The 53,626-nt window shown below is 33.0% G+C and overlaps 4 protein-coding genes across 5 annotated transcripts; 2 read left to right on the top strand and 2 right to left on the bottom strand.

Annotated features, from left to right (window-relative positions):
* The first annotated feature begins 3,226 nt into the window (after nucleotides 1–3,226).
* Nucleotides 3,227–13,863, top strand: LOC129942881 (COMM domain-containing protein 4). 2 transcript variants are annotated; one of them, XR_008781118.1, is made up of 5 exons: nucleotides 3,227–3,328; nucleotides 12,806–12,946; nucleotides 13,014–13,245; nucleotides 13,395–13,695; nucleotides 13,755–13,863. XR_008781118.1 is itself a non-coding variant. In XM_056051999.1 (4 exons), exons 1-4 carry the CDS (start codon nucleotides 3,326–3,328, stop codon nucleotides 13,628–13,630), a joined length of 612 nt encoding a protein of 203 aa, XP_055907974.1. In that variant the 5' UTR covers nucleotides 3,227–3,325; the 3' UTR covers nucleotides 13,631–13,747. The 2 variants fall into 2 exon arrangements, 1 of the variants encoding a protein (XP_055907974.1); XM_056051999.1 differs by lacking the exon at nucleotides 13,755–13,863 and having other exon boundaries at nucleotides 13,395–13,747.
* LOC129942882 (leucokinin) lies at nucleotides 3,463–11,789 on the bottom strand. Its single transcript, XM_056052000.1, has 2 exons — nucleotides 11,412–11,789; nucleotides 3,463–4,083 (listed from the first exon to the last, which is right to left on the bottom strand). Exon 2 carries the CDS (start codon nucleotides 4,077–4,079, stop codon nucleotides 3,597–3,599), a length of 483 nt encoding a protein of 160 aa, XP_055907975.1. The 5' UTR covers nucleotides 4,080–4,083; nucleotides 11,412–11,789; the 3' UTR covers nucleotides 3,463–3,596.
* Nucleotides 13,864–18,489: 4,626 nt separating the features above from the next.
* LOC129952340 (uncharacterized protein K02A2.6-like) lies at nucleotides 18,490–20,241 on the top strand. The gene has a single exon (XM_056064880.1). It carries the CDS (start codon nucleotides 18,490–18,492, stop codon nucleotides 20,239–20,241), a length of 1,752 nt encoding a protein of 583 aa, XP_055920855.1.
* A 21,705-nt stretch (nucleotides 20,242–41,946) lies between these two features.
* On the bottom strand, nucleotides 41,947–42,718 carry LOC129940740 (putative nuclease HARBI1). The gene is made up of 3 exons (XM_056049183.1): nucleotides 42,620–42,718; nucleotides 42,421–42,565; nucleotides 41,947–42,355 (listed from the first exon to the last, which is right to left on the bottom strand). Exons 1-3 carry the CDS (start codon nucleotides 42,623–42,625, stop codon nucleotides 41,967–41,969), a joined length of 540 nt encoding a protein of 179 aa, XP_055905158.1. The 5' UTR covers nucleotides 42,626–42,718; the 3' UTR covers nucleotides 41,947–41,966.
* Nucleotides 42,719–53,626: the final 10,908 nt, after the last annotated feature.

The following is a 53,626-nucleotide window of genomic DNA, read 5'->3' as shown; positions in this document are numbered from 1 at the left end:
AAACAACGGTAACAAATTGTTTAAAATAGTGTTTGAAAGGCTCCTGTCATATTGCAGGTGGAATTATCTTAACAATACAAAGTACAACTTATGATGGGATTGTAATCTGTGTTTTGGTTGTATATAATAATGTTTGTGGAACTTTCTGCAAGTCAAACATAGATTAGTGAGGTTCCTAAACCTAAAAATTAACTTGTTTCTTTTGTCTTATTTTGCATTCAAAGAATGGAGTTGACTGCAAATACACTTCATTATGTTTTCTGAACCTGCCCATTCATTTAAAACTTTAACTATCAAATTATTACCGACTTAAATTTAAAAGGTTCACTGGAAAAGTTGCATGTCAAACCACTAAAAATTTAAGCCAGTAGCCTGTTGAAACTGTCTGTAGTTATAAAATAATAATAAAATTGAAATTTGGTACATTTTATAGATTTCACTACTTTTTTCTCATGTTTTTGTATAGAGTCCTTTCTAAACATTTTTTTAAGTAACAACAAATCTTAAAACTATAAACTAAAAGCACTTAATGATATTTAAAAAGTAATTAAGAAGGGAATGTGAGAAAGAAAAAAGATAGTTATTGGAGAGCATTCAAATATACATAAATTGTCCGATTTCCTAAGCATTCTTGGAAGTGGTTCATTTTGGCAGTTTTCGGTTCGGTAACCTTAACCGTACAGTAGTATTGACCTAAGACAGTTATGATTAACATTGCACTACACTTTGTTAAGTCAGTCAGTACAGTCAATAGTTCTCGTTATTAACTGATGAAGAAAATTTTACTGAGGGTGTGAAAATTGATTGGCCCTAGTTCACACAGGACTGTAGCGCCACCTTAAGTAAGTGTGAAAATTGATCAGTATAAGACGGTTATCGAAGGGGGGTGGGGACTAATTGTTCCTCGAGTCCAAGGCCCCCCAAAGCAAACTTAAAAAATCTGCATTGAACGTAATCAATCTATTAAACGAGGATATAATGAAAGGGTGACCACACTTGAGGTGCGTACCCTAGCAGATTGTTTGATTAAGTTTAAAACAAACAATATAAATATTATTTAAATGCATGTAGTATTTTCTACAATTAATTTTCATTTTTAAAAATATATTTTTAAACGTGAAAATATAAAAACGTAATGGAATTTTAAGATGCATCTTTGAACACAAGTTTTACTTTGCCTTGAATTTGTTTTTTAAGATAGGGAACACTTTTTTCATTAAAACTATGCATAATTCAGAACAAGGGGTTAACTAAATGATGGATTTCTGAGTTTACATGGCAACAAAAGCCCTTGGATAGTAATATAATCTCTTTCATATATAAGTCTTAAAATATTTGTTTTTAAATCCATTCAAAGGCGCCTCTAATTCAGTTTTTTTAAATATAGTAATCTATGTGCAAAATAGACGAACAAAAAACAACGAAATAAGCAAAGCCTTACGGGAAAAACGGATATCAGAACGCCTACGAATATTTACAGCCCCGGAACAAAAGTCGTACAACACGTCAAGTGCTACAAAATCTGATGCTTGCCGCATCTGGAATAAACACAGAGATGCTAGAGGACTCTTGTGATAATGGAGGCACGGAGCGTATAGCAGAGTGGCCAGAAGAGAACCACATAAGCGAGTTCAACAGGAAGAAAGCATAGTCATGGCATTTAAGGAAAAGACATAAAACGAGTAAGGTGATGAAAGTAGTCACTATTAAGAATAATGATGCTAAGGTAAGAATAAAAAGTAAGCTTAATAAAGCCTCAAAAAAACTAAAAATTATGGGCAGGGTGAAAAACATGGCAGGAGTTGTAAACCTTCACTCAATAAAAGAATGAGCATACAAGAATGACTTGAATGCCAAACAAAACTTTATATAAACCCTATATGAAAAGACATACAAACATCTTTAGGGGCTCTTAAATGAAGCATTTAAGGAAGACTGGGTCCTTTTTGAATCAATGATGTGCTATCATCAAAAAGCAATTGAAATGCCTACTAATGACTGCACTTTGTTCTCAATCAAATATAGAGGACAATTCAATATTTAGAAAACTCAAGTATCAAGGTTTCAATTAGAGTCAAAGGAATGATCTTACTCCAATTTATATTTGCAAGTAAATCCAAGGAAACTACCAAATATCAAATCACTTAAGCACGGTAGAAGGGAATTTTATCTTTTTTTTTGCAAAAAGCTGACACTGTTCGTACTTATAAAGTTGGAAACAGGAATATTTTAAAAATAGATGATTGCATGAGTAATGGCCAAAAATTGATGTTGATGAGAATAGTATAACCAAATAAAATATGATAGAACGTACCTTGTACTTTTAGGTTTTGTAACATTTGTTATCAGATATTTATAAACAATAAACTCAAAGAAACATACATTTCTTACTTTCTTAAAAATTCAAAGAATTTCGTCCTCACTGACGGCGTCAGCACTCAGCTGTGCAACCGTTACTGTTACCCATGCATTGCTACCAACTTTTTCAATGTGTCATAAAGATAGTTCACATTCTCCAATATAAGGTCGGTAACACATAATAGCCCTTTTTAGTTTAGAGCCAAGCTGAACAAAAGCTTACCCGTGAAGTGATGTTTAGTGCGTAGGACTGTCAATCAAGGCTGATGTTTAATCCATGTATGTGGTATCTTAATGGCTCTTGCGAGGAATTGCCAAATTCTCCAATAGTAGTTTTTTCTCAAATAAATAGTTCGGATTCGGTAAAGAACTGTAAGTCATCACTGAAATTACTCTCACACAGGAATGGTTGAGAGTTGTAAGACACTAGGCCAAACATTTATTTCAAACATTACAAATGACGGTGGTGGTTGCTGTGATTGAAGAAAAATTAGTACACCAAGAGCTGCTGTTGGTCTGTTTCACTAATAAAACTTCACGCGAATCGCGAACAATCCAATTATTTTTTCTTTATTTAAAATAAAACAAAATAAAAGTGTGTTAAAGATGTTAAGAATATGACGAATCAAGAAGAAACGCTTTTTAAAAAAAATTCATAGCACCAACGTCAAAAACAAACTTAATGATGGCGCTGCATTTAAAATCTGTTATACACTCTTAAAAGTATAACAAATTGATAACTTTAGTAAGAACACGAACCTTCTGTAAGTTAAATAAGTTCTCCTACATTACCATCGAACTACGTTACCATCATCAGAAATGACAAATATAAAATGTCAAAAACATATGTTTCTGACGTTTCCGAAAATCGAATTATATTATTTGTATACCTATTTGTTTTATTTTTGTGACCTTAGAGGCTTTTTGTCTTGTTGTGTTTTGTTATTTGTTTATAAAGAGCCAAAAAATGGTAAGTTTCAGTTTAAAATATTCACGAAATAAGTTTATTGAGCCCTGAATATTATCATTTTCTAATCTATTCATTCATAATCACTTAGATTTAAAACAAATTCAATACTTTAACGATTACAATGACTTTTGGGGTTTTCGAGTTTTCAAAGCGTTCACTTTATTGCAATAACATTAAAATAAAAATGTTCTATGTAAAATAATTAACCACCTATTAACATCAGTATTTATATACACATCTTGTAGTTTATTGTTATTTCTAATTTGTTTTAAATAAAATATGGTTTATCGGATGTCTTCTCATCCAAGATGCGATTGTTCAAATCGATGCTAGGTGGTTGTAGAGCCCTCTTGCCACCCCACGAATGAAATCGCTGTTTTTTCCCCAACATCGTAGGGTCGCGCTTCTCTTCTCGTTGGAAGCGTGTGCGGCATCTATCTATTACTGCGTCATGGACGACATTCACAAAATCCACGTCGTTGAATTGGGCCATGAGTAACTTGAAGAACGCCCAGATATCACCACGCTCCTTGGGCTGATAGCTGTGTAAGAAATCATGGCTGTCGGGATGGTAGGAATCGCAAACGTCCTCGAAATTGATAATAGCCTGTAGAATGAATTTCCGGTATTTGGCGAGTTGTTCCTCACATAAGTTGCATTCATATGAAGGTGTTTCACCACCTGCTGCATCCGTTCGGCCATAGCAGACGAACATCAAAATAAAGAGAGCCAATAGTTTTGTAGAAATCATTTAGCTGTTAAATAGATACAAAAACAAATTCAAAGTAAGTAGTTAAAAAAATGTAGAAGTTATTATGAATTAAGGATTTTGAAATAATTTAAATAACCAGCTCAAGGAACCGAATTCTTCAAAACCATCCTCTAATAAACATGAAAAATAATAATAATAATCTTTTTACTATCTCTGTTTTTTCCTGAAATTTTAAAATTCAAAACTTTAAGTACAATATGGAAATGGGAAATGCCTTTAGCGACCTTCAATGCTTTCGTCTTTATAGACGGTCGAGGGCTGTGGCAGTTCGGCTTGTCTTTTACATCGACCTTAGAACTGTAGATGGCCGACTCTTTTATAGTCGAGATGCATTTGCACGAAACTAAACGGGCTCTTTCGGACCAGCAGGACTATTTCCGATTGGGATTGACGAAATTGGGTGAAGCAGGAGAACCATCTTAGTGTTGGCTTACAGAAGTTGACACATAAAGTTGATTAGATCATGGCCTAATTTCATATGTATCAGTAGATTCATTTTTAGTAAGAACGGTGGTGGTTAGTAAGCACCAAAACGCAAATAGTAAATAAGATAGTTAAGAATAGAAATAAACAAAAGCTTGTTTTTGGATATTCTAGATTTTAAGTAGTTGCATTATTTCATTTTACTAGCTTAAATGATGCGAAATCGAGTCTTTTTTTAAACTATTTTTGGTAAATATAAAAAAAAACTATGAAAATTTCTAAATATGAGTTTATTTTTCAGACCGAAAAGCATTAGTAATAATTAAGCAGTTCAACAATATAATATACAGTGGTGGACACGAATTTAGCACATTGAAAAGAGTACAAGTATTTTTCTACTTTCCATTCTTTATTAGTTGCAAGTAATTCTTCATTTTTATGTTGTTACTATGACTACCTTGTATGGTAAAAAAAATGTGTAAATGATTGAACAGTAAAATACCGTTCTGCGAAAAATGAAGATTGTTTGTGATTTGCGTTGTTTTTAAATTAAAATGGGTGGCGCAACAGTCCGTTGGGAACCAAGGCCTATTGACTTACAACTCTCAAACATTCCTCTGTGCGAGTACTGTTGTCAGGAATGGAAGGTACAAAAATCTGCCAAATACCAAGAAATACTTAAAATTGATAACGGTAAGTCAAATTTTATCAAGATGAATATATGACAAAATGGAATGTGCTAAACTCGTATCCAGGCGAAAAATTGATGTTTCCACATTCAATACTTTTTTCTTCTTAAAGATGTTAAACATATTTGATGAAGTACTTGAAAACATAGTGCTATGTATATGTAAAGTAAATAAAAAACAAATTGAAAATTAAATGGTTTTTATGTTCCTTAACAAGTGTGTTAAATTCTTGTCCACCACTGTAGGTGGTAATCAAATTATAATTTTTAAGGCTTTTCCTCGAATCCGACTTCAAAATCAATTTACACTTCAAAATTTTGAGATCCAACTTTTCATAATTCGAAAAGACGTTAAATAAAGCTTTTTGATGGTATGTTAAGCCATGAAGTTTTTATTTTGTTCAATAAACTTCGTGATGAGTTTCCAAATCTACAAATCTACAATTCTATATTTCAATATTTCGTTATTTAAAAAATCCTCATTCGTTGTAAATCCGCAGTTGTCATTTATTCATCTTAAAAGAACGCTTAAGTTGATTTATGGTAAAACAGTTCTTAACAGAAAAACGCAAAATTATATTCGTATATGCCATTTTTTACCTTATTGAGATTTCGTAGTCTTAAGGTAATAATGTCAAGTTAGTAATCAATATATTAAAGAAATATTAAAACAATTTTGAAATCGAGTATTTCCGAGTTTAAGTACATATAGCTTAGGTTTTTAGATCCGGAATCAGCACTAAAAAATAACTTTAAATGACTCGAAAACATTTGAAAGGGTTTAAGTAATCGCATAACCAGTGAGAAATTACGAAAACTAAGTAGGATACTAAAATGATATAAACTGTATCTGGAAGATAAGGAATTGTACTTTGCAAAATCATCATAGTCAGTGAGTTAATTGTAAGTCATTGATATATGGGCTAGTTTTATGAATATTTGTCTACTTCTTAGATAGTTGTGAGGCCCTTAGCCGCCCTAGGTTCTGAAAAAATATTGTGTATTATTTTTTTCAGAAATGCTAGAAAATAAATCGAGATCAAAGAAAGGCGATTTTGTTATACATCATTTGAAATGATTTATTTCAAAATGGTGACTGTGCAAGGTTTTTCTGATGACATCAGTTTTTTAGGACTCGAGGGCTGGACTACAATTTCGTATCAATCCAATTCAATATATTTTCTTTGAATTATGTATAACATAACAGTTATAGAACTACATATCCATGATTTTTGAAATATATTTGAATAAATAGCTCACTTTTTAAGTGAAAAGTGAAACATTTGCCTACCAAATCGGCAAATAATTGCTAATAATAAATTAACTAAGATATACAAATGTACCTTCTTCCAAATGGAATGTATTTTCAAAGATGTGTTCGAATTTCCAAGGCTATCGGTTTAAAATCGTCTAAGTTATAAGTGCGGCCAACTCAAAAGATGCAGTAATAAGATAAATGCGTTTGAGATTTTGAGTACCAGAAGAGAATGAATAGTCTTGCTTAAAAAATGCATTACTTAAGACTAAAAAAAGAAGCAAAATCAATAATTTTCGAGACAATTATTGTCGTCTGCTTAAGGAATATAATTATTTAAAAAAGTTTTTACATAATAAGTATTTATGGTCCATTGAATCGAAGATCAAAAATGATTCTTAATCTTTTTGGCATTTTTATAATGTAAAAAGGAAATCGGTGGGGATTCCCTCAAATATGAATTACATTGGTAATTCAATCGAATTTTGTGGCTGATGCCTCTAATCATGATGTTTTGCCAACTTATTCGCAAATAAATGATACGGGTTCTATGTTCATATCTGAGAAAGAGGTATATGCTGAACTTTCTGGCTTAGATTGTAGTTTAAGCATGGGACCCGACAATATACCCGCAAAGTTTTTGAAAGAGTGCGCATGTAATTTGTCGAAGCCCTTGTGTTACATATTCAACCTATCTCTTCGAAGTGGTGAGTTTTTGGATACATGGAAATTTTCCTATATTACTTCCATATATAAATCTGGCTCTAAGCAATCTGTGGAAAATTATAGACCCATTGCAACTGATTCCAAAGATTTTTGAATCGATTGTGAAGAAGAAAATCTATGAATCAGTCAAAATCATATATCGGTTTACCACCATGGTTTTGTTCACGGGCGATCTACTGCAACTAATTTGACTATTCTTGTAAACTTTTGATTGAATAACATGGAAAACAAACGTCAAACCGATGTAGTTTTCACAGATTTTTCAAAAGCTTTCCTTCTTGGGATTTCACTCAACACTCCTTAAATGGTTCAGCAATTACTTATGCAATCGCTCACAGTTCGTAAAAATTGGATCTAAATTATCTTTTAAAATTCATAATTACTCTGATGTGCCTCAGGGCAGTCACCTTGGACCCTTGTTATTCCTACTCTTTATTAATGATCTTCCTGTAGTGATTAATTGTTCAAAATCTCTGATGTTTGCGGATGATGTAAAAATTTTCAAGTCAATCAAGTCAGTTGCTGATTGTTTGGATTTACAAAGAGATATTGATAAATTGAACGAATGGTGTACTATTAACTCCTTGTGCTTGAATATAAATAAAGGTTCACTTATGTTTTTCAAGGTCCGTCGTGCCTAAAATGTTTGAATATAATATTGCTAATGTTTTATTGCAAAGGGTTGTAAGCCAAAAGGATTTAGGGGTCATTTTTGATTCACACTTATCTTTCAATGTTCATATTGATTATGTTATATCGAGAGCTAACACTATGTCTGGATTTGTGTTCAGGAACTCTCAAGAATTTCGAGATCCTTACACACTGAAATCCCTATTCGTAGCTTTAGTTCGTCCCATTTTGGAATATTGTAGTATTGTATGGTCTCCTCTTTTGAAAAAAGATTTTATACGTATCGAAAAAATTCAAAAACGATTCTCTAAATATGCGATTCGAAAACTGAACTGGTCTAATTCCATTCCATCTTATAATAGGTAGGTGCTTACTAATTGGTTTAAAACCTCGATCTTGTAGAAGAACTTATTATTTGGTAATATTCGCAAGAGATGTAATCACGGGACATATTGACTGTCCCCCTCTTTTGGCCTTGTTCGGTATATACGCTCCTTCTAGATCCTTAAGACCAAGAAGTAATGATTTTTTGCATATTCCTCGGCATGTTACAAATTATGGTCAAAATGAACCAGTTACTAATGCTTGTATAAATTTCAACCAGTATGCAAATGTTTTCGATCTTAATCAAAATAGAAATAGTGTTAAAGCTATTATTATGGAAAGCATTGTCTAAAGTTATGTCAATCTTTTTTCTTTTTTGTATAAATTTTTATCTTGTATACATATGTATGTATATATATTATATTTTATTATTTTTAAGAAATATTGTACTTAGTCTAAGAGAGTCGTAATACTTATAAACGTAAATAAATAAATAAATATTTTTAATGGTAAATTTCGGGTATCGAGCATATAAAGATTTTTCCCCGAAATAAACTTTTTGTGCCTAGCCCTATAAAATAGAAAAAGAATCGATGTTAGAAAATTGAGGCTTGAGATAAGTAAATAAAATAAAACTGAATTAAAAAAGTGCGTAAACCAGAAGCCTGGGTTCAATTCATGCCTGTGCACCCTAAAGTTCATTTCACGAATGCTGAGCTGACTCTTGCGAGGCATTGGGCAGGTTTAGATGACATAAAGGAATTGAAATTAAGGCAAGTTTTTAGTATCTGATTGGCTGAAAAAACTGCTTTGTTGACTGGGAAGTTAGTCAAGAAAAATCTACCTATTAAGAAAAGTCCACTTATGTCAACACGACAGTTAATCATTGTCATTCAATTGATAGCTGAACTATATTACTTTATAAATTATTTGTTTTCTGCATAATTTCATTTAATGTTGTGTGTAAAAGAGTTCCTTGCCAAATTGGAAAAGAAAAAAGAGGCTGGGATGCGACCCACACTGATAACTTCCCATCCAGTCTGTCGATTTGTCTTGCTTAAAAGTTTGTCTATATGTACTCGTATCAATTTTTACCAAATTTTCGTACTATTTTTTGTAGATTTTATTTTTTATGAAAAAACGGACTGTTGGATTTTTATATAAAAATTAGTGAATATTGAAAACAAAAATTTCTTTGAAATAAAATAAGTTTGAAGCCAATATTTATAATTTTTGAAAAGCTATTTGAGCCGAAAGTAAATTTTTACCAAGTTTAAGTATTATTTTTTTTTGTAAGAAAACTGTCAATTCGAATTTTTTAAAAATTTTACCAAATGTTGAAAACAATATTTTTCATAAGATAAAATTAGTTTTAAGCCAATATTTAAAATTTCTGAAGAGATATTTGAGTCGAAAATCAATTTATACCAACTTTTATACATTTTGTTTTAGGTTTTTATTTTTTGTAAAAAAAACTGTCAATTCGATTTTTCTCAACATTTTTCAAAATGTTGAAAACAATATTTTTTAGAAGATAAAATAAGCTTGAAGCCGAAATTTAAAGTTTTTGGAAAGATATTTGAATTGATATTCAATTTTTACGAACGTTGAGTATTGTTTTTTTTAGATTTTTATTTTTTATAAAAAAAAACTTTCAATTAGATTTTTCTCAAAATTTAATCAGATGTCAAAAACATTATTTTTCGTTGCACAAAATTGTTTTGGAGATGAAATCATATTTCAGTCGTAAAATTTTGGAGGTGAGAATTTTTTTTTTCAGTTTTATTGATTTATAAAAATAACGTTATAATAATTTTTTTCAAAAAATATACTTGTTTGGTATCACGTTACAATATATCATATAAAATTTAATTCAAGTCTTTAGCGTTTTTAGTTCGTAAGATATTTAGGGTTAACCAAACCTTTTTTTCAAACTGCTATGGTAACAAAAACCACCCACACAATTTTCACGAGAGCCCTTTCTGCATCTTTCTGCCTTATTATCTGTATAACAAAATTTATTTGAAGTTGATATCTCTTCTGGTTCTTAAGCTATGGAGGACGAAAAAACGTCGCGAACGTACGGACGTACATACGTACGAACGTACGTACACACGCACGCACAGACTTCTTTCTAAAAATCTTTTATTTCGACACAAGGACCTTGAAACGTCGATAAATGTCAAAATTTTCAATTTGACAAATCGGACCCATTACAATAACTTCCTATGGGAAGTTAATAAGTAATATTTCTTCACAATACAAAATACAAATCGTGGTGGACTTGCAAATTGCCTGGAGAGTGTTTTGGTTTTGAAGACAATAATGTTTTTGGAAGTTTTTGTATGATGAACTGTAATAGAGTCAGAGCAGAGCTTAGTGAAGTAAAGGTCAGTGTTTGAAATGTATGCAACTTTAAATACTAACTCGTTACCTTGGTCAAAATGTACGTTCAAAGAATGCAGTTGGCTGCAAATGAAGTCCTGATTTTAGGTTCCTTGCATTCCTGAAATTATAATCGCACAGAAGAATAGTTGCGAGTTGGAAGTAAAAGTAAGTAGCCAATGGTTCTTCACTTTATTTATGTTCATCTATTACGATTCCTTGGAAGCCAAAAATAATGGTATTCATTGTTGCAAGAACTGCTTAATTTTAGTAGAAATCCTAATACCGTTTCGCGAAATAACATTTTGCTTCCAAACCTTGATGCCAAATGGTCAAAGCAATTTATCTACTCTGACAAATTGCACATTAGCTCGTCATAGGTGACCAAATTGAATTGGACACTGCGTAATAGGTAGACATGCTTTTTAACTTGGATTTCGTGAGAATGGTTTTTGCAGAAGCTGCATGCAAGGGAGGAGAAAGTTTTCAACTTCTATATTCTTGCCCTGCACAAATAGTTTTATAGAGCAGAAATGATCCTAATATCACCAACTACTTGTTCCAGTGTGTTAGTTTTTAAGTCAGCCGCCAGTAAAACCTTAGCAGAAATATAACATCATAAATTTGTTTTGGACAAATCTCGTTTCGTTTTATATTTCATAACATGCGCTTTTAAAAACTGGGAATATACACCTTATTTTTTTCACAAGCATCACTAATTCGAATTACACTGTCATTGCAGTCTTCTTCACCAAAACCCAACAAAATAAACTTTTTAATTGTCTTACATCACAGAGTGCAACCTTAAACAAAGGAGTTTGTTTTTTTTACTTATCGGTAAGGCTATACTCAAGAATTAAAGCCTTTATGTTCTTAATACCTGAATATGCAAATCCGGCGCTTATGTATCTCAAATATGCAAACACTCACTGCTAACAAAATATTCACTTGTTGATTCACTAAACACTTAGAAACAACTGCGATTATTTAACCTGCAACTTCTTACTTTTATACTCGGGATCTGCTTCTGAAGAAAGAAATTGCCTGTTTTAAAGATTGGCGTTTATAAAGTGAAATTACGCGACAGAAATGCCGTTTATAATAATTTTAATTTTTTCCGTTTCACTTGAATTAATTAATTATTATTTCTAAGTCGTTTTACTTTACTCAGCTCGTTTTTGAACTCGAACTCCTCTCTCATAACAGCTTATTTACTTAAGGCACTGTTAAACATTAAACATTGGGGAATAATGAAGCAACAGCTAACTAAGTACCGATGTATCTACTACCTTCTATCTACTATGTGTAATTCAGTATTCAGGATGTGCTCTAGTATCATCAGAAAAAGAGAAAAGGAACCAGCCAAAGACCGACGTTATGATGGTTCATAATAAATTTGAATGGTAAAATGGATTGATGTTTTATAGGTGTAGGGATGTTTGTTGTTTATATTTTTTTTGTTCTCCATCATGTTTTGATGTTGTAATGTAGGTGGGAAGGATAGGATAGCTGCGTATCCTTTAATTTTTGTCAATTACCTCCTCTTTGTACTTCAATTACTTGTAGATGTCACTATCGTAGGGTATACAAACAGTAATCGGTGTATTCCAGTTTAAATTCAAAAACAAAATACTTTAAGCTTCAAAAATCATAACCCAATTCTTCAAGGCTCATTCGTATCCAAAAAGAGTATTACTTATATTCTTAGACTGGTTCTAAGGCAGATTTGGTGGTCCACATTTGCTTTGCGCATAAGTTCCTTGTACCCTTTAATATCCATTGAATGTGTCTTCGTTTGTTCGTCTATGAAACAAAATAGGGTAAACAACACACAGCTCTTGAGCTATATTATTCCTGTTTGTCTTTTTACACATTACCCCAAAGAACAAATAGCAATGCTGCTACTTATGCGAAAGCAACTCTTTGAGTTTAAAACGCGGTTGCAAGTAAATTCAGTCATTATTCTTCCCTTTCCGAGTATCGCAGTCGCAGAAGTAGTAAAATGGTAGAGTTCATTACAAATACATATATTTTGTAAGGATGATGTCTGCAATTAAATTATTGACATAGTCAGAGTAGCTTTTTGCTGGAGCGATTAAACGACTTTTTAGTATCTGCCTATTTTGGCAAGCATTTAACGCTGTGAATTCAAGTGTGATTCTTTAAATATTATTTTTGTGTTATTTATTCGATTTGATTTAGGACTATGACGTCAAAGCTTAAATTATCTTTATCTCACTTTTGTTGTATGCACCTCATTTTTTCCATGTACAGAAATTTCGGTTTTGTGGGGATGGAGATTGTCCGGATTGGATACTGGCTGAAATCATATCAACACTCTCTGTACTGGACTCTAGGAAATTCATGGACTTAGCCTCGATTGTGGCTAAGAAAATAATTGGCGAACAATTTGAGGTGAAGTATTGGAAATTTAAATGTTTTCAAAACAAAAAAAAAATAAGTTAAATTTTATTCGATACAGGAAGCTGGTATTCGATCGATAACATCGACCTTAGAAGATGATGGAAAATCAGCTGTAGCTTGTATAAATTACTTGCTCATAAGTGCAGCGAGGCATAGTACAGATGGATCGGTATTTAATGAAGAACTGCAGCAGTTGGGACTTCCAAAAGACCATGCAGCTGCAATGTGTCGTGTTCTGTCAGACTATTCGGCGCCTATTAGAAAGAAGCTTATGGGCCTTTCTCTCAAAAGTATGAACTTGCTTACCCTAATCCAATCAAAGATAAAGATATTAAAAGAGCCGAATCTTATTTCCTCTACGGCTATTTTATAACTATGTCTTGACTTGTTTTAGCTATTTTTGTCCATATCATTTAACTTTTGAACTTTTTTATTTTAGTCAATGAGCTGGGTTCAGTGAAATTCAATAAACCACAAAACACAATTGACTGTGTTCAACTTGAATTGGAAGTTCTGCAAGAACTTAATGGAGCAGGTCTTCCGAAGGATGTAATTCATAAAGTAAATATTGATTCGTCCAATGTTAGAGCTTTATTGAAGGATATGAAAGAAGCTAGAGAAATTATACGAGAATATGATTTTGAAGGAAAATACTACAAAGATAATATATGTTAGTTAATAAGTTACATTTAGACCAAATTATAATCAAAAATAAGACAACATTCAAGCTTTCCAATGAGGTTTGCTCTAAGTAATTTGCATTTAGTAAAATATAATTAAATAAGAAATATATCCATAGATTTATTTAAAGAAAAAAAGAGAAGACGCTTCAAGAATATTTTTATCAATTGAAGATAAAATATGTAAGAAACGGAAATGAAAATTCACACTGGTCGAAGAAAATAACAAGGTAAGATCACAAATTCGAATAAAAACATTAATATTTTTGACTCAAACACAAACAAAAAACGCATAGCCTGAAAGATTTGAGTTTAAAACAGAAGCACTTTTATTATAATTGAGGAATGATAAGTTGTAAAATATATTTAATATATCTTTTGGAAATATTGTGCCAACTATTTTTTGTTTGTAGTCCCGAGAAAACTTTCGTGAATTCACCCATTTACTTACTTTAGTGGCATATAATAGTTTTTCACTTCCGTCTATGTCACAATGCCCAACTAATTGTAACCGTGTTATCGCTGAGTAAACGTAGCACTGCTTTAACAGTTTTGACTTTGTGGCAATGGCGGCGATGACCTTGCTGCTTACCAAATTGTTGGAAGACAAATCTTAAACGGCTTCAGAAACCGCAAGTACTTCTGCTTGAAAAACACTGCAGTAGTCTGGAAGCTGTATTAATCTTTCTAGGTGAGCATTTTATAAAAAATGTTCGCTAAGACCGAAGCACTCAATTGTTTTTATGAGTGTTTTCCGTGCATACCTTCCTAGGAGAGATTTATGTAAGGGCTACTGGATTAAAACCTCTGTACGGCTTTAAATAGTCTGTTTGAGTCTCTATGTGAATAGTGTTCTTTATGGCATTTTCCAATTATTGCATTGTGACGTAATGCACTTTATATCATATTTATATTATATGCACGGTTTATATCAAGATGGACTTGCGGGAGGAATGTCTCTAGGGCTACAGATGGTGTAGTTCTCGTGGCCTTAGAATCACACATACATGGTAAGGTGTGAGTTGACATTTATGCAACAATTGCTGAGCTTGTCAAAAAGCATGAACTCAATCCAATAGAAAAATAAGAAAATTTCTCAGTTTTTAGTAAAATACTCAATTTAAATGATTTAAATGTTTGGTTAGTTTCAGAACGTAACGGATTTCTGATAGATAATTTTCACGAAAAAGCCTAATCGGTCTTATCTTGAGAATACCTAGCAGACAAAACTATCATAGATTCAGTCGTAACTTAAATACAAAAATTACGTTAAAAAATAGAAATGCAACTTTTCAAAAACTGCAAATATTGTCATTTGTATTTTGTATAAAAGCTATTCCACTGATGTTTCCCATTCGTAGTACGAATTTCCTGAGACGAGACCTTTGATAAGTTTGAATATTGTCTCTAATATAGTGTTATAGTAGAATAAGTACGTAGCAACCGTTTTATTTGTAGTAGTAAACACTTGTGTAGAACATTTAGAATAAGGGGCAACATTTAGGGATTAGGAGGAGAACTCGCTGCGTTAAGCATCGAGAAACACTTAGTGATTAAGAGGAGAACTCGCTTCTAAAACATTCAGCACCTACAAGAACCTAGTAGTTTCTCGAACCGATTTGAGGTATATAAATAGGCGTTTGGAAGCGAAGCGGTTCATTATTAATTGAGAGCTGCGATAAAGTAAAGACTGTGCTTGAAAAGTAATAATAGAAAGTGTTAAATAAATACGTTTTGAGCGATTAAATGAAGTAAAATTCTGTTTTATTTACAAGTGTGAATAAGTTTTAATGTCGGACAAAGCCGAATATTAAAATATTTACACTTTTTCGACGCAGTAGTTGGTACAATTTTAAACTCGCCTCTTGAAACTTCAATGCATTTGTTGCTTTAAATTTTTAGAAAAAAAGTAAAAATTTGTTCCACTTAATGTTGTAAACCTCCCGTAGAATTTTTGAATTAAAGTCGAATGGATAAAGGGAATACCTTTGTTATATCGTGTCAATTATGATTCTCTTTCCCCAAACTCTCAATTGTCAAATACCTAAGTTACTTTATGTATTCAGTCTGTTAATAACCTTTGAGCAATCAACACTTAAATAATATAATCTGAAATATTGAATAAATAACTAAAGTCCAAGGATTACTGTATTTTATTTGAGTAACGATACAATAAGTGGCGACGAGGATAGAGCGGATTCACAAATTAAAGAAAATCAATGAGAAAAGCTTAAAAAAAAGAAGCACGCGGTCTTACAATAAAAAAAAAGAAATAAAACAAACTGCATGAATAGATTTTTTTTAATTGATATTAAATAATTACATACACGAGTTAACATTACATACAGATATACAAAATTCACTCCAAACTCCATTTTCTATCGAACCATATGACAAAAATATCAAATGGAGCCGTTGGGTTGATAGATTTGAGACTGCGATTGCCCTTTTTGACCACCCTATTGAAATAAAATGCACGACTGGGTCGCACGAACTTGCTTCTGTATGCAAAGAGTCTGTTTAAAAAAGTACTTATATGAGATTTAAAAATATACCTGTAAAATAAGTTTGGCTTCAAAGATATAAATGCCATTTGAATTGTCAAAAAAAAACGCACGATCTTTGTATATGAAAACCATAGTACTCTCATGAGCAGAAACTTTTAGGGCGACCAGATGCCGAGTCGTTGGCGTGGCGTTAGTATCGAAAATGGAGAAATTCAGCGGGAGCGAGAGAAAAATATTATTCCCATTCCCTTAAGCAGCCAGCAGAATAAGGGAGATAATTAATTTTCGACCCAAAAAGTCAACACAATTTCCTTCATTTTATTTGAGTCTATCCTCGTATATGTTTTCACATAAAGAGCTTTCATATGAAGGTTCATGAATTTGTTTTTGTTTTATTTATATCAATGCACATCATATAACAAACAAAATGGCTTAATATTGTATATAATAAGGGGATGAAACAAACTTTTGCATGCTTACGTCAGCTGTTTAGGATCTTTTACCGATATTTGTTTTTATTTACATTCATAAGTCTTGTTTTACTTGTGTACGATCTTTGTATATGAAAAATGGTTTCTATTACCTATAAAGCTACAATGCGATTCATATAGATTGAACTTGTTCCTTAAAAGCTTTTTTCCTTTAGATAGCCTTATTGTAATTTCATATTAGAAGAACCAGGATGGAAAATAAATAAGATAAGAAAGAGGCAGACCATGAATGTTTAAATTGTAAGGTGATCGCCTATTGGTTGTGTAGTTAGGTAGCAGGTAGATGTCTAAAACGACCATAGAATAGTTCACTTCGCGTGCTTAGCTTTATGCAGATAGATAGATAAGGACATGTTTATGATGATAATGAAGGAATGTTATTGGTGGCTAGAAGGTACATACTACATTCCTTCTTAAGTTTTCAGCGCAAACATGGAGTTATTACGTTCAGTCTATTTTTTCACTAAAGTTTTAAAAAACAAGCATACGAACAAGTTCAAGAAATTGCTGTTCATGTGTTGTGTACAGTCAGGCTTTTGTGCGTTTTGGATTTTAGTTAAGAAGTGACACGTAAGCAGTATTTGTACAAGTTGTACGTAATACCTTTATAAATAGGTACAATGTGTATGCGTTGAAAAAGTGATTCTAATAGAAAATACATATACTCTTTCTGGCCAGTTTCTTTAACTTGTAGGTACTAAGTATTTATTTTTTTTATATAGGCGGAGGCCAGTAAATCATGTGTGAAACAACCTTATTCGTAAAGAATAATATTTTAAAATCACATATACAAAGTTACCAGGATAATACTTCTTGATAGACTCTTTAAAATAGATTGTTGATTAAATATATCATTTAAATGTGTACCAAATGCATTAATTTGGATGAAAGATAGGAATGTAATTACAATTTTGTCAAAATAATGCGCTCTTTCGGTCTCATGCACATTAAAAATAATTTAAAAAATAATATTTTAAGATTTAAAATTTTACCTGAAAAATAAGTTTGTCTTCAAAAATTTAAATGCCATTTTATAAATAAAAAACCCGTTGATTTTTAGAATTTTTATTTTGAAAATCGTTAGAGCGGTTTTTTTTTTAAATTAATTTTTTATATATAAAATTTTCCAATTTTGATACAAAAATATTTTTGGAATGCAGTTGTTTAGTGATTGTAAATATACGTCTTACGTTTGAATTTCGTAAAAAATTGTTGACCCGTTTTTGAGATATAGAGTTTTGAAAAATAAAAATTCAATATTTTTTAAAAAATACAAACAATTAAAAATTGCATTTTTGTTAATCAAATATTGTTAAGGCAATATAGGAGCTTATTCAGAAAAAAAATTATTAAAATCAGTTCATAAGTTGCTGAGAAAATTAAAAAACAAAATAACGGTTCTATGAGTGGTACTTTTCCTAAGCAATACAAAAATATGGTTTTCTTATAAAAAGAAGCCAAGTTAAAAAATAAAATTTTAGAGAAAATTTAAAAAAAAATCTATCGGTTTGTTTTTGAGAAAATTAGAATTTTCGGTTTTTGACCAAAAAAATTGTATGGGGGCGACTGTTAGTTTTGATCTTAAAAAAAAATGAAAAAACGCCTAACGCGAATCTGCTCAAAACCTTAACTTCCAAGTTTGAACTCAATCGACCCAATGGTTTAGGCTGTAGGAGCGTAGACAGACAGACAAAACCGACCGGACGGAATCGCGGGACCCACTTTTTTCGACTTCTCTACCATCGTAATATCATGTTTCATTAAAATCTCGAGTTCGAAATTTTGCACGAATGCAAAACTTGCCATATAGTTCCTATATGTCGCAAGTAAAAAAGGTCAAATTGCTCCTCCACTACATGGGAAGTGAAGCATACAACGTTCTTTGCGATAAAGTGTCACCAGACAAACCATCAAACAAATCATATGACGACATCATTAAAACCTTATCCGAGTTCTTCGACCCAACTCCAAACGAAATATTGGAAAACTATCGCTTCCATTTGCGAAAACAGCAGGACGAAGAAACCTGTGAAGAATTTCTGAATGCACTTTGGCGTTTATCAATTGGGTGTAAGTTTGGTTCATACTTACAAACCGCTTTACGAAACCAATTTGTATTTGGTCTAAAAAATCAACGCATTCAAAATCGGCTTCTAGAAAAAGAACAACTTACTCTATCGTCAGCACTAGACACCGCCAAGGCCATAGAGGTATCAGAAAAAGGTGGTGCGGAGTTACACAAAGAGAAAGAATTGACATCTGATGTGAATTTCGTCAAAGAAAATAACAAAAAGAAAAAAAGCACGTGGGAAAATAAATCAAGTACAAATCCAATAAGAACATCGTCATCGACGAATTTTGTTTGTTATCGGTGTAACAGCACGGAGCATTTAGCAACCAAATGCAAGTATAAAAACTCAATGTGCTCATACTGCAATACAAAGGGGCATCTACAGCGAGCTTGTTTTAAGATGAGACGAAATGGAAGAGGAGCTACAAATCAATTAGAAGAAGAGACCGATGCCGAGAACATTTGTGTTGATGAAATCTGCCACATATCAGATGAGCTTTTGCAAATCGACGACCGAAGCCAGGTAACACTTCGTTCCAAAATGTGTTGTCAACTTATTGTTAATGACATTCCTTTTATTTTTCAAATAGATACTGGGTCACCTGTAACTGTTGTCGGTCTATCAGATGCAAAGAAACAATTTGGCAAACTTCATTTACAAAAAAACGATACGGAGCTGGTTATTTTTTGCGGAAAGAAGCTGGAATGCTTTGGTTATGTTAACGTCAAGGTTAAAACAAAGCAAAACGTGGTTAACCTCAAAATGTACATCGTTCGATCGCAACGAAACCCTTTGCTGGGTCGTGAATGGCTTCGACAGATCAAATTAGATTGGGGTCAACTTTTCGAAAAACAATTAGCTACAGTAATGCAAATACAACAAGACAAAGCTAAATTCTCAGTAATTGACGAACTAGTTAATAAGTACCCTAAGGTATTTTCCAAAACAGCAGAAAAAATCACAGGAATACAGGCGCGGTTACATATGAAAGAAAATGCCTCCCCGGTTTTCATCAAAGCGCGTCGCGTGGCATTTCCATTAATCAAAGCGGTTGAAGATGAGCTGGAAAAGTTAGTGGCAAGCGATATTTTGGAAACAGTGGATACGTGTGAGTGGGCTACACCGATAGTTGCTGTTCGCAAGCGAAATAACCAAGTTCGAATCTGTGGCGATTATAAAGCCACAGTCAACAAATTTTTAAATATCGATGAATATCCGTTGCCATCAATTGATGAACTATTCACCTCAATGGCTGGGGGAAAAAAATTTACAAAAATCGACCTGTCCAAAGCCTACTTGCAGTTAGAAATACACCCAGATGATCGTGATTATCTAACGTTGAGCACCCATAAAGGGTTATATCGGCCTAAAAGAATGATGTTTGGGATCGCGTGTGCACCAGCAAAATGGCAACGGCATATGGAGCAAATTTTGAGTGATATCCCAGGTGTAAAAGTGTTTTTAGATGACATAAAAATCACAGCGGAAATGATTCGGTTCACTTACAGCGTTTGGAAGAAGTACTTCGAAGATTAAATCATTACAATATGCGAGTGAATTTGGATAAGTCTGAATTTATGGTAGATCGTATAGAATATTGTGGGTATATGATAGACTGCAATGGAATTCATAAAATGAGAAGCAAAATTGACGCGATACAAAACATGAAACAGCCAAGCAATAAAGACGAAGTAAGAGCTTTCGTGGGTCTCATAAATTACTATGGAAGATTTTTAAAAGGGTTGAGTACGATTTTATATCCTATAAATAACCTTTTAAAGGACAAGGTATTTTTTTATTGGGATGAGGATTGTGAAAAATCATTTCAATCAGTAAAAAACAGATGCAGTCAGATGTAATATTAGCCCATTACGATCCAAAATTGCCATTAATACTGGCAACAGATGCTAGTCCATACGGAGTGGGTGCAGTTCTCAGCCATGTCTACCCAGATAAGAGCGAAAGGCCTATTCAATACGCATCACAAACACTATCACAAGTTCAACAAAAATACAGTCAAGTGGATAGGGAAGCATACGCGATCATCTTTGGTATTAAAAAATTCTACCAGTACGTGTATGCTAGGCGATTTACTTTAGTCACTGACAACAAGCCAATATCCCAGATTTTGTCACCACATAAAGGACTACCAACACTTTCAGCTACACGTATGCAACATTATGCAATTTTTCTTGAATCATTTGACTATGACATTCGGTATAGAAAATCAAAATAAAATGCAAATGCCGATGCAATCACGTTTACCTGTAGCAGAAAAGTACAATGCCATTGAGGAAATCGATTTACTTGAAGTTGACGCCATCACGAGATTGCCTGTGACAGTGGATCAATTAAGCAAAGCAACTGAAAGAGATGAGCAAGTTAAAACTTTAATAAAGGCATTGCAGTTCGGGAGGGAATGTGATTCCAAGGACAGATTTGGAATTAATCAAACCGAATTTGCGATGCAGCAGGGGTGTTTAATGAGAAACATACGAGTATATGTACCGAAGGAGTTAAGAGGACGAGTCTTAGCCGAATTACACTCTTCTCATTTTGGAATGACCAAAATGAAAACACTGGCCAGAGGATATTGCTGGTGGCAAAATATGGATCGTGACATCGAGCAAATGGTGATGAACTGCACAGTTTCAACTTACACGACCAGAAGCAAACAAAATTCAACCCACACATTTCTGGGAAATGCCGGAAAAGCCGTTTGAGCGGGTACATGCAGATTTCGCTGGCCCATTTAGAGGTAATTACTTTTTTATTCTAGTTGATGCCTTCACTAAGTGGCCAGAGGTGCACGTAATCCCAAATTTGACGACAGAAATAACGATACAAAAATGTCGAGAAATTTTCAGTACATTTGGCTTACCGAAAATATTTGTTAGCGATTGGGGATCACAGTTCATGGCGGATAGTTTTCAGAGATTTTTGAAAGACAATGGCATTCAGCACAAGCAAGGTGCTCCATACACCCATCGACAAATGGTCTTGCCGAACGTTATGTGCAAACCTTTAAAAACAAACTTAAAGCAATTAATTGTAACAAAAAATTAATAAGTCAAGAATTATCAAACATTTTATTTGCTTACAGACGTGCTATACATCCAGCTACTGGAAAATCTCCATCAATGCTCATGTTTGGACATCAAATAAGATCGCGCCTGGACTTAATGCTACCAGTTGAAAACAAAAAACCAGCGAAATAATTTCAATGAAAACATCAAACCCAAATTTGTATTAAATGAAAGGGTTGCAGTGCGAGATTATTTATCAGCAGTTAAATGGAAATTCGGTAAAGTGATTGAAATAGTCGGACAATTACATTTCATGGTGAAGTTAGATGATGGGCGAATCTGGAAAAGGCATACCGATCAAATAGTAAGGAACTATTTATATGCAACAAGGAAAATGATATCATTGAGGAGGAGAACGAAGGTCCAAGTACATCAATGGAATTACCAATTAAACCACAAAGAACCACTAGTATAGCAACAGAGGCAACGGAGGCGCCAATAGTTTCTGAGGCAGGCGATGAACCGGCAGCGGATGCAGGAGGTTCAGGTAAGGAAAATAATCAGGAAGTGTTAAGACGATCAGAGAGACAAAGAAGGAAACCGGATAAATGGGGTTACGAGAAGATGTAACTATAATAGAATTACAGCCTTCATTCATCCACTCATTAGTATAAAATAATATTACTTCAAGGAAATTGTATTAAAGTATTTTAAATTTGTTTTGGATTTTATATTTTATAACTAATATTGAATTTGTTTGTAAACTTAAAACAAAACATAAAATCTCCTTGAGGGGAAGAGCTGTTATATCGTGTCAATTATGATTCTCTTTCTCCAAACTCTCAATTGTCAAATACCTAAGTTACTTTATGTATTCAGTCTGTTAATAACCTTTGAGCAATCAACACTTAAATAATATAATCTGAAATATTTAATAAATAACTAAAGTCCAAGGATTACTGTATTTTATTTGAGTAACGATACAATAACCTTAAAACTGTGAAACACGGTTATCATTCAAAACAATTTATCAGTATACTCTGATATTCTATTCATGTTTGTTCTTAATATTTTTAAATAAAATATTTTAATGATAAAAACTTTTTGAATTGGGTTTTTGTTTGCAACGGAAATTACTCTCCTGCTGATTTTTATTAGATGAATAGCTTTATCCGGCGCAACAACCAAGTAAGCTATTACACCTTTCTTTGTATCCTATATCACAACCATGTTCTTTGCAATTTGTTCTCAAGCTTAATGAAGGCAAAGTTTCCGTTTTTAATTTTTGCGTAAGCTTAATGAATTTAAAGTTAACGTTTATTGGATTTCATACCCTGTCCTACATGAAGTTTTCGTATTCCCCCATTCAATTATGTTTTTCCATCAAGGAAACATCCTTCTATTATTATAGGTGTGTAATTAAATTCAACAACATAAACTTTTCAAATTCAATAACACCTAATAAAACGATAACATCCTGCTTATTGATGTTAGTCCATCACCCTCTCCTCGTCTCATTCTCTCATCGTCCTAAAATGGAATCCTGGATTTCATTATGATTGTAAATTTCCTTGAATATGATTGAAAATACGTTTTTGAACATGATACGCTTCGCACAGGTGATGCCGTTTGGACTGAATTTTAAATCAACCGTTTTTCTTTTCAACCCCCTCGAAACAATTAAGTGAACAATCGTAGTCGATGGAACATGCTTTTATATCAAAGACTTTTTAAGAAGTTTAACTTAAAACTATGGTTTACTGGCAATAAGTTGATTCGTTCGTTAGATTTGATTGAAAATGTATAATTAAAAAAAATTACTCTAAACGATTAAAACATGAAATTTGGAAAAATAAGCTAATAAACCGACGTTTTTTGAGGCCCAAGTTGTTGCTATTCCTTTTTTTGAAAATCTTGAACTTGCCTTTAAAGTATCTATATTGGCACATAGCGCAAGCAGAAGCTCACGGAGCTACGTGTTCATTTTGAATTCATTCCCGACCATAAGTTTTCTTTTGCTTTTTTTGTGTGTTCTTTTGAAAGTCTTTCTCTGGCTAAAGACGAAGAGGAAGACTGACTATACGAAACGAAAACGACTGTGCCGGTGGATCTGGATATAAACCCTCTCCGATTAGGATGGTGACGAGGACAGAACTAGAACCACCCTGTTTAATAAAGCGAAATCCGTGTACCACGTGTTACAGCTCACTTGTGAATAGTAAAATATAGCTGGGTAATGACCAAATGATGACTTTTAACATTGTTGATATATAGACACACATTCTGATTTCGCCATCAAAATGATGTGAATTTGTGTTAAAGCAAAAGCACGTTTCAAAATAAAGGAGAATAATAATTGTGGCATATGTTTCAAGTTTTGTTTTGGGTGGCCGGAGCCGGGCGGCTCGGCGCGTCGTTCCTTCGCATCATTAAGGGTGTGTTTTCGAGCTACTAGATATGTTGGATTTGGTTGGGTTGTTGCTCAGCTCTGCTTTTCTAGCGCGGGCTGCTCTCCTATGGCACCACATGGCTTATAACTAACATATCCTTTCAAATTGATGGTACCTATGCTCTCTACTTCACATTTTTAACTCCCAAAAACGTTAACCAAAAGTATTTCTATGTGATAAATTTTAACTGAAAACAAAAATTACAAAAACAAAATAATTTAACACACCATTATAACGGTTAAAGCATTATTACAATGCAACGCGCTGAAAATAATGTAATTGAATGTAATTGTTTTACTTATGTTGTAGATCCGTTTTTCATGTATAATTAAATGAACATTTATATTTCGGCTTGCGTCCTTTTCCTTTCCGTTCTCCATCATCGCGTCGGCGGCGGCGGCTTCGGCGTCGGGGGAATGAGGTTGAGCGCGTACACAGATGTCCCCAAAAAGTAATAAACACGTAGAAAAAAATAATCTCCTGTAATAATTCTGTGTAATGCGCATCCATTTACAAAATTTTGTTATGAGACAGGATTCACATGTTCAAATGAGCTTACAGTGTGGTGTGAAAGAAAGATACAGTGATTTTGTTGTGTTTTTACAACTTTGATGTAGGTTAACACTGTGAAACTCCTTCAGTGGATCATAAAGACAAAAAATTACTATAGAAAATTTATTTTTCTGGCCAAATCTCAATTGCGCTAATCTTAATTTCGGAGAAAAAAAACTGTAATAAAGTTTTAGAAAAAGGCACCTCCTTAATAATTATTACTTCGAAGAACACAAAAGAAAGTAGTAAAAGTAATTTAAAACTCATGGAGCTAAGCAAGGCTGTATACTCTCACCACTACTGTTCCTGTTGTTAATAGGTGACGTAGTTACAGATTTGTCGAATGGAAATAAGGGAATCCAATAGAATTTGCAATCTTATTTCAATCATCTGGACTACATTGATGATGTTTGCTTTCTCTCTCATAGAATCATTGATGTCCATCAAATGACAACAAGAAAGAAAAAAATTAATAAATTAGATCGCGCAACATTCCGTTGAGAACTAAGGCCTAGAGACTTACAAATCCCAACCATTCTTGTGGGCGACTAATTTTGTCAGGGATGGGATGACCTACAGTTTTAAGCCAAATCGGAACGGCTTATTTGAGAATGCATTTTTAATTACAAGAATTAATCTTGGAAGATTTTGACAATTCCTCGCAAGAGGCAGGATCCGTGAAAAAATCCAAAAACCTCCGACATGATAGTCCTATGTACTAACCAACACTCCACGGGTACTGGCAAAAACTAAAGGGGTGCGTTTTATAACTTCCTCTTCGATCTAAGTCAATAGTTTTGGACACACGGTAGACATTGCACAAGCCTTTCAATATTTTGGGAGTGTTGTCTCTTAGTGTGGTGGAACTAAATTGGACGTAAAGAGTCGTATGAGAAAAGCATAGGCTGATTGCGGAATGCTGTCTGTGGAGAAACAACTCTTGTAGCTTAAAGACCAAGCTACGACAGGAATCAGCACGACTGGAGCTGGAGAAATCTGAGGTATACCTCCAAAAAGTGTGCTCGATGGCGCGTAGTAGTAGTGGAGGTCCTATGGAGAATAATAGGCCTGTGATTGTGTTCGGTGACTGTGTTTTATGAGTTGATGTATTTGTAAAGGCCGAAAAAAAACATGTCACTCGGATTTTCGAGGACTAAAGTAAGTAAGAGCACAATTATTGATTTATAGGTAAGTTTTTTCTATTTGGTATCTGTTTATATCAAGTTTTGTTATAATTTCTCTCGTGAATGGTTTAAGTAGTGTGCGTTTTCTCTTCATTTCTTTCTTGCAATCTCTACTGTATATAAATATGTGCGAACTTAACACACGAATAAAAAAAAAAACAAAGATTTAAACATTTTGAAAATGACAACCCTAATTCAAGGCAAATGCTTCCAGTGATTTAATTTTTCGATTATATTTGAATTTAGGACGAAGTCTGCATTTGCAATTGTGGTCCATAAGGGATTCGCTCACTCGCATCCACACCCACACTCAATCTCATACCGTCATTTGCCCACTCCCTTCCACAAAATTATCCACTTCGTCATCATGATGCTCATCATCTCGACTTGTCATTTCTCTGCTAAAGTGAAGAATAGGAATTCTATGTGCTGTTAGGGGAACGAACGATGCGATGGTGCTATGTGTCCTTATATTAAAGCCTTAAGGATTTCAGGGTAATTTGTCCTTATCAAAATACCTATTCCTATATATACTATACCTACATAAGTTCATTTCCAGATGGTGTTCGCAGTTATCATCGCCAGCTTAACGTTTCCACATAGGAGCAACGAATAAAGGTGTGTGTTGAGATGGAGAAATCTGTTAAATTTGTTCATTTTGTGTCATGTTTTAGTAGAAAAGCAAAAGAGAGATATTTTGACCTAGAATAATAAATCATTTTGTTTTAGTTAGACTTTTGCTTGTACGTATATAAATGCATCTAAATTTTAGATTTACAGAAAATATAAAAATTTAGAAGTTATCAGTATCTTCAATATTTTAAACATAAACACAAATTACTGAAGTTGTAAAGTATCAAAGAATAGCAAAAGAAAAAACTAAATTAAACTTAAACCGCAAAATGGATAACCCGTTATAACATGAAACTTTTAGGTATGTTTTTTTTTGGAAAACTTACTTACTTACACAATTATGTTGGCTCTACAGTCCTGTTTAAACTAGAGTCTCACATAACAAACTTTTTTTTCCAGCTCGGTTGCTTTCTACTTATGTATTGAGCTGACCATCTCAGAAGTTGAAGTTGTAACTTCACTCGAAGAATTTTTCTCGGGAAACAAACCTTGGTTCCTATTTGTTCACAGTCCATTCAAAGCCATCGTATAGTATTTGATTTTAAAAAGCGACGACTTGGTTAGCTCAAAGAAACAGCAACAGTAAGCGAGTGCCATTGTTTGATTTCCAGTGAACATATCACATTTCGTGTATCTACAGATTCTAATTCCTTTTATTATTAAGGAAATTTAAGCCACTATCACTCTCAATAAAATCAATAAATACCAAAATTAAACATTTAAATATCGATAACTGGGGCTCGAAATGAAGGTCAAATAGTGGAAATATGGAAAAGGGCAAGAATATCGTTGTTTGAAATGCTCATATTGCCGTTAAGTTTAAAAAAGAGAATTTATGAAAAATAAACCCTACAAACATTTTATGCTAACATTCGATTTTTGGGGACCTTTTGTCACTTTTAAATTAGGATGTCCCTAAAGCTTGCACCTATTTTCATTGATGTGCCAATTATTCCGGAGATAAATGCCTGTATTGACTAAAATACTATTTAAATTATATGATATGAAGCCTTAATGTCATTCCCAAAATCGTTCTAGAAATTTTGTATTGGTATTCAACTACTTTTTCTTGCTTTGAAATATCAAATTATTTCTAAACACTATCAAAAGAAATTTTTATTAAATTGTTCAAAAATAATGTTTCAGCGTAATATTGAATAACATACCAAAAAATCTGGTTGAGTTTAAAATCGGGCTCTACAACTTGAAATCGAATTACAAAGTTGCTCATAGGAGCTAGTAAATTTTATGGCAATACATTAGTATTTAAAAATCTACAATTTTGATCATAAAGAAATTAATACTTTTGGTATGTACGTCCGTTACCACAATCTCATTTTCAAGGCAATTTAAATTACAAATTAAAATTAAGGACTACAAAGACGCAGTGTTTGCAACTTAAAAGCCAGAAAAATTAAATTTTATTTATTATTTAAACTTTTGGCCGAAAACTTTGGACTTATAAAAGCTCAATATTCAAATACTCAAGAACCATACAAGCTTAAAATGTTTGGTTTGCATTTAATTAGCTACAATTCCAGCGATTAAAATTTTTTGATCCCATTACAAAATGTCCGTTTCGTAACGCATTTTAAAAATAATTATTCGTTGCATTTAAATTAATTTGTAGTGGGCTAATAATATTTTTTAAAAATTGTAATATTTTAAAAATCCGAAATAAATATATTTACCTTTTAATGATAAAATGAAACGCCTTATGTATCTACTCCAGAATTGATAATCTTTAGAAGGAAAAACTTGGATTTTCATATTACTTAAAAACTAAATTTATTTTGTTTCAGAACTTATTAAAATATTTAAGTAAAATTAATTCCTACTAATAAAATATATAATCCAAGAAAATGAAAAATGTTTCATTAACTACAACATGTCTAATGAAAACTTAATTCTGACCCTAATCATTCTCCCCAGTTTTAATGATGAACCTTAAACTTTCCTGCAAGCATATTGGACAAATGTTTTCAACTTCAAAATATAGTTTCAAATAGTTTAACCATTAAAATATATCCAACTAACTCAATTTGCCCGAAATCACTAAAACGAACATGCTGCTTCCATGACTTCCTTCATCCCATTTACCTTTACCGCTGATGACCAACTGTTTCCCTGGATATAAAGAGGCTGTTAAATTAGAAGGATTAAAGATTATGGCACATCATAAATTCTGCCAAAATAGTCATAGCAATTACAATTACAAATTGTACCCACAGCATATGTGCTCCTAATAGAACTTGCCAATATGGAGGTAAACTCATACTCGTTATAACTTATTTTATACTGAAACTAATTTAATGAAACGCGCGGATTACAAATAATTTTCATAACTACCCAAATATGTAGATGTTAATCGTTAAAGTGGAAGGAGGAGGGAAAATCAAGAGTAAGAGAGAATTTATTGGCCCAAAACCCCAACTGACCTTATTACGACGAAGAAAGTAATCAAAACCAATAATTTCATCCGACAACGACAACACCAAAAACAACCCCTGGGGCCTGGGCCTGGATTTTGAGTGAGAGCTAGTGTTTTCGACAATAAGTGACGCTACTTATGTAAATGGTATTCGCTCCAGAAAGCAGTTTATGTCGCATAAATCCAACTTATTAGTCCTTTTTAAGGTGCTGCCATTGGCATGATGACGATGACGATGCCGATGCCGATGCCGCAGCTAAGCTGATGATGACGAACTAAGATTCCATTCCACTAAGAGAAGGTACGTAGGAACATGAATATACATAAGAGGGCAAGTGCGGGCTCATTTGTACATTGGTTACATGTGGACATGATGTTGCGAAATGTACAAGAGTCAGTTGTCAATCGCACATGCTGCGTCCTTGCTTCTTTTCTAAAGCCTCATTTCATATTGTTGTGTACCTTTAACCTATGTGCCATTCCCAAAGAGCACATTCATTCCTCCCCCGATATGGTAGTCAATCAATTTATATCTTTTACCCGGTTTAGGTTTATTCAAATGTGCGAGTCGTTTTTGCATAGAACGCATATGCTGCTACCTACTGTGAATAATCTTAATAGCACCGACTTTAGACAGGAAAAATTGCATGCCAAATCTGTTCTCTATACACCCCCACCGATCTAAAGGTATTGGGATTTGCGACCAAGCCTCAGCGCACAACGCTCAGCGGGTAGAAGTACCTCCATACAAAAAGTATGTACTATGTATGTGGAAAATCCGCAACATTTTGATTCAAATTTCACCTTTATCTCTGCCAAATATTCGAATAAATCATTGAGTAATGAATGAAATATGATGACGTTTTCTCTCGCTCGGAACGCTTCGTTATAAAGCTGGTGAAATAAATTTATGCATAACTATACAACTGCTAGGAGAAATCATGGATGGATTCCCATTTCCATCCTGCATACACAGTCAAATAAGGACTCTAGCTTTGTGGGCGGATATCGGCGGCGATGTCGATTTCGGTGCCGGCAAACGGCGGCGCGCGGCGGCGGCGGTGACGGCAACCCCCAAGAGAGAAAATATATCTGATACTCTAAATATTCTGCCGTGATGTATAGAAATATGAAATATAACCAAATATTGGATTGTATCTAGATTTTTAGATTTGTTTTATATTTTTATTTCGTTTTTTCTTTTTTGAAAGATAGATAACTATATGAGAGATGTGTTCTTTGGCATTGTGAGCTTTTTATATGATTTATCTATTGAACGTCGATGAAATTTTAACTACATATATACGTACATAAATATGTATATGAATATATGTATAAAAGGATAATATAACACACAAATTGAATTTTTCAAAATATTAACATTCAGATTTGGTAAACAAAAAATCATTGAAACAATCCTCAGGAGTACGATGTGTTTTATCTTAAGAGTGACGGTTGACTAAAAAAACAATAATAATAAATTCAGTTTTTCATCTTAAGGCCCTGTTAAAGCTCACCTTACCTGATTTTTCTTTGCAAAGTATGACGTAATGCTCGCACTCAAGAGGGTTTAAAAAACCTTATAATTTTAAACATAAAGCAAAAATTATGAAAATTAAACATTATTTGAAAAAATGTCGATGCACTTAGGTCTTGAAAGTCTTTTTCCACACGAACTCTATGCCTGGTAAGACATGTGAAATTTGACTAGAGAGTGAAATGACACAATATTGAATATTTGTTTACGAGTTCGACGCATTTCAAATAAAGTATTTCTGTATAGGGTGTTTTTTTGCTGTATGTGAATGTTTGTTGGTTAGGTTTAACATTAAAAATCATTTTCATTTTCCTGATTCATAAGAAAGGGGCTTGACCGAGGTCTCTATTTATAGAGGAATATCCTTTCTAAATTCTTCACATAAAATATTCCCGCTGGTTTTGCAAAAACGTTTCAATAAATGGATAGAAGACAACAAGCTCTTAAAGGATTTTCAAGAAGGCTTTAGAACAGTTTATTCGACGGTTAGCCACATTTTGACCCTGAAAAGTATCGCTGGAACATTCCTGAATAAAGACAAGAAGCTTATTTATACGTTTTTCGTTGACTTTAAAACTGCATTTGATATGATCGATAGCCATGCGCTTATCTACAAGCTGGTATTGTAACGGAATGTCATGGAAGTTCGGAAGTTCTATATGCAGATACAATTGCTAAGGTATGGAATGGAGAAGAGTTGTAGACAGGGTTTAAAACACAATCGGGATTCAGACAGGGCTGTACATTGAGTCCGAGTCTGTTCGCCTTTTAGTGAAACTTGGAAAAAAGGTTTTTCTAACAAAAGTATAGCACAAGCAGCAAGTTCAAGGTATTTGAAGCGGTAAATACGAAACAGTTGAGAACATCTCCGATACTTTATTAAGCGAATTTTTAGACTGCCATCAAATACACCCAACTAAGTTAGGTATCATATCGGAATCAGGATTATCACCTATTTTCATACGAACCCTAAAAATGCAAGTCGATTACATCCTAAGAATTATGAAGGTGAGCAATAAAAGGCTTTTGAAGTAGGTGTGCTGGTTGGATAAATTTGGCAAGAGAATGTGGAATGGGACTTAACCGTTTGTGTTATAATCAGAATGATTTAAAAGCTTTTCGCAATGGACATACAACAACGAGAGAAATACTTGAATGACGCCACAGGATCTATATACAGGCAGCTATACATGTCAACTAAATCACAACTTGGAAGAGAGGAATTATTTTAGGGATGATAATAGCATTGTCGAAATTTCAATGATGGTTAAATTGAGAGGTGAAGTTATGCAGATGAATTGTATACCTCATAGAGATGACTTACCAATTATATGCTCATTGTGCAATTTTAAGGAAAGGGAAGGTGTTTTATACTTTGTTGAAAGATGCCCAGTTCTTAAAGAAATAAGAAGGAATACTTTTGGTAGCAAAATACTGACGCAAAATCAAGTTATACTCTTGCTTAACAATATGGGAGTTAGATTAAATTATATCAATATATATACATACATATGCAGGCAAGCTCTTCTCTATAGAAATAGAATTATAATTGAAAGTTTTTAAATATGTCATATTATTGACCTATGTTATTTTTTTATGATTTTCCAACTAGGCAGACGGCAGTAAAGCCATGCTTTTTGTTTGTTAACTGTATAAAAAACTTTTAATCAACGTTATCAAAATAAAAACCAATATAATCTGATGTTTGAAAATATCAAACCATACGAATGTGTTGACAGGGTTTTGTCAATTTATCATGAATAGTTTGGAGATAGAACAACTTTTCCAATTTGTGGAAATTTACTTTAAAAAAAGAAAAACATTTTTGCATATAGCAATTCACCATTTAGTGATGAAGCTCATGTCTTGATAAATGGCTTTGTCAATAAGCAAAGTTTCTCAATTAACAAACCACCATAACATCAGAAACAGAAATATTTTGAATACTTTATATTTACTTTGATAAGCAGCGAAGTAAGGCATTCTCCACAGTACTCACTGCTGTAGTGTTACAGATAAGTATCAAAAAGAGACAGTGATTAATTTGTTCTATAATTTATTTAATATCAATAAGAGTTTATAATCTCAAATAGACTAACGAAATTTTTAAAATATTCATTGAATCATTATAAAATTAAAGCTATGTACAAAAAAATACAATTATATTTAATTTGTTTTAAAATACAAGTTTAATATATTTTTGAATGAGTTTCTACTCAAATGAAAACTAAAGTCTATATTATGTGATACATGATATTAATCTCTCTAACATTGCGAGTTATGGGTTCATTAAAAGCATAATTTACTCTATGAACGTTTTCCCGGAATTATTTCTCCAGAAGGAGCGTAAAGCCATAATAAATAAGAACAATCAATATGATATGATAAAATATCACTCACAAAATTTATGGCAAACATCTTACGGCGGTTTTCAAATGTCTGCATACCAATAAGCTGACATCTAGCGTACGAAAGCATTCCAATGCTCCAGCCTAGCCTAGTTTACATCATTTTAAAGAAGCGTACAGTCTGTATGTCTAAGAAATTTTAAATCATCCGTAAACATAAGACGCATTGAGTTCGTAAGGACATCAGGTAGGTCATTAATAAAAAAAAGGAACATTGGACCTAAATGACTCCCTTGCGGAACGCCAGAAGTTACAGAAAAGGGATGTGAGGTAATCGAATCAATTGAAACAATCTAAATGCTCCCTGAAGAAAAGCTTTCAGAGATTTAAGCATGTTGAAATGAAAACCTATCTCTAATTTTTTTAATAAAATTGTATGATGCACCTTATTAAACGAGATATGGTGTCAAAATTCCAGCGCCTGCAGATACATTTTAACAAAAACATGATCAAAATTATGTTGTGTGCATTTTTAATTTATTATTGAATACAAACTTTTAATTTTTTTTAAAGAAAAGAAACCAGGTTTTATTTAAATTAAGAACTACATACGGCCTATGCAAAAAGGATAAAAATGGCAGTTTTGAAATTATAACAAAGTAAGACAACAAATCTTTTCCATCAAATAATTTTTATACGCTAAATAAGTTTAAAAACAGATAACTAAATACCTACTATTGTGATAGTTATAAATAAGAAAACATAAATAAACAAATTAAACGAACTTAAGTCTATATGACTTTTAAAACTTAATCTTATTCTGTTTGTGTTGCATCCTACATTGAACCAATATGGTTCTATTCAAAATTGTAGGCACTTCTGATATTTTCCTGTATTTTTTATTGGGATTCTTCAGCTGCTTATTTATGGATCCAAAGAATTTAAAAAAAACCTATTTCATTCTTTGAAATCTTGGAAACTTTCTGGCAATGATTGTTTCGAAATTCTTGCGCCCTCGTTGAGCTTCCCAATTGGAAGAATACCAAAGGTACACTTCAACATACAAATTAGCGATTTTAATGAAACGTTCTTTAAATCCCACTATATTGTAAATAGAATACAAAGGTAATATCTCTGATTTGAAGTGGTTGAACCATACCATAGTTGAACCGATTTTTTCTGTTTTTCATTACATTTGAGAAGTTGCATTTGCACAGCAAAAACTAAATTTTTTTTGTCTCTTCGAACTTTCAATTAATTTCGAAAAAAAATGTTCGGATTTTCAAGCACTTTGTAGCCTTTTCAATTTCGACTCAACAAATGTTTGAAATTTCTGGAGGCCTTCCGCCATATGGTTTTGTGATCATAAGCTATTTCATTCAAAATTCTACTTCTCTGTATCATGCACTGATATTTCAATTTAGTAGATAAGATTAAAATGATTTTATTTATTAACAACATAAGAATATAAAAATTTACATTTGCTTTGCCGTCTGCCGATTGGTATACTGTTTATAAGATAAGAAACTATATTTAATAAGAAATATTTTTTTAAAGAAAAATAAAATGAATCACTAATGATTTACTTGAAATATTATAAGCTAGCATTTAATATTCTATCTCTATAACTTTAGAGCTGTTTTACAAAAAAGTAATAGCTTTTCTGTCAATTCGTTCAATATATTACGAACTTGTTCCGTTGAAAGCGTATCTTTACCAAAGAAGAAACGTTTCACGAAGAGTCGGACATCTACCCATAAAATGAAACATGTCTTCTCTTTCTGCTGTGTTACATATACTGCACAATATTGGAAGGTCATTTCGGTGTGGCCTATAATTAAGCGGAAGAAGTTCTACCCTCGCCCTTAGCATCATTGAGATGGATTCTACGCCTAGTTCGTCTCTGAAGTAGTTTTCATGTTGAAGGTTATAGTTGAGTGTACTGTACACCGATCTGTAAAGGGATCCTCTTGCTTCACTTTCATACTCATTCCTGCAGTTTATATCTGTGTTGGAAATGATTCTTTTGTATGTCACAAGATGTTCAACTTCTTTAATGATTGTTAAGCTGTTTTCTAATCACTTGATATTAAAAACGTAACCATGTTAATAAAGTGTACAAATTTCAAAATATAAAATATTCAGCAACTTATTAATGGTTGATCAACTTAAAATTACTTAGAAATAAACAATTCAACATAAATTGCATTTCACTTATTTTTTAAAGATGCTTTATTAATTCATAACATTATGGTTTTAAGCAGTTTAAGATTTCTTTAAAAAAAAAAAAAAACAAAAATAAATCTAATCAGTTCCATTAATATTTTGGTGACTTGCATACAGTCCCCCTTTAGCTCAATCAGAATATGAAGAAAGAATCCAGCTTTTACTTAAACGAAAAACAAGTGGCAACAAAAATTAAATTCAACAAAATAAGATGCTTGTAACTTTTATGACAATAATATTGCTTTCGATTTCATATCCTTGTCAAATTTATGTAAACAAAATAATAAATGACAAACATTTCGACGCCAAATTGGGAAGGTCGACACAAATTCGGCTTACCTTGAAGAAAGAAAACTGATACAGAACACATTCAGCAAGATATATAAATTATTGTCATGCATCGTCTTTAAAAAATTAGCTTGAATTAACAACAGCAAAAAAAAAACTATAACTAATAAAATGGACAATTTTCAAGAAGAAATGGTAAGAAAACATCTGGAAATTGTGATTCTATAAAAACAGTCAATTTAACAATTGCAGCTTTGACATAAAATAAAAACTTCAAGAAGGGGGTTTGTTCGTAGACTATTACATTAACATGTGGTATTGAAGCGAGCTTGAAGCTCAATTCTTTATATAACTGAATCGAGTTGAAATGAGCTTGATTTCCCTCGATTCCGGTCGGGGATCGGAGTCGATTCAAAATTTGTGAAGAAAAACATGCGTGAAAGAGGTGGTTTTACAGATAATGCATTATGGTCTGTTTATTTGCATGTTTGTGTACAAAAAATATAGTTTTGTTTTAATCAAATTAAAAAAAACTTGTAATTATCACAACTAATTCAATGCTATTTGACTATAAATCACCCGGCTGCTAACTTTGCGATCGGTTAATTTTAGCGACGACCTCGACAAAGTGAAGATAGTTATATCTAAACTAACTGAAGTCAAAAAAAGCTGCTGGAGCTGACGGAATCGCTGCCGAACTATTTAAAGCAGCAGGCGATGACTTAGTAGGGAGCATGAACAAACTCATCTGCAAAATATGGTCGGAAGAAAGCATGCCCGATGAGTGGAATCTCAGCATAGTTTGCCCGATACTTAAAAAAGGAGACCCTCTTAATTGCGCCAACTACAGAGGCATCAGTCTTCTTAACATTGCATATAAGATACTCTCTGCCGTATTATGTGAACGTCTGAAGCCGTTCGTCAACAACCTAATAGGTCCTTATCAGTGTGACTTAATACCAGGAAAGTCCACTATCGACCAAAATTCACATTAGGGCAGATCTTGGAAAAAAAACAGATACCCACCATCCCTTAATTGATTGAGTAATGTCTAGTTTTGGCATCCCTGTAAAACTTAGCCGTTTGTGAAGAATGACGATGGCGATGCACTGTCATGCGACTTTTTCAATATCGTTCTGGAAAGAAATGTGCAAAACTGAACCGTCAACACTAGAGGCACAATCTTCCAAAGGTCCATCCAATTACTCGGATACGCAGATGATATTGACATAATTGGAAGATCAAAGCGTGATGTCAGTGGAGCGTTTTTGAGCATTGCGACGGAAGCGAAGATGATGGGTTTAGTGGTCAATGAGGACAAGACCAAGTACAGGGTCCGGCAAAAAGATGGGTCCGCCAAAAAGATCTCCCATATTTTAAAAGGCAATGACAAATAAATAAACAATTTAACAGAAAAATTGTATTGAATTTTTTAAATTAAATACCATACATTTTACATTAAATAAAATAATTACTTAGTTTTAAACATTACCATTTTATCTATAAATAGCTTTAAAAATATAGCTCTAAAAATACGGGAAGTTTTTTTTGCTGGACCCTGTATATGCGGTCATCAACAAAAGACATTGAACAACGACGTCTTGGACAAAAAGTCACCATGGATAACTATAACTTTGAGGAAGTTGAGGACTTTGTCTACCTAGGCACCGCTATAAACTCAGACAAAGATACCAGCGCTGAAATCAAACGAAAAGTCCTCTCTCGAGTATCTAAAATCACCACTCATCATCCCGGTTCTCATTTATGGCGGTGAGGCCTGGACCCAGTCAAAGAAGAATGAGAGCGTCTTCTTCAGGTGATTTTCGGTCCCGTATGCTAAATGGAGAGTGGAGGAGAAGATATATAACGACCTGTACGAGTTGTACAGCGACACTGACCTAATTAACAGAATTAAAGTCCAACGGCTTAGATGGCTAGGTCATGTAGAGCAAACGGACATCAACGCTCCAGCCCCGAAGGTCTTCAAATCCGATTCCGAGGTCGGCGGCGCTGTAGAGGAAGACCGCGACTCTGGTGGTGCACGCAGGTGGGTGAAGACCTCAACCAACTTGGTGTGCGAAACTGGAGACAGCTAGCTAGGGACCGAGATGGCTGGAGACGCATGTTGGTTGAGGCCTAGGTCCGCCCGGACTGAAGCACCACCTAAAGTAAGTAGGTAAATAAGAATTTTGTTTTGCCAAGTTGACAAAGTTAAACCTTCAAAGCAAAAAATTGGAAAATTGAGTGCTTACAAGAATTTTTTTGATAAAGTTTCTATAAAAAACGATTATGAATCCATAAATCCGATTTTTCGCTTAAAAATTATTCCATTACTTTCGTTGTATCCTAAAGGTGGCATTCGAAGTTTTATATACAAATGTCGCGTAGCCACTATAAGTGCCGCCCCCATGAAAACCTATAATGACAATACTCTAGGTTACATATACAAAAATGGCATTTAATTATTTTTGCTGAACTGCCTTACTTAAGACTTAAGATTCACAAGATTCAGTTATCTAGAAGCATGTTTTCACAGTTTAATGATATCTCTTAAAAATTATAAAATATTATAAATTCCCAGGGGATGCTGTGTGTCTCATCATTTTATCTCATCTTCAATCAAACTAAGACCCAGTTTAAAGTCTGTAATTGCTTTCAAAAAACATATTATATGCCACTGGTTTGCCAAAACAACATGATTTTAAATTGTTCATCGCCTGCCGCCGACACGCCGCCGGAAATTCGGGTTGGGCTTAGTGTATTCCTAACCAAAAAAGCCAAAAAAGGGGAAACAAAAGCGTAAACATATTCCAATCAATTTAAAGATAGGAATTACATGAATGACAACAACTTACAAACAAGGACTATGTAGGTACTTAGATTGTGATTTCATTATGCGTAACCGAGTGTTAAAATATCAGGAATAAATATTCCCATTTCCATCGCCTGGGTAGGCACGTGACTGATCACGTGCCACTGCCGCACGCCAATGACGCTTACACTAACGCCGACACCACCACCGCAAACCATACACATATCCCACAATGAAAGCTGCAAAATCAAGTTTAAGACCTTTTCTTTATACACGGCTATGAGTACCTATAAGTATTGGTTATGTAGTTTGAAGGGGTGAATAATTGCAAGATAATCATGTCCTTATTGGCGGTAAACATGGTTGAGATGAGCTGAATACAAAATTAAATATTTATTAGATTCCCAGCAAGGATCGTTGCGCATTTGCCTGGGTGGTCGGTCATATTGATATTTAGAGACTGATGGATGTGGTGACCCCTTTCAATCACAATTGCGTAAGCTCGATGCCGGCAGTCGGAACGTATCCCTGGAGGCCATGTTCCCAAAAGATTGTTTGATGTCATCCAATTTGCTTATGATAATTCGAATTTGTCGAAGGATTCTTTTCTTAATATTCCTATACTCGTACACCATAAGTACATTAGAACTTGTACAAATAAAATCAGAACAAAATCTATACGAATGGAAAAGGACATTTAAATACATCTTAACGCAGGTAAATGTGGCCTTAACCCTAAGTCTTAAGAAGGGGATTGGCATCAACTCAACGTCAGCATTTGATTTCATATTTTTATATCTCTTTCAGGTGTTTCAAATTGGGGCTGTAAATGTAAACTCTGATGTAATTTTCTATGATGCGATGCTGAGGTTGCGTTGTGCTATAAAAATCGAAGGCGGCCTATGATTTTGAATTCGAACGTTTTTATTATCCTTAATATTGTCGTTATACGATTGCGACCCACCACACCACGGAAGTCGGAGTGTGTTGTGCGTATATATGTATAGTGAACTGAAATTGCGCAAAATGGCAAATTGGCATATTATGCGTATTGCATTGAGATTACTTTGCATTTTGTGCGTGGTTTTGAAAAAGTGTGTACGCTTACAAAAATTTACGACAAATAAGGCGCTTAATGACATTATTTTAAGTCTAAAAAGGAGCCGGAGTTGGAATTTCGAGCGGAGCATGGTATCATGGGCAATGGCATCATCAGAAAAGGTAAAGAAGTCGAACCTGGATGGCCATATGTGCGAGTTGTAAACTTTATACGACCTCTCTTTGATTAATATTTCGTATATTCTTCATTTTTATTTGTTGTAGTCAGCACAGCAGCAAGTAAGGATTTTTGAGTTGATTCGCTGAGTTTGTCATATAAAATATATTTAGCCAAACCTGACCCACACCTTGGCTTGGAATAGAGCTCTGGAGGTAGCATAAGGTATGTAGAGTTAGATGGATTTTATGTTTAAATTCTGGGCATCCAATCGAGTGATGCAGTGCTGATAGGGAACGGACGTGGACGGTACGGGGGTAAATATGGTTCCGATTAAACAAACCTGGGGATTTTATGGGTTTATTGGTTTATTTCGAATAACAAATATATATGGAAATACGACGACGAGCACGAGGTACATACGTAGAAACATACTTTTAACGAAAGCAAAGGTTTTATAGGCCAAAATGATGTTGTATATTTTTTGAATGAAATTTCCTTATTCGAAAGGGTTTAGTATAGTGTATAGTATTATGCTCATAAGTTTATAAATATTAGAGGTAGGTAGTGAATATTTATTGTAGCTGTATTTATTATTAGGCTTTTAAATGGTTTTCTGGTTTAATAAATTCAAATTTTATAACTAAAACTTGTTTTGTAGAAATTTATAGCTGTTTCAGGATAATTTTTTTTGGAAGGTGGTGGATAAGCCTTATTTTTATATACCAACTTTATATGTGTACCTAACCTATGTACTAATATGAATTATATTATTTTCGATTACAAATTAGAAGACAGATTCAAGAAATTATCTGGTATATTTCCTAGATTATAAGGTACATAAATGTAAAATAGTGACACTTTTTAAGGAAATGCGAATGCAACAATTAAGGTAAAACTTTTGAATCAAATTTTGAAAATTTATTTCTATAAACTTACATTTAACTGGGGTGCCAGCACGTAACTTGATACAACCGAGTTTAGTCGATACAATCGAGCATTGGCAGCACACATTTTGGTTCAATCGAGCTTCCTCGATTGTTTCGAAAGATTTGGCAGCACACAAACTTCAAATTGACGTTTGAAACAAAAGTTTTCACTCGACAGAAATAAGCTAAGAAAAATGGAAAAACAAAATATTGAAAAACAAAATATGTCCATAAATAGAAAACAATGTGAAATTTTGACGAACTTCATGAGTGCTCACTTTGATTTAGCGAGGGGAATACTTAAAACTGCCCAAGGGAGGAAAGATAGCAATATGCTGTGGGGAAAAGTGACGGAATCCCTAAACACAGAGGGTCCTCCACAAAAAGATCTGAAAGATTGGAAAAAAGTAGGTTGATGTTAAATATTATGTATATATATATGTTCTTATTTACAGATCATTTTTTTTTTAGACCTGGAGTGATCTTAAATACAAGGTGAAGAACAAACTAAGAAGCAATAAACTTAACTTAAAAGGCACGGGTGGAGGTCCATACATTCAAAAAACAATCGACGACTTGGAGGAAAAAATTATAGAGTGCGCCGGTTTGGAAGCAGCAGTCGATGGAGTCCCTACAGCAAAATCCTTTGGAGTTGGACAAAACAACTCGGACAGAAACATAAAAACTAAAAGCCCGGACATTTGGGAAGATATAGTGTTAGACTATGCAAACGAAAATAATATTGATGAAGAAGAATTATTTGTGGAAGATGTAGGTATGTACCTAGTTGTATGAACTCTTATTATTGATTAAATTCTAATAACAAATTTATTTAAGACAACTCAACTAAAAAGAGAACTTATCGTCATAAAAAAGAAAAAGAAAATGAAAAAGAAAATTTAATGAAACAATATGTGACTGCAACAGTCACAATCAATACGAAATTGGACAAAATTCATGAAACGCTTTGCAGCACTTTAAAAGTCGAAAAAAGAAGACTTGATTTAGAAGAAAAACAATATAAACTAAAAAAAAGAAAGTTTGAGATGTATGAAAAGAACCAACATCAAAAATTGCGGCTACAGGAAGCAATGTTGACCACCAAGATAGAGGAAAATCGTATAAGACTTCAAGAGGTGGAAACACGAAAGTTTTAAAAGTTTTTTATTTAAGCCCAGACGCGCACATGCAACTAAACAGTTTGGTTTCGTTTTTAGGACTCCCATGTAAGCCCATTGTGGTCAAACCAAACGGCTTAGTTGCATGCGCACGCCTGGCCTAAGAGTATGTATGCAATGTTCAAAACTTAAAAATCATCTAAAAGCTGTCAACAAATTTTGTGTGCAAGCATAACCAAAATGAAAAGAAAAGATTCCTAAATCCTTTGTGTTTAATATTAGCCCTAAAGTATTTTTGTATTTTATTGTTAGTTTGTATACCAAATGAAGTATTTTTTTTTTATCTAAGTTTAAGAAATGAAATGTTCCTTTTTTAAGTTTTTTTTTTATGTTTAAAGTTCATATGTAGCTATGTCTATCTTTTGATTTAATAGCTCTAAGGTAAAAGACTGAAATAAACAAAATAAATAGAATTAAAAACAAATTTTAAGTATTGTTCATTTATATTTTTTTATAATGAATTTTTAATATTATTTCTTATATTTTGGGCAATTCTTGATAAATTGTCATTAAGGTTTGAATTTGAAATTACATCAGCTTGTGTGTTATTTGTATTTGAAGTAATACTTATAGCATTTGGTATGAATGGTAGCCTAAAATGAATGCAAGCATTATGCAAAGCACAGCAAACATTAATAATTTGTGTGACAGTTTCGGGGTCAAATCTAAGTTTTCGTTCATTTGATAGGCACCTCCAACGTCCTTTTAAAATTCCTATAGTTCTTTCGATTTGGCTCCTAGCTGCGGAATGGATATTGTTGAACCGTATTTCTGCACTTCCCTCTGTTGCATTTCGGTATGGTGTTAATAGCCACGGCTGTAAAGGGTATCCGCTATCACCTTGAACGATACAATAGTTACTTGATAATTATATGCACACATGTAATTAAAACAAAGTAACTAACCCAGAAGTCGAATGCTTACTTCACCTGCATGAAATTGTTGTTTTAGAAACTCTACCTCATTGCTGCAATTCCAAACAGCCGAGTCATGTGGAGCACCACCATGTGAACTGTTGATTGCTATTATTTCGTTTAGATGATTGCAAATCTAGACAAATTGATATGTACATTTTAGTATGTAAAATAGAATTCATAATATTACCACCATTGCATTCAAACTATGGAACCCTTTACGGTTGAAATAGATGTGCTCGTTTTCTTTTGGTCTTAAAATAGGAATATGAGTACCATCAACGCAGCCCACTATTTTTAGTTTAAATTTCCTATAGTAGTACTCCTTGCTGTCTCTAAATTTAGAGCAATCAAATTTAATCCATTGCGGACAAAACTTATTTTCCAGGAGACTCAACGTTCGGCGAAAGAACTTGAAAACTGTTGTCTGTGCCATACTTAGCAACACATTTGTTCCAACATTGGTTTGGTAACTCCCACTAGCTAGGAGATTTAATGTTGCACACAGCTGTAGAACTGGTGGAACTGATGTTCTTCTTCTGTCTTGTGGAAGATCTAACGAGCTGAGTATCATTTTAAAACATTCCTTGTTGACTCTAAACTGCTGTACAAAGCTAAAAAAAATTGTTTTACAAATGTTATACATAATCTTTCTTTTCTTTTTGAATATTTACTTATTTTCACTCAATTCGAATGGGTTGCTGTTATCTCTCAAATATCTTCTTTTTATTTTGGCATAGGACACTTCTTCGCCTTCACTTTCAGTCTCCGAATCAAAGAAAAACATTTCGAAAAAACTTATAATTGAAACTAGAATGGAATAATTTCAAAGAAAACTCATTTGACATTTCATTTTATAGTTCACAATGACTTTTTTAAGTAAAAGTCACAATGGAACTCGTCTCAAATTACGTGCTGTCAAAAATAATTTGTTTCGAGTTCATCGACGATCGACAATCCTCGATTGTATCAAGTTACGTGCTGGCACCCCTGTTTTTAGGAGATAGTTCCGGCATCACTGTTCTACGCATTAACTATACATTACACGGACGGAAAAATTGATTTGGCTGACTTGCCCAGATGTTATTTGGTTCTTACACATAGACCAAAAAGTCTGCGTACAGGAGATAATTTTTGTTTTATAATTGCAGAACAAATATTAATTGTCTATAATAAAAAAGCTATCTGATGATATCACATGTTCTCCTCTCACTTTTAAACAACATTAAAAGAATTTATATGAACAAAGGATATCGGTATGAATCTTATAATGCAAACCAACAACAACAAAATGTCCGTATACAGATCTTATTATCATGTTATAATTGGCAACTAAAATAAACAAATGCCCTTGGCCACCAAACAAATAATACTTGACTTGAGAAATGAGGAAACATCTTTTAGTGAAATTTCTAAAATACTCAAAAGACCACGGTCTTCAATCCAATAAGTATTGGACAATTATAAAAAAATGTAAAAAAATGAAAACTATCGTAAAGCCACCAAGATCAAATCAAATCAAATGGGGTGGCGCAACAGTCCGTTGTGAACCAGGGCCTAGTGACTTACAACTCTCAACCATTCCTGTGTGCGAGTACTGTTGTCAGGAATGGAAGGGACCTACAATTTAAGGCCGAATCCGAACGGCTAGTTTGAGAAAGCACTTTTTCATGACAAGAATTACTCTTGAAGGATTTGTCAATTCCTCGCAAGAGGCAGTACCCGCGAATTAAATTAAGGTGGCACAGGCAGGGATTGAACCCAAGACCCCTTGCATGACAGTCCAACGCACTAACCATCATGCCACGGGTACTACAGCCACCAAGATCAGGCCGTCCAAAAATGATTGATCCTCGTAAGGGGAGAAGATTGTTGAGGAGTATAGAAGAGGATCCCAAGCAAAGTGCCCCAGTTTAAGCAGGAAAGTTAAAAACTTATGATGGAATTGATGTCCACCCCAAACAATTGAAACTTTTTAATCAGAAATGGTTTAAATGCTAGAGTGTGCCGCGAAGAAGCCATTTATTAAAAAGGCTAATACAAAAGCTAGTAGGCAATTTAAACCTATTGAAAGAAAATACGTTTTGGGACCAGGTTATATTTACTGACGAAAGTAAATTCAATATCTTTTGTTCAGATGGACGCCGTATGGTGTGGAGAAAGCATTACACTACACTGAACCCAAAAAATGTGATATCTACTGTTAAGCAAGGCGGCGGCAATGTAATGGTGTGGGGGTGTATGGCATCTTCCGGCATTGGAAACCTCCTTTTCGTAGAAAATACAATGGATAAATTTGGGCACTTGAATATTCTTAAGGAAAACCTACTATCAAGTGCTCAAAAATTTTGTCTTGGCAGAAACTTTAATTTTAAACAGGACAATGATCCTAAACACACGGCCAAGGGGGCTAAAGGAATGGTTGCTGTCCAATTTTAGTATGCAAGTAAGACACCTCTCTAGATTTCAATCCTTTGGAGCACGTGCGGGATCACCTAGAAAAAGAATAACTTCAAAACGATCCTACTTGACGAATGGAACAAAATTTCTCCAGATACGACCGCCAAGCTTGTCTATTCGATGAGAAACAGATTAAAGGAACTTATCAAGAACAAGGAGGCCCTACTTAACAAAGCTACTTTTTTCCTTTAGGGAAGTAATTTTTGTTAAGTTATTTCTCAACGAAAAGTAATCAAATATGATGGTACGGAGACTTATTTGTTCCTTATTTTATCTTTTTGTGTTGTGGATTTTTGTTGTTTTAAGTTTTTTAAATTAAATGATATATATTTTGTTAAGAAATTATTTGTTAATGTAATTTCTTTCATTCTTGATACTTTACAAAAAGTTTTGATACCTTAAATTCGATATTTAAAGAAACATTTCAAAACATTTCATCTGTACGGAGACTTTTTGGGCTATTTTAATACACATATACTGCTATATTGATAGTTCAATTGGTGCATACCGTACCGTGGAAATATGCTTACTTCCTTTCTATTCCTTTGGATGTGGCCTTGCCTTAATATCCAAGTAAAGTAATAATCCGGAATTAAATTTAAAAAAAAATAATGTCAATAAAATTAAAAGTGCAAAAATCGAACGCAATTTCATTCCTTGAGTTTAGTTGATATAATATCTTTCAAAAAATCAAAATAAACTTCTAATTATTGTACATATCCAACTAATTTTTGTTATTAAATTACTTGTATATTTTTCAAATTTTCTGAAAAACTTTTGTGTAATATTTTCTTTTTAATTTATTACTGATGATATAATTTTTAACATAAAGTATTGGAAAACCAGATTTCCTTTACCTTTTATTTTAAAGGGTGTAACCGTTCTTATATTATATTTGTTTTTACCATTTTTAGTCAGATAACTACTTATTTTGAAAGTTAACTATTTTTAAAAATAACAATACTTATATTACATCACATAGTAGATACTCATTATTTCCAATAACTTTAATAATAAAATACAGTTTCTTAAGATGAGTGAAGAGATTTTTGTGAATAATATTTAAATGTTTTTCATTCCAGTATTGAAGATTTTATTTATTGACATCTCATTTCATTTCATTCCAGTATTAAAGATTTTATTTATTGACATCTCATTTCAAATAAAACGCGTTGCGAGAAAATTCTGCTACACAATATTAAATATGGAATTCAGTCAGAAACATTAAAATTGTTTGCGTTTTATTGTTCAGCTTATTTAATTTAAAAACCGTGTAAAATTTAATACTTCCAAAATTCAATGCTGTCTACTGTTACTTGCACTGAGAAAACTGGAAAGCTTTCAGTCCTATGTATGTGCCGAAGAAACCATCTCTTGTAAAGTGATCACATATTTAACATTGCCAAAAATGTTAAGTTTAGTTCTTTGACGATGCAAAAAATGTTTTGCCCCATATGATCTGGCTTCAACTTACAAAGCTTCGTCCGAAAATCGAGTATAATTTTCATATTTATAACGTACTTGAATATATTAGATAGAATTGAAAGCAGAGCTCTTAAAATGTTTTAACATGGCTGGCCAGCTTTGCAGGCGATCGTTTTCTTACTGGGACATTTGCTACTCTTGAACACCGCCACAAGTTCTCATTCAAATCGTTATTTTATCGATATTTTCACAAGCATTTTTAAACAGAAATAGCCAGTTGCATTCCTCTCCATAAACAATTTAACCGTGATAGCCGTACTTCTAAGAATGCTCAACAGTTTACCCGTGAGCCCAGTTTCGTAGGTAAAGGGATTCGTTCTTTAGCCGCACTACACGAATGTGTAATGCTTTACAAAACTCAATAATTTCAACTCATCACAATATGTAGACGTTTAAAATCAATGCTCATCAATAAGATTTTTTGCGTGCGTTCGCTATAGATATGACTTTGAATTTTAAAGAATGCAATCCGTTTCTCTGTCAGGTTTTTGTTAAAAAACTATCATTTTTTTTTTTGGTTCAGGTGCACAATTCTCAAACACATTTCTAAAAATCTATATTTTGTATTATTTTTGTATCACATCATTTTAAAAATTGTTAATTTTGCTATTTTAAAATTAGTCCTTGTTCGAAGTAATTTTTTGTTGCGCCGTGAAGTAAGCCAAAGGAAATAAGACTAGCTTGTGTTTTACTACACTTTACAAAAGTGAAATAAGTCCAATTTTCAGCAGGGCCTCATGTTGAACTACCAAAACAAAGCACCCATAAACCCAACATATTTTAGGGCACTATTTCTTCAATTTGCGTTTTTGTATTATTTAATTATTCTGAAAACTGCTCTGTTAAAATTGCGTCAACTTAGAAATATTAAAATGATGCACTTTTTAGTATACTTTTTATAAGTAAAATCCCCAATAAAATAACAGTAATTTTGTATGTAAAGGTTGTCTTAAATTACAATTTATCCACCTGGCCAGGATCGTTATCGTCTTATTGCCCTTTGCGAAATATAATCTCTAAAATCCAATAATCATAAACTGATTTTCCGCTTCAATTCATTCGTTTTAATGAATGTTTGTTGGTTCGAGAAGTGATGATCAATTCCATCCCTATAATTAATAATTGTAAGGATTAAATTTTCTGACAAAAATAATAAGTTTTCATTCAGAAAATCACGTTTAGTGCCCTTATCTTATTTTCTTTGTTTGATTATAATTCGCATCGCACTATACAACACGCATCAAATAAATGACACGTTGAACACGTTCTATACATGAGTCGTATTTGCTCGCAAATCCTTATTCGTTTGTTTTCTTTTTGGCAACAGTAAACGATCCGTTTTTGAAAATATAATATAGCTTAAGTAAGGATATCTTATAGCCATCAACCGACATGGAAACGAAGTCAATTGGAAAATCGACTTACAAAAGACACTCCATTTCCATGCATAGAGCTACGTCCATGTTGGATGGCAGGTAGAGACACCCAACTGAAATGGACAGGACATCCTTCCTTTCCGATTTTGTGCATTTTCTTGTTTTTTTTTTTCAAAACTATTATGTGATCAATCAACATCTGCAGCAGCAGTAAACTACTTATACTCATAGATCCTTTCAGGAATCACATCTCATATCCTATTAAATGTGAGATATAACCCTCGGTAATCAAGTTGACTTCTCGCACTCACAGTCGCACTCTCATAAGCAATTTGCTCCTTTTGTGACTGAATTTTTATTGTTAAATAATAATTCAGTTAAGGATATCACACCGAATTTGTATACAAATTACAATTAATATATAGATAGAAAGAGTGGCACAACATGGTCGCGTATAGTTGCTGTGCTAAAGCATAAGTTTTTTCGGTCTGAGCTATTTTAGGGATGGTAAATTTTGTATCTATAAATTAAATTAATAAAAAAATAAGGTGGCACAGTCCGTTGAGAACTAGGGCCTAGTGACACTTTACCATTCCTGTGTGTGAGTAATATTGTCAGGGATAGATTTTGTATTTATAAAGATTAAATCAACAAGGATATAATAAAGAACGGTGGCTTTTGGTCAGAAAGCAAATAAGTAAAAACCTCTTCAGTCGACTCAAAAGTTTCTGCTTTAAGAGCAAATGTAATGTCGGTTGTTTTTGAGAACTTTAGAATTTTGAAGAATAATGCAACAATGAAATATCTCGTTGGGATTCATTTTTGTATGGTATAATCTTGAATATAATTTAATGATATTTAGTTTTTAAATACAATTTCGCCCTAAAAAATAAACGGTCAATTTTAGCGGCTGTAATTGTATTTGTTAATGGCTGGAGGATTTTCTTCGCTCTATACACAAGAATTTTAGTTATTGACGAAGCGACTTGAACAAAGTTTAGCAATTCCAACTGTCAACCTATAGACAACAACTATATGACCATTTGAAAATTGACGCACCATGAAAACTTTGGGCAATACGTGAGTCCAATTTTGCAGAATATTCCCTATTAAAACTTCCAAAATATTATGTTTGTATCTTTTACAATTTTTAAAAACACTAAATTGGGTATTTAACAATCTGAGATATGCCACTTTTTACCACAAACTCTTGTTTTGTTTTATTCAATTCGCCATTTTAGAGTGCAGTCATTAACTTTATGGACAACATTTCGCAATTTTTGTGTAGCTTTCGAAACGGATTTATCGGGCACCAATATTACAGAAAAAGTGGCCATGATAGGGTTTATGTCTAATGGAATTTATTTATTGAATTCGTTAAACAAACTAACGTTAGAACTTAAGACTACATTTATTCTTTTTTATAGATTAACAATGCTTTAAGCAATTTGCAAAAAAAAAAGCTAAACTGAAGTATTGACAAAATCTACTTTAAATGTTTTACTTTTAAAATCATCGCTTACAGAATATACCAAAAAGTAATACTTCTTGTAAACTGATATAAATTGGTTGAGGAAACTGGTACCATAGTTCGATCTGCTTGATATAGGACGTAAAGAAACTTGTCTTCTAATACTTGTACGGCTATAAATAATGTTTAATTGTTCCAAACATTTACGGTAATAGGACTGACCCATTGATTCATATTATAATAAAGCACAGCTGAATGTACTCTCTGTGTTTAGAAAGCGATGGAAGATTTATGAGCGTGAGCCTATTATTGTACGGTGAAAGTTCGAGCCTTTTGGACCATGGGAAGAAACAGAGGCAGTATCGCATGAATCTTCTTTGTACTTCTTCTATTCTGTTTATATGGACTGAATAAAAGGGAGCCCATATTATGCAGCCATATTTCAATATTGGTCTTACAAGTGATATACATAGATCATCTTGTAGGGGTAAACAGTCGTCAAGTGAGTAAATACATTTGAAAATTTTAATATCATCAGCGTTAATTAAAACAGATGAGTGTTTAAAGTAGAAGGTGAGTCGTTAACGTACAAAATAAACAGTAAAGGTCCCAAGTGGCTACCTTGTGGTACCCCAGAGTTGGTATAAAAATATGATGACCGCTGATTGCTAAAAACAACGATGTTTGATCTGTTATATAAGTACAACGAAACCCAACTAACAAATTTAATGTGAAACACATCCTTCTTCTTTGCTAGGCATACACTTTTAATTCGTTTCTTCTTAATCGTTAATTGATATTTTGTACATAGATATTACAAACTAGACTAGAGAGAGTGCATTCAGCGATAGATAGATAATCATAGGTATATAACAAAATTTATCGTTAAAGCCTTGGGATTTAAGTTTAGAAGTTAATGTTTTATGGCACAATTTATCAAAGACCTTACTGAAGTTTGTGAAGAGTCAACTTGTTTCCGTTTTTCAAACGAATAGAAATAGAACTGAAATAAAAGAGGTTATTTTGGACAAAACTATGATGACTGTCACAAATTATATAGTTGCAATTAAACGATATGACCTTAAAAATAATGTCTATTGTATATAAATTGTACAACTGTTGGTTTCAGTGTACTTCCTTGTGGTATACCGGCATCAGTTCTTTTTCAGTTCTGATCAATTTTGTTGGAACCATTATCTAAAGAGTGAGTTCGTAATATGAATTCAGTATCCTATAGTACTGAGTAGGAAGGAATTAAGTTTTACCTCAGTCACAAGTGCCAAAACTTAACAAAGGCTTGAGCAACAGTTAAGAATATAGCCGAGCGCACTTGTTTTTCTTTAAGTACTTCTTCCACCAACATCCGTTATTCGATTAACTTGGTCTATCGTGGAATATTTATTCTGAATCCATATTGTTGGTTCGGGTTACTTTTCTTTTCATCATTGGGAGCGTGATATGATATTGTAAAGTGTTACTTTTGTTTGTGGCTTAGGTATAAAAATGACTTCGGGATTTGTCTTGCGATTTAGTAAATTCTAGTTTTTTAAATGCTCTTGATTATAATTCTTTCAAAACCTGACCAGTTTTTATAGCGTACCTTGTTGATTTTTCAAAAATAACTTATGTTTCTAAGCTTTTTAATCGTGACAAAATAAATTTCACATTCGTCGTTTCTAGTAAGGGATTTCAATTTGATGGGAATGATTTAAAAATATTCTTGACATGTTCAAAAAGGAGATCAGCTTTTTGTCTTGGGTTTCTGATCCATTTAGTACCCGTGGCATGATGGTTAGTGCGTTGGACTGTCATGCACGGGGTCTTGGGTTCAATCCGTGCCTGTTGCGTCTTGGGAGGAATTGACAAATCCTTCAAGAGTAAATCTTGTCATGAAAAAGTGCTTTCTCAAAATAAGCCGTTCGGATTCGGCCTAAAATTGTAGGTCCCTTCCATTCCTGACAACAGTACTCGCACACAGGAATGGTTGAGAGAAATGTAAGTCACTAGGCCCTGGTTCACAACGGACTGTTGCGCCACTCAATTTTGTTTTTGTTCTGATCCATTTACCATCTTGAGATTTTACTGGCGAGTTTCCATAAGCAGTATTCAGTAGAAGAATCCTTAGAATTTTCGGGAATCTACTTAGCGAACAATTATTTTTGTGGAAACACATACTTAAACCGAATATAGGGCCTCAAGCTCTATTTTTTACAAATCCATAACTCACCCTTACAGAGCCTCACATTATTTAGTTGGAAAAAATAAACTCCTGTGTGAATAATGAATGACAGCGGGGTTGAAAAAAAAATACTCTTCTTTTGTTAGATGCACTAATAAGGGAGACAAATTACCCTATTTACCTTCTAACTGAAATCATATGAGTGTGCAAGCAATTACAACGATCTGCCAATTATTTAGCGGTATAATTCTGGTGATATGACGGACGATGATTCTATGATGAGGGTCGTCTACTAAATCTGTCACAGCCTGCTCTTTTTGTGAGATCTTTTGTGTTTCTTTCTGTTCTGTTCTATTTTTTTTTATTTTTGGGAATTAATATTCCTGATCACATTGTGTCGGTTTAGATTTTTTGGAATTGATAGCATTATTATGGGATTAATTGCCATACACTCGATTCTTCCTTTTTTGTCAACTCTTCGTTTTTGTTTGGAATAATTGAATACAATTTTGGGTAGAGGTTCATATTGAATACATATGTAATTGATAAACGTTAAACAGTTTAAGGGAAGATATATCACCGCAGCAATGTGCATTTTTTAAGACTTAAAAGTATACCTACCTTAGAAAGAAGTTAAAAAAAAGTGTGAAAATATGTTTTCCAAACTACTGGGGGTCGATTTTTAAAGTTCACAGAGAAAACGTCGGTTTAGAATAATTTTAATCGAGAACAAAGTATAATTTATTAGAAACAAACAAAAATGAAATAATAAACATTGACTATTATGTTGCTTGTAAGTCGTATGGGGCTATTGATTTGTACTTAAATTTTTTTTTCTTTGTTTAGAAATAAAAGTTTGCTGCTTAAACAATTTAACCAAAATATTTTCATTTTCCATTGATATTATCAGCATAAAAAGCCTTTTCTTTTAATTAGACAAATGTTTATTACTGCCATCCTGCTGTGGTAATTTTGTTTTTTTGTTTTTGTTTAACTCCTTCATTGCTTTGGAAAACTCAATAAAAAGAAAAAAGGAAGGAACAAAAAAAATATTAATTCCCCAGGAACAATAATGTCAACCGCATAGCATATCATTAGAGAAAGAGTTGAACATTTTGTAAAATACCACGATGCTGCATCACAACCGTCTTAGGGACGACGACGAGGTATGTGAGACGTCGTCGTCGTAAGTAAGGTATATAACCCTTTTGTGTACTTTTATGATTTTATAAGGTAGAAAAGAATATAAAATTTAAATATTTTTAATTTTTGAAACATTTTTTTTTGTTTAACTCATTCTCTCCCTTAAACTAAAGTATAATCAAATTAGAAAAACGAAAACAAAAATTGTGCCTAAGGTAAGCGAATTAATTAAAAAAAGTAAAAGTTAAAAAAAAAGATTAGAAATTATGCATGCTATAATGATTATGATTGCTATAACTCCAGGAGTAAGGTGGGATTATATTATAGAGTTTTTAGGTAAATTAAGTATAATATTTATATGAATTTTAAAAGCAAATTGAATAAAAAGGGGGATGATTTTTTTGTAAGTAATATCATTTTTTGGTTTCATTTACTTTTATATAATGTATGCAGTGTGATGGTTATGCTGGGGAGTCTGTGCAGTAAAAGAAATAAATTTCAAAATTCGTAACTGAACTATTTAAAACCTCAAAATTTTATATGATACTCTGGATATCTGTACAGCTACAGTGAATCAAAAATGTATTGGCAATTGCATTTTTTTTCCAAAATTTATGCAATGTTGAAGGTTTTTTTTGTATAATAATCTTAATATACATATATAAATGTGTATCGCTAAGTTTGTCGGCGATTGACTTCAAAACTACTTAGTCGATTTTAATCAAATTTGTATATCGTGTGCAGTTTGATCCAACTTTAAAGATAAGATAGCTCACATCTAAATTTATGATCGCAATATTATTTAATTGCAAATTATTTGTCTATTATTTCACAGTCATAATTATCTCTTAGCTCCAAACGATCTTTTAACTGGATTGAGGAAGTATTCAATTTCAAACTTTTAAACGTTTCGTATATAAGCGAAAATTTAATAGCACAACCACCACATGTTGCTGAAGCTAGATTTTAGGTTACATTTATTTTGTAGTAAACGTCATACAGTTAATATTTTTTTTTAATTTGTCGATTTAGAATTACTAAATATTTGGAACCGTAATATAGAACTGCAACTAAATATGCAAC

Source organism: Eupeodes corollae, chromosome 1 (genome assembly GCF_945859685.1).
Source record: "Eupeodes corollae chromosome 1, idEupCoro1.1, whole genome shotgun sequence".
Taxonomy (NCBI): domain Eukaryota; kingdom Metazoa; phylum Arthropoda; class Insecta; order Diptera; family Syrphidae; genus Eupeodes; species Eupeodes corollae.
Note: the sequence above shows the minus strand (reverse complement) of the source record. Positions and strands in the feature narration are given on the sequence as shown.

What these genes read in the sequence shown, in the direction of transcription:
- LOC129942881 (XM_056051999.1), top strand. An exon ending in TAATTGGCGAACAATTTGAG is followed by an intron (nt 12,947 to 13,013) that starts GTGAAGTATTGG and finishes TATTCGATACAG; the next exon opens with GAAGCTGGTATTCGATCGAT. An exon ending in TATGGGCCTTTCTCTCAAAA is followed by an intron (nt 13,246 to 13,394) that starts GTATGAACTTGC and finishes TTTTTATTTTAG; the next exon opens with TCAATGAGCTGGGTTCAGTG.
- LOC129942882 (XM_056052000.1), bottom strand. Translation starts at nt 4,079, where the DNA reads ATGATTTCTACAAAACTATTGGCTCTCTTTATTTTGATGTTCGTCTGC.
- LOC129952340 (XM_056064880.1), top strand. Translation starts at nt 18,490, where the DNA reads ATGGGAAGTGAAGCATACAACGTTCTTTGCGATAAAGTGTCACCAGAC.
- LOC129940740 (XM_056049183.1), bottom strand. An exon ending in AGTAAGCATTCGACTTCTGG is followed by an intron (nt 42,356 to 42,420) that starts GTTAGTTACTTT and finishes GTATCGTTCAAG; the next exon opens with GTGATAGCGGATACCCTTTA.